Here is a 72,089-nt window from a genome sequence, read left to right as displayed (position 1 = left end):
TACAACCACTCTGGAAAAAAATTTGGAGGCTACTCAAAAAGCTAAACATTGATCTACCATTTGATCCAGCAATACCACTCTTGGGGATATACCCAAAAGACTGTTACTCCAGAGGCACCTGCACATCCATGTTTATTGCGGCACTATTCACAATAGCCAAGTTATGGAAACAGCCAAGATGCCCCAGCACTGACGAATGGATTAAGAAAATGTGGTATCTATACACAATGGAATTTTATGCAGCCATGAAGAAGAACGAAATGTTATCATTCGCTGGTAAATGGATGGAATTGGAGAACATCATTCTGAGTGAGGTTAGCCTGGCTCAAAAGACCAAAAATCGTATGTTCTCCCTCATATGTGGACATTAGATCAAGGGCAAACACAACAAGGGGATTGGACTATGAGCACATGATAAAAGTGAGAGCACACAAGGGAGGGGTGAGGATAGGTAAGACACCTAAAAAACTAGCTAGCATTTGTTGCCCTTAATGCAGAGAAACTAAAGCAGATACCTTAAAGCAACTGAGGCCAATAGGAAAAGGAGACCAGGAACTAGAGAAAAGGTTAGATTAAAAAGAATTAACCTAGAAGGTAACACCCACGCACAGGAAATCAATGTGAGTCAATGCCCTGTATAGCTATCCTTATCTCAACCAGCAAAACCCCTTGTTCCTTCCTATTATTGCTTATACTCTCTCTACAACAAAATTAGAAATAAGGGCAAAATAGTTTCTGCTGGGTATTGAGGGGGGGAGCGGGAGGGGGTGGAGTGGGTGGTAAGGGAGGGGGTGGGGTCAGGGGGGAGAAATAAACCAAGCCTTGTATGCACATATGAATAATAAAAGAAAAATGAAAAAAAAAAAAAAAGAACTAATACCAACCTTCCTTAAACTGTACCACAAAATAAAAAGGGTAGGAACACTGCCTAACTCATTTTATGAAGCTAATATTACTCTTATCTCAAAACCAGACAAACAAACCTCCAAAAAGGAAAACTATAGGCCAATTTCCTTAATGAATATCAATGCAAATATCCTCAATAAAATAATGATAAACTGAATCCAACAATACAACAGAAAGATCATACACCATGACCAAGTCAGATTCATCCCAGGGATGCAGGGGTGTTGCAACATATGTAAATCTATAAATGTAACACAGCACAATAATAGAAGCAAAGACAAAAACCACTTGATCATCTCAATAGAGGAAGAAAAAGACTTTGACAAGATCCAACACCACTTCTAAGAAAACTAGGAATAGAAGGAAAGTACCTCAATATTGTAAAGGCTGTATATGACAAACCTATAGCCAACATCATATTTAATGGTGAAAAACTGAAATCATTTCCCCTAAAATCTGGAAAGAGACAAGGATGCCCACTATTCCCACTCCTATTCAAGATAGTACTGGAACTCCTAGCCAGAGCAATTAGGCAAGAAGAAGGAATAAAAGGAATACAAATAGGTAAGAAGAAACTGTCAAAATATCCCTATTTGCAGACAATGTGATCCAAAAACTCTACCCGAAAATTCCTAGACACCATAAACAGGTATAGCAAGGTGGAAGGATACAAAATCAACTTACAAAAATCATTAGCTTTTCTATACACCAAGAATGAACAAACTGAGAAAGAATATATGGAAACAATTCCATTTAAAATAACCTCAAAAAAAAATCAAATACCTAAAAGTAAACTTAACAAAAGATGTAAATGACATCTACAAGGAGAACTACAAACCCCTGAAGAAACAGATTGAGGAAGAATACAGAAGATGGAGAGATTTCCCTTGCTCATGGATTGGTAGAATCAACATAGTAAAAATGGCTATACTACAAAAGCAATCTACATGTTTAATGCAATTCCCATCAAAATCCCAGTGACATTCATCACAGAGAATGAAAAATCTACCCTAAAATTCATTTGGAAACACCAGAGACCTCAAATAGCCAAGGCAATGCTCAGAAAAAAAGAGCAATGCTGGTGGTATCACGATACCTGACTTCAAACTATATTACAAAGCAATAGCAATAAAAACACATGGTACTGGCACAAAAATAGACATGAAGACCAGTGGAACAGAATAGAGGATCCAGATATGAATCCACAGAACTATACCCATCTTATTTTTGACAAATGTGCCAAAAATATAGGATGGAGAAAGACCGCCTCTTCAACAAATGTTGGGAAAAGTGGTTATCCATGTTCAAGAAACTGAAACTAGATCCATGTTTATCACCCTGTACTAGTATCAACTCAAAATGAATCAAGGACCTTAATATCAGACCCAAAACCTTGCAGTTAGTACATAAAGTAGCATGAAACATTCTGGAAGTAATAGGTATAGGCAAGAACTTCCTCAATAGAACACCAGCAGCCCAGCAAATAAGAGAAAGAATGGACAAATGAGACTTCATAAAATTAAAATGATACTGTACAGCAAAAGATATGGTCTCTAAACTGAAGAGACCACCCATAGAGTGGGAGAAAATGTTTGCCAGCTATACATCAGACAAAGGACTGATAACCAGAATATACAGAGAAATTAAGAAATTAAACTCTACCAAAATCAATGAACCAATAAAGAAATGGGCAACTGAGCTAAACAGAACTTTCTCAAAAGAAGAAATTCAAATGGCCAAAAAACACATAAAAGATGCTCACCATCTCTAGCCATAAAGGAAATGCAAATCAAAACCACACTAAGATTCCTCCTCAACCCTGTTAGAATAGCCATCATCAAAAACACCACCAGCAATAGGTGTTGGTGAGGATGTGGAGAAAAAGGAACACTTGTACACTTCTGGTGGGAATGTGAGCTAGTGCAACCACTCTGGAAAAAATTTTGAGGCTTCTTAAAAATGTAAACTTGGATCTGCCATATGATCCAGCAATCCCACTCCTGGGGATATACCCAAAGGAATTCAACACAGGTTAATCCAGAGGCACCTGCACACCCATGTTTATTGCAGCACTATTCACAATAGCCAAGTTATGGAAACAGCCAAGATGCCCCAGTACTGAGGAATGGATTAAGAAAATGTAGTATTTATACACAGTGGAATTTTACTCAGCCATGAAGAAGAATGAAATCTTATCATTCTTAAGTAAATGGATGGAACTGGAAAACATCATTCTGAGTGAGTTTAGACAGGCTCAGAAGACCAAAAATCATATGTTCTCCCTCATATGTGGACTTTAGATCTAGGGCAAACACAGCAATGTTGTTGGACATGGTTCACATGACAAGGGGAGAACACACACGGGAGGTATGGGGTTAGGTGAGAAACCAGAACATGAAAGCGTTTGATGTCCCCACTCCAGAGGAGCTAATACAGAAACTTTAAAGTGACAGAGGTCAACAGGAGAAGGGGATCAGGAACTAGTGTAGAGATCAGTTAGAGATGAATCAACTTGGGTTGTAACACATTTGTACATGAAAGCAAAGCTAGGAATCTCTCTATATAGCTAGTCCTTAACTCAACTAGTAAAAATGCTTTGTCTTTCTTATTATGCTTATGTCTTCTCTTCAGCAAAATTAGAGATAAGGGCAGAACAGGTTCTGCCTGGAAATGAGGGTGCCCTGGGGTAGAAGGTTGGGGGCAGGGGGCAGAGGGGAGAAATGACACAAACAATGTATGCACATGTGAATAAATAAATAATAATAATAAAACAGATACCCAATATTTTTATAAATATAGTTTATTTTGAAGGTTATTTCAAAATAAGCGCAAGAGAAGGAATGGGGAAAGGAGACAAAAAGATGAAAAAAGGCAAAGAAAGCACCCATTAATTAGGGGTAATCACTCGGGACGCCTATAGCTCAGTCCTTGTGAGATCATGGAGTAACTGAATGAAACATATTTTGGAAGATGGTGAATCAAGCACACTGTCTACTCACTCCCATTTTCAATGATAGAGGTTAATCCCTGGGTATATCAACTCACTGAAACTTACCAGGTTGTACTAGGACATAGGTGATGAACTTCTCTACAGCTAGAGATAAGTCCTTAACTAGACAAGTAGAGAGCAGATGCTGAAGATTGAAAGTTATCAGCATCGTGGAATCTTCCACTGCTCTGGGTGAACTGAAAAGGCTACTAAACAAACCTAAGGTAGAGGACTGATACCATCTGCCACAGACCTCCTCTACAACAATCCAGATTTGTTTGTGCATCATATTGATTCTATCCTGTGTTTATGTTTCCAGATGTTTGTTGGCCACAGACTGTAAGAAAAACTGAGTAACCAAGGTCTAGTGGATGGAGCAACAGTCCCCCAAACTGCAGCTGTTCCTGAGGTCATAACTGATATCCATCATCACCCTCCTTTACCGGTTTCTTCTAGATTCCTTTTTCTCTGAGCCATTCCCCATAATATAGGTTCTGCTCATTGAAATGATCGGCTTTTCACCCTTGAAAATTCTAAGTCCCTGGTTACATTTCACTTACAGAATGTAGTTTTTATAATCGTCCTTTTGTTCTTTTTGTTTCAATAGCTTTGTTGAGGTATAATTCATATGCCCATCCAAAACATATTTAATGTGTGCAATTTGATGAGTTTGTACATATGTATACAACATGAAACCATCAAAGTAATAAGGGCAATAATAATATCCATCATTTCCAAAAGTTTTCCTGTGCTCCAGTTGAGTTTTGATTTATTTTTTTGTTTGTCTTGATTTTAACTTTATGAGATCTCCAATAATAATAAATTCTTTAAGTGTTCAACACAGTATTAGTAAGTATGGGAACTGTGCATAAAACAGATCTCTAGAATTTGTTTTTCTTGAATATCTGAAAACTTATACACACTAAACTCATTTCCCCCAAATTCTCCTTTTATTCACCATTCATTAAACGCTAAATGTTTCCTCAGTGAATCTTCAAAATTCCAGATATAAAACTCTTTTACTATGTAGAAACAACTCTAGTGCTTCATGATAATGAGTAATGAGTCAATTACCACAACAATAGTCCATAGCTGAAGATGTACTCAGTGATAGAGTGCTTGCCTAGCAATTGTAAGGACCTGGGTTCAATGCCCAGCACCAAAAACAAAACAAAACAAAATAAAAAAGGTGTAAGTCCTCAAAAAAGAGGACTTAACAAGTAGTTGTGGGGTTATAGGGATGGTTAGTATAATGTGACATTTCTGGGCAAAATAGACATGCAGCTATTTGTAGGTAAACTTTATTACAAAAAGAAGGCAATGGAGGAGAAGGAGGCTAGGATTGTTGTCAGACTTTGATGCAGGCTTGACTTTGAGTTAAAGCGAAAAGGAAGAAAGTTTGGTGGAAAGACACATCCTTTTTTCTTTTTCTTTCTTCTTCTTCTTTTTTTTTTTTTTTTTTTTTGGTGGAGCTGGTGTTTGAACTTGGATCTTTGCACTTGCAGGCACTCTACCATTTGAGCCACATCTCCAGACATTTTGCTCTGGTTATTTTGGAGATGTGGTCTGGTGAACCATTTACCTGGTCTGCCCTCCAACCATGATCCTCCTGATCTTAGCTGAATGAGCCAGCAGCAAGCAATAGAAAGATGCAACTTATACTGTTTTGCAGTTCTAAACAGTTAATCAAGGTCATTGGATATCCTTAAGTTAAAGTTACCTGTCATTGGAGTCCTGTGCCTTCCAGGAATGGGCTTGCATTAGTTTCCCTACCACAATCAGTCATTGCCTGGTAGAAGCTCATGGGAAATGTAGCCTGTATGGAATCTACTCTGACTATTGAGAACCATAATCAGAGGTGTGAAGGGAATAGTTTAACAACTACCTGGTTAATCAAATTAAGAGGAAAATAAGTAAGACAATACAAGAATGTGCCAAACAATCAAACCTTGAAACAAAGAGAAACCACAACAGCCATGGGCTGCCATTTAATGGTTTGCCACTTTTCAGTGTTCATGTGTCTCCCTTAGTCTCAAATACTCAGGAAAATGGGTATCAGGGCAAAGAATATTTGAAAACATTAGTATCTTTTTATAGCTTGTCTATATCTTAGAAATTATTTTTAAATGGATGAAGACTATCTGATTGATCCTGCTTGGATCAGTGATCTAAGTCTCTTCTGTTTATCAAGAAGATAAACAGCCCAGTTTACTAGGACAGTTATCAGAAAAGGGGAAATATTTTTGCCAAAGAACCACCCAAAACCACTCTTGTGCCTACTTTTTACCCAACAAAATACATTAAGAACATTTGATTAATGACATATGTTTTAAGGCAGTGCTGGTGATCCTGGGTATTAAATTGATTAACCAGAAGAATATTGTCAATTTTTAGTAAAATTGCTTAAGGCAAAGCACCAAGGATTACAAAAAAAAACAATTAAAAAACTAATAGAGCAATTAAATAAAATTAAACAGTAAACACATGTTTTAACCTGTCCTAGCTTTCCTTCAGGCCAGCAGACAGAAGCAGATATTTTAAAGCAAAGATTAAAATGCAATCAAGATTAAAATTTTACTTTGTTATGACTAGAAGTAGTAAGTTGTCCATTATGTATTATTTAGATTCTTCATAAAATTCTCATGGCTGTTATATTAAAGAATTACTCTGACTATTACAGTTGTAGGAGTCTCATTTATTATTAAATACTTAGCTACTAATAACAAATGGTGACATATACTATTAAACTGTAGGAACACTATAATAATTCTCAATCTCCAACAATTTAGGAGAATTAAAATATGCAAAAACAATTACAAAAATTATAGTACTTAAATCAGTTTCTGTACTCATCACCCTATGTTTTGTTATACAGAAAAGAAATAAAAAATAATTTCCAAACTCAAAACTAATTTTCACAAAATCATGCATTTATTTGCTCATTATATATTCATTCAGAGAATATCAGCACCTGCTACATTCTCACGAAACATTTCTAATCATGTCTTCCTATCAAAATAATCCACATGCCCTATCAGTACCTCAAATTCAGCCAGTCCAACACCAAATTGATTTAGTTCCTTTTGCAAATATTCTGCTTCTTCAGTTAATAATGAAAGATGGAAGGCGACTAAAGCAGTTTTTTTCCTTGAAGAAACTTAACCAAACATTCCTCAGACCCACTGTAAGATGTTTTTCTGTACAAATTTCTATTTGATCAGAACCAAACATTTGAATACTCTTTTGTGATGCCACCCCTGTTTGTTTGTTTGCTTTCTATTGCTTGTTTGTTTGCCTGCTTGTTTGTTTTTTAGCCAACCAATCCTAATCTACCATTTTCACCTTTGGCTTTTCTCTCTGTTGTCACCATTGAAAATTATATCATCAAACATAAATGCAGCTTGTTTGATACTTCACTTTATGTACAGTCTCACTTCCTGCTTTAGTGTTCTGAGTCCTCAGAATCTCTTTCACCATAGGCATCTTCAATCAGGTGGCCCCACTTTCAATCACTAATTTATCCTCCTTGCAAATGTCAGGATTATAATGGAATCATACATTGCTTTAAACTCCATTTCACATCTTCTTTGGCTCTCCAAATTACAAACAAACTCCACCATCCCAGAAGACACTGAGTACTAATCCTGTGTACTTTTCTTTAAAATTTTCAGAGATGGTATATATCATCACTCTATTTTGCTGATAAGGAAACAGAACTGCTTATCTTTTCTTTAAAGCAAAGTTTTCTGGTTGTACCACCCAGAGGTCTTAGAACTGTATGAAGCTGCTTCTCTCTACAGGGGCAATATTTGGTCTGGTTGCCTGCCACACTTAGTGAATTTTTGTTTCCATATTTTTTACTTTTCTAAAAGTACATAGAAAAATTATAAGTACAAAGATCTTTGTACAACTTATTCTGAACAAACTTGCTAGATTAGCCTGAAATCTTTTCTGTCTTTAAAATACATGGCCGGATGCCAGCAGCCAGTTGAACGTTCAGTGCACATCATCAGCCACTGATTGTGCACAAGTACATGTCACATAAATAGAAAAGGTTGTCTTAGCTTAAACAACTAAGATTAAGTAGGACAGTGTATCTTAAAATATTTAGAAACATTAATTGTTGCGTAGAAGTTAATAGATACAATTCTTGAATAAAATTCAGGCTTTTCCCCCTAGAAGTTCTTCCACTTGAGTTCCCAAACTGCCTAATCTTCTTCTATTGAAAAAGCAACAGAGTTCCTTGACTTTGTCATTTTACTTCTTTCTTCTGAATTGTAGAAAATCATCCTTCCTGTTAACAGGTATTTAATACATATATACTAGGTAACTGAGACTGTTACCTGGAGATAGTTTTTATAAATTTTATTTTTTAGTCTTTACATTTACTTACATGTGTATACATTTTTGGACCACTTCCCCCTTCCCCTCACTTCCAGACAGAACATGCTCTACCCTCTTGTTCTCCAATTTTGTAGAAAAAAAACCCATAAAAGATAATAAGAAAGACATAGCATTTTTTGCTAGTTTGAGATAAGGATAGCTATACAGAGAGATTCTTAGCATTGTTTCCATGCACATGTGTATTACAACCCAAATTTGTTTGTCTCTAACAGACCTCTTCACTACTTCCTAGTCTGCTTTCCATAGTGGCCTCTGCCAATTTAATATTACTATATTTGCTCCTATACAGTGAGCACATCAACCACATTCAAGTTTTTTAATCCATTTTTCTTAATCCATTCATCAATAGTGGGGCATCTTGGCTATTTCCATAGATTTGCTATTGTGAATAATGCTACAAAACATGGGTATGAGGTGCCTTTGTAATAAGCTGAGTCCTATTACTTCAGGTATATCCCACATGGTATTGCTGGATCATATGGCAAATCTATGTTTAGGGTTTTTTTTTTATTCATTTATTCACATGTGCATACATCGTTTGGAACATATCTACCCCCTACTCCCCAATCCCTCCATCTCGCCACCAAGCCCCCTTGCTTCCAGGCAGAACCTGTTCTGCCCTTTTCTCTAATTTTGTTGAAGAGAAAACATAAGCAATAATAAGAAAGAAAAAGCATTTTCCTAGTTGAGATAAGGATAGCTGTACAGAGAAATTCCTAGCATTGTTTCCATGTATAAATGTGTTACATCCCAAGTTGATTCATCTCTAACTGATCTTTTCATTAGTTCCTGATCCCTTTCTCATATTGATCTCTGTCACTTTAAAGTTTAAGTATTACCTCCTCTGGAGTGGGGACATCAAACACTTTCGTGTTTTGGGTTTTTACCTATCCACATACATCCCATGTGTGTTCTCCCCTTATCATGTGAACCAAGTCCAACAACATTGCTGCATTTGCCCTTGATCTAAAGTCTGCATATGAGGGAGAACATATGATTTTTGATCTTCTGAGCCTGTCTAAACTCACTCAGAATGATGTTCTCCAGTTCCATCCATTTACTTAAGAATGATAAGATTTCATTCTTCTTTATGGCTGAGTAAAATTCCATTGTGTATAAATACCACATTTTCTTAATCCATTCCTCAGTACTGGGGCATCTTGGCTGTGTCCATAATTTGGCTATTGTGAATAGCGCTGCAATAAAAATGGGTGTGCTGGTGCCTCTGGATTAACCTGTGTTGCTTTCCTTTGGGTATATCCCCAGGAGTGGGATTGCTGGATCATATGGCAGATCCAAGTTTACATTTTTAAGAAGCCTCAAAATTTTTTTCCAGAGTGGTTGCACTAGCTCACATTCCCACCAGAAGTGTACAAGTGTTCCTTTTTCTCCACATCCTCACCAACACCTATTGTTGGTGGTGTTTTTGATGATGGCTATTCTAACAGGGTTGAGGAGGAATCTTAGTGTGGTTTTGATTTGCATTTCCTTTATGGCTAGAGATGGTGAGCATCTTTTATGTGTTTTTTGGCCATTTGAATTTCTTCTTTTGAGAAAGTTCTGTTTAGCTCAGTTGCCCATTTCTTTATTGGTTCATTGATTTTGGTAGAGTTTAATTTCTTAATTTCTCTGTATATTCTGGTTATCAGTCCTTTGTCTGATGTATAGCTGGCAAACATTTTCTCCCACTCTATGGGTGGTCTCTTCAGTTTAGAGACCATATCTTTTGCTGTACAGTATCATTTTAATTTTATGAAGTCTCATTTGTCCATTCTTTCTCTTATTTGCTGGGCTGCTGGTGTTCTATTGAGGAAGTTCTTGCCTATACCTATTACTTCCAGAATGTTTCATGCTACTTTATGTACTAACTGCAAGGTTTTGGGTCTGATATTAAGGTCCTTGATTCATTTTGAGCTGATACTAGTACAGGGTGATAAACATGGATCTAGTTTCAGTTTCTTGAAGATGGATAACCACTTTTCCCTACAACATTTGTTGAAGAGGCTGTCTTTCTCCATCCTATATTTTGACACATTTGTCAAAAATAAGGTAGGTATAGTTCTGTGGATTCATATCTGGATCCTCTATTCTGTTCCACTGGTCTTCATGTCTATTTTTGTGCCAGTACCATGTGTTTTTATTGCTATTGCTTTGTAATATAGTTTGAAGTCAGGTATCGTGATACCACCAGCATTGCTCTTTTTTTCTGAGCATTGCCTTGGCTATTTGAGGTCTCTGGTGTTTCCAAATGAATTTTAGGGTAGATTTTTCATTCTCTGTGATGAATGTCACTGGGATTTTGATGGGAATTACATTAAACCTGTAGATTACTTTTGGGAGTATAGCCATTTTTACTATGTTGATTCTACCAATCCATGAGCAAGGGAGATCTCTCCACCTTCTGTATTCTTCCTCAACCTCTTTCTTCAGGGGTTTGTAGTTCTCCTTGTAGAGGTCATTTACATCTTTTGTTAAGTTTACTCCTAGATATTTGATTTTTTTTGAGGCTATTGTAAATGGAATTGTTTCCATATATTCTTTCTCGGTGTGTTCATTCTTGGTGCATAGAAAAGCTAATGATTTTTGTAAGTTGATTTTGTATCCTGCCACCTTGCTATAGCTATTGATGGTGTCTAGGAGCTTTTGAGTAGAGATTTTTGGGTCTTTAAGGTATAGGATCATATTGTCTGTAAATAGGGATATTTTGACAGTTTCTTTACCTATTTGTATTTTTTATTTCTTCTTCTTGCCTAATTGCTCTGGCTAGGAATTCCATTTATGTTGAATAGGAGTGGGAATAGTGGGCACCTTTGCCTCTTTCTAGATTTTAGGGGAAATTGTTTCAGTTTTTCTCCATTAAGTATGATGTTGACTGTAGATTTGTCATAAATAGCCTTTATAGTGTTGAGGTACTTTGCTTCTATTTCTAGTTTTCTTATAGCTTTTATCATGAAGTGGTGTTGGATCTTGTGAACAGTTTTTCCTCCATCTATTGAGATGATCAAGTGGTTTGTGTCTTTGCTTCTATTAATGTGCTGTATTACATTTATAAATTTACATATGTTGATCCACCCCTGCATCCCTGGGATGAAGTTGACTTGGTCATGGTAAATGATCTTTCTGATGTGTTGTTGTATTTGGTTTGTCATTATTTTATTGAGGATTTTTGTATTGATGTTCATTAAGGAGACTGGCCTATAGGTATACTTTTTGTAGGTGTCTTTGTCTGCTTTTGGGATGAGTGTAATACCGGCTTCATAAAATTAGTTAGTAGTGTTTCTTCCCTTTCTATTTCGTGGTACAGTTTAAGAAAGGTTGGTATTAGTTCTTTAAAGGTCTGATAGAATTCAGCAGAGAATCCATCAGGTCCTGGGCTTTTCTTTTTCAGGAGACTCTTTATCGCTGTTTCAATTTCATTTTGTGTTATAGATCTATTCAGGTGATTAATGTCCTCTTGGTTAAATTTTGGATGCTCATAAGTATCTAGAAATCTGTCCATTTCTTCAAGATTTTCAAATTTACTAGAATATAGATTTTTAAAGTAGGCTCTGATGATTTCCTGGATTTCCATGGTGTTTGTTGTTATCTCCCCTTTTGCATTTCTGATTTTACTGATTTGGGTTTTTTCTCTCCTCATTTTAGTCAGGTTTGCCAGGGGTCTGTCAATCTTATTTATTTTTTCAAAGAACAAACTTTTTGTTTCATTGATTCTTTGTATTTTGTTTGTTTGTTTGATTCTGTTTCATTGATTTTGGTCCTTATTTTTCTTATTTGTCTCCTTTTTCTTGCTTTGGAATGCTGGAATGCTTGTTCTTGTTTTTCTAAGAGTTTGAGATTAAGCATTAAGTTTTGATTTGAGGTCTTTCTGACCTTTTAATATATGCACTCATGGCTATAAACTCTCCTCTTAGGACTGCCTTTGCTGTGTCCCATAGGTTCCAATAGGTCATTTTTTCATTTTCATTAACTTCCAGGAACCTTTTAATTTCCTCTTTTATTTCATCAATGACCCATTGATCATTGAGTAATGTGTTGTTCAGCTTCCAATTGTTTGCATGTTTTTTATTGTTGTTTTTGTTGTTGAGTTCTAGTTTTAATACATTTTGGTCAAATAGAATTCTATGTTTAGTTTTTTAAGAACCGTCCATATTGTTTTCCAAAGTGAGAGATGTTGCTCTGATATCTCTACATAACTTCCTTCCTTGGGAATGGTATAATTCTGTTTGTCATTCTCACAAAGTCAATCCTCCATGAACCTATGTACTATTTTCTCTCTATGGTCTCAGCTACTGACCTGGGCTTGTGCATTTCAACACTTGTCACTCTGCTAGGCATATTTTGGTTCAATGCAAGAAAAAACAGTGTCCATGCCTGTGCTGCCCAGACTTTCTTCATGCAACTGTTTACTGTCATGGAGTCCTCAGTACCCCTGGCAATGGCCTTTGATTGTTTCATTGCCCCTTGTAACCCACTGAGATGTGCTACCATCTTCACTGATTCCAGAATCATCAAAATGTGGTTTGCCATCCTCATCAAGGGAATAGCAATCTTAGTGTCTCTGGCCTTGCTTCTTAAACATCTTTCATTATGCCAAAGCTGTGCGCTCCATCATTCCTACTGTATCCACCTCAACATTATCCAGCTCTCATGTGCTGACAACTGGATAAACAGTTTTAGGACTTACTTCCCTGATAATTAGTGCAGGAGTGGATTCCTCTTTCTTCCTCTCTCCTACATCCTGATTATTAAGACTGTCCTAAACATTGCTTCCACAGAAGAATGCATAAGGCCTTTAGCACTTGTATTTCTCACACAGTTGCTGTTGCCATTTTCTATATCCCTCTTATTAGCTTGTGCTCTGTCCATAGGTTTGGGAAAAGAGCACCTCCTTATGTCCATACTCTTATGGCCAATGTATATTTGCTTATTCCACCAGTGATAAATCCCATTATATATAATGTGAAAACCAAGCAGATCTGAAAGCCATTAAAAAATTCCTCTTCCCCAAGTGATCTGAGTTGAGACTAATACCTCTGCAATAAAATCTACTTCTTGATTATCCTTTCTGAGACCTAGTGATATCTTTTATGAGTAACCTGAAATGAAACAAAATAAAGTAGAAGGTTGTGTGTAAAATGAAGTTTGATGGAAATTATTCTTTATTTTCAATGGGAATGATCAATGAAATATTTGAATTTTGTTGAAGTGTTAGTAAAGTTTTGGATGTATAAATGATAATGGTCAAAGTGAATGCTTTGTTCATGAGACCAGGCCCCCTTAAATTATAACTCATATTTTCTTTCTTATATGATTTTTCTAAAAATAAACATAATAAAGATTATTAATGTTCTTTGACTTTATATTAAATTAGACCCTATTATCTATTATTCTTACACATAATTTTATCATCACAGATTAATGTTTTCATTCACTAAATAACTATTATTACCAGGTTATCAGACATTGCACAATATGATAAGGTGGCAAAGAAAAATAAGATAGTGTCACAATTATAGAAATATGTAAATAAAAAATCAATAAAGATCTGATTACCATGTGATATAACATGTACATATAGGCAAAAGTAGTAATAAGAATATTTAAGAAGTATGTTTCATTTTGCCTAGAAAGATCAGGAAATCATCAAAATATGTTATTTGAGTTACTGATCAAGAATTTGAGAGATCTACTTCCAGAATGGTAACATGAGGAGCTCTAAGGACACATTTCACAGGTAGACAACCATTAGCAGTGGCATGCATGTAGATATGAATATACATGTAGATATGTAAACATGTCACTATATATCCGATAGATGTATATCTCAGTACATATTTCTACTGTAACCATAAATACTGATTATTTATCATTATATATGCATGTGCCTGGTAATATAAACATTGAAGTTCTCTAAAAATTTTCCTAAGGCATTCAGAAAATAAAAAAAAAATCAAGAAAATCTATTACATTGCTGTAAAAACAATGATGGTCTAAGGCACTTAAAATACAGCTTGTTTCTGGCCTCCCTACCCCTGTCGCCCAACCAGGCAGGTGTAGTTAAAAACATAGAGCTTTCTTTTCCTCTCAGCCCAACCCCCTCAATTCTCAGTCTAGACCATCAGCATTTATTACTACCATCATAGCTCAATATTGCTGAAGCTAAGTTTTTGGGAAGTGCAGTTAAGAGGACAATGGTTTCGTTTACCAACCCAGTTCCAACTCATAAGGAAGAAGCTCTACTCCAACCAGGGAAGCCAGAAAATACTGGGCTGCATCAAACTTTCCCTAGCACAATCATAAGATAGAGGATCCATGCAAAGACATACAAGCTGAAAAGACTATATACTATCTCCCACTGCCCTGTTTATATAGCAGGAATTTCACTCCAGAGATAGTGGGCCACAATTGAATAAAAATAGGAACCCACAGCAGAAATTTGGAAATTCACAAAAATACAGAAAGTTAAACATTGAATTCCTAAATAATCAATGGATTGATACAGTATTCACAAAGTAAATTAGGTAATGGTTTTATGAGAATGAAAACAAAAGTATCACATACCAAAACTTATAGGATAAAGCTGAAGGTTTCTTAGGAGAAAATTTACAAAATGCCTATTTTGAAAAAATGTCTTAAACCAATAATTTAAACTTTCACTTTAAGACTCTGGAGAAAAAAATGAAAACATAAACTAAACCTAAATCCGGCAGGAGGAAAAAAAATAATGATTAGGTTGGAAATTGATGAAAAAAGTATAGATAATAATCTATAAATAACAGATAATAATCAATAAAATGTTCTTTGATCCAACTGAATAAGTAATGTTAATACTTCTCAAGAAACACCCAGGCTGGCCTGGATGATTTACTGTCAAATTCCACCAAACACTTACGAAAGAAGTAATGTCATTTTTCTTTTCAAAATGAGAATAAGAAAAACACATCCTAAGTCAAGAAGATAATCACAAGCCATTATCTGTTGTGAACATAGATGAAAACAATCAATTCAATAGTATCAAACTAAATCCAGCAACATATTTAAAATATTGTGGTACATGCCTAGAACTTACCCCCAAAGTCAAGATTGACTCAACATTGGGATTAGATCTATAGAATAATCAATAGGATAAAGGACAAAAAATGCATGATCAGCTCAAAGATGCAAAAAAAGCATTTGACAAAATTCATCATTTTTTAATCTTTTATTGTTGTGCTAGGTGGGGGTACATTGTGGTATTTACAAAAGTCCTTATACTATATCAACTATATCATAGTTGAATTCATCTGCTCCATTATTCTTCTTTGTCTCCTCCTTCTCTCCATTCCTGAAACAGTTTCAATAGGTATCATTTTTTCATTTACATACATGTGTACACAGTATTTGTACTATATTCACCCCCCCTACTCCTTATCCCCACATTCTCCCTCCTCCGATTGATACCAATCCCCCAGACAGGACCTGTTCTGCACTCCTATTCTCCAATTTTGTAAAAAAAAAAGTGACATTTCATTTGTTTAAGATATCTATACAGTGAGTTTCATTGTGACATTGCCATGTATATATGTATTACAACCCAAATTGGTTCATCTCCTGTATTTTTCTCCTTTGTACCTTAGTCCCTTTCTTATTTGATAAACACTCAACAAACTACGAAGAGAAAAGAATTCTCCTCAGCTGGGAATGGACACTTAAGAAAAAAACATAGATAATATAATGCATAGTTATGAAGGCACTCCCCTATCATCATGGAAAAGGTATTTTTGGTGCAACAATTTTACTCAACAAATTATTCTAGAGGCTCTAGTCACAATTACACAAGTCAACAAAACAAATTTAGGGAAATAAAGAAGTGTAACTTTCTATTTTCATATATGATTTTTGGTTTAGAAAATCTTAATCTATTAAAAATAATAAATGAGTTCAGTAAAGTTTCAGAATACAAGATCAGTATGAAAAATAAATTGTATGTCTATACATTATCAATGAACAATTTAAAACTGAAATCAAAGAAAAAAACATTAACAAGCATCAAAACAAATAAAATACTGACAAATTTAATCAGGAAGAATGGGTTTTGTGCAATGAAAACATTACACACCAAAACATTGATGAAAAAATAAAGACCTAAATAAATGGAAAAATATGAAATAGTCACATATTGGGAGACCTATGATTGTCAATATAACTATATTCTTCAAATAAATCCACAAATGTAGTGCAATAGCTTTCAAAATTCAAGCTTGTTTCTACTCATAAATTGGCAAGGATAGTAAAATATTTATAGAATTTTAAGGGATCCAGAATAGTAAAAATATCTTGAAAAATAAGTTCAAACTTGCACGATTCACACTTAGCAATTTTAAAATTTACTACTCAGCTACAATGATCTAGACAACATAATTCTGGAATAGGATGCACATAGACATATTGATCACTTAACTAGAATTGAGAGTCTAGACATATACACTCAAATTTCCCATCAATTGATTTTCAACCAGCATTACAAAACAGTTCAATGTAGAAAGAATACAGTGTTTTAAACAAAAGGTGCTGCTATCCAAACTCCTCTAACCCTAGAAAAGGGAGAACATATGTTTGGAAGAAAGTCACACTGTAATACAAATAAAAATATAATCAGTGATCTCTAAAGTTGGAAAATCCATGAATGATACAACAAAAGATTAAACATGCAAAACTACCACCCATAATATGTACAGAAAATATTAAAAGATAAATAGGGGGAAAGATAAATGGGAAGAATTCTAAGGAATGTTACAAGCTCTGAAGAACTTCAGAGTTCTCCACAGGAGAAACTCCATTGAAATGTTCAGTCTTTTTACTACTACCCCATTAACTCTAGCCTGGTCCTATTCATGCCATCTTTTAGGCCACAGGGGCATATTTGCCTGAAATGGGAAGATGAGAGTTAAGTCTGCACTTAACTCTCCAGCAAAATCCAGGAGGTACAGAGAACCCTATGCCTAAATCAGAAGCTGATAGCATAACCTCCCTCCCCATGACAGTATATCCCATCGATTTCACATATTGCAGAAGGCAATAATCTATAATAAGTAGAAAAAAATCCCAAAATATGAACAGGAAATATTAAACATATAGAAGACCACACAGTGAACAACAACCAAGATCATTTCAGGTTCACTAAGAACTGCCAGGAAATAGCCATATATAGGCATGCACACTCACTTTAACATAAATTTTATGTCCTAGAACATTACACCAGAATTTATTATTGGAAGGGTCTCTGCATTAGAGGTATACATGTAGCATATCTTAGAAATACATTCTCTTATTCCCCAGAAACATGAATGTAGGAGGAGGAGATGGAACAGAAAAGGCATTGATAATTGCCTTCATGTGCTATGGTATGGGCAGCTAGAGATGATTTCTGGACCAATCATAGTTCTTAGGCTCATGAATACTTATAATTTTCATCTTCATTCAGAAAAAACTTATGCAAGTAAGCTAAACTTTTAATAGAAAAAGTAGAAATGTCTGAGAGGGCTTTAGGTATTCAAGAAATATCCCATGTCAGCTAGGCCACACCTAACTACATAGGAGTAGTGTACCCCACCAGAACACAAAGCAGCATATTAAGAAGATGCATCATTCTTGTGGTAGAAAATAAAAGACTTGATGCTTTTTCTTATTTGTGGAAGACAATTCCAAACTACCAGACCACTAAAAGTTTCATTGATACAGCAGGCCTTTACATCTTTGCAGAGTTTACTAGCTTCCCTCTGGAGTGTGCATTTTAGCTACTTCTTGTCCTTCCTACATATTGAGCATGGTTTCACCATTTTATCAATATAGGGAGCTAGTATGACTCTCTGAGGAATAGCCACGGCTCCAGGTCTTTTCAGACAATATTATGAAAAAGGTTCATAAAGACAATGTAGTCCTGGGTCAAGGCCAGCTCAATATCCATATCACATGCATTGGAGACCATGTCAAACTGCCTTAACACATCAGCAACAAAAAGGCTACTATTTGGTTGCATTTGAAGTAGTCTCCTTTAATTCTCAAAGGTCTTTGTTTTTTTTTCCAGAAACAAAAGTGGCAAAAACAGGAGAAATGATGAGAAATTCTATCCCACATTCTAGCTTTTTAATGATGCTATTAATTTCTGCCATCTCCTTCCAATATTGATCCTACAAACCAAGGAGAAATCAGAGAGCTGCTACACCATGGGGGTTGTGATACCATATCTGAAACTCAGAGGTTTCACTGGGCCACTGTTACTGTTACATGTCCTATAGTAAAGACAGGTGAAATACTACAGCAGTAAGTACAAGACCAATGAGAACACAGAACTTTAGGAAATAAAAATTTGTCTAAATTACCAACCAAAATGACAAGTAAGTAACAGGCAATATGTAATAGACAGTGAGATAAAAATGACAAATATAAGGTATGGTTTCATGACCAGCTATAAAAATGAAGGTTGCATCATGTATGCATATTTTAAATAAGAAATGAATATAAGCAAATATATTTACTAATGATGTTTTCCCTTTCCTAGCTATTTTGAATGAGGAATGGTTGTACTACTTCAGTTTACAATTTATCACAGAAATCATCAATTCCTAAAGATCATCAATACCTGACCAGACTGGAAAATGTGTTTGGTACTGGTAAATCCTAGACTTGTAATGTACACTCTGTTTAAAGTCTTTCTTATTTACCACTGTTTCCAGAGAAGAAGACAACTGTGTATACATAGATGATTGGATAGATGGATAATTACATAGATGGATAGACATAGGTATAGATCTATGAAAAGAGTTGACATATATTAGGCTATAACATGAAGTCATTAAATGTATTTAACAAAGAGTGTATGGGATGGCCCTGAAGATGTTTGCCCTCCAATTCATTCCTTTCCCTTAGTCTGTTCTGTTCAGTATTGTAGGGAAGCTGACCCTTACAGACTGTATTTCTCAGGAATCTGTGTTAGTTAGATTCCAGCTGGCCCATTAGAGACACTAGTAGCACAATGAGGCAAGTTAACGAGTTAGGAAATTCTCCCTGCCCCTCTCTATTTTGGACAGCTTCTTTGGATGCATTTCATTTGATTCATGCTTCTACCTTCTATCAGGAATTATAGTTCTTCATTTCAGGAACAGCAGAGTCTCCAGCTACAAGATTGTAGTGGCTCCGTGAAGTTGGATTACGGAGCCACTTGTCATCTTTTGCTTGGTTTATATGGTCTCCATCACAAATGACAACATCATTCTTTGAAACTATGATGTGACTTCAACTTTCTTTTTAAACCACAATTTCTACATTGCGGTTTAAAAAAATTTAGCTTACAGAGAACTTAACATGTGATATATATGTTTATATTATATATTTTTATATATCACATATATATGATATATATATTACAAATATATATATCACATATATAGTGAGAGATGATTAGACAGGTAGATAGATAGATAGATATACAGATATAGATATAGATTCCAATTTAAAGCTTCAGATAGTGATATTGTGGTCACAGAAAAAATTGGGGAAAATTTTAAATGTTCATGAACAATTTAAATGTTTTTAAATGTGGTATAGTTCTAATATAAAATATAATGCACACACTTCTAAAACCATATATGTTATAAGTATTATATATCAAATAGTTTTGGTTAATACAACAAATTATACATTGAGAATACATTTATTTGACTTAAAAATCTTTCCACATTCCTACGTGCTCTGTTGTGTGCTTATATATGTACTGAGTAAAAATCTTAAAGTAATGATGCTCATAACTTTTTTTTAATTTTTATTTTATTCATGTCTGCATGCAATGTTTGGGTCATTTCTGCCGCCCTTCCCCTACCCCCTCCCTTCCCCTCCCCCCGCCTCCTCCCTCTCTCCCCCAACCCCTCACTAACTGGCAGAAACTATTTTGCCATTATCTCTAATTTTGTTGAAGAGAGAGTATAAGCAATATAGGAAGGACCAAGGGTTTTTACTAGTTGGAATAAGGATACCTATACAGGGAGTTGATTCCATTGATTTCCTGTGCATGTGTGTTACCTTCTAATTAATTATTCTTGAACTAACCTTTTCTCTAGTTCCTGGTCCCCTTCTCCCATTGGCCTCATTTGCTTTAAAGTATCTGCTTTAGTTTCTCAGCATTGAGGGCAACAAATGCTATCTAGTTTTTTAGGTGTCTTACCTATCCTCATACCTGCCTTGTGTGCTCTCGCTTTATCATGAGATCAAAGTCCAATCCCCTTGTTCTGTTTGCCCTTGATCTAATGTCTGCATATGAGGGAGAACATATGACTTTTGGTCTTTTGGGCCAGGCTAACCTCACTCTGAATGATGTTCTCCAATTCCATCCATTTACCAGCAAATGATAACATTTTGTTCTTCTTAATGGCTGCATAAAATTCCATTGTATATAAACACCACATTTTCTTGATCCATTCATCAGTAGTGGGGCATCCTGGCTGTTTCAATAATTTTGCTATTGTGAATAGTGCTGCAATAAACATGGGTGTGCAGGTGCCTCTGGAGTAACCTGTGTCACAGTCTTTTGGGTGTATCCCCAAGAGTGGTATTGATGGATCATATGGTAGATCAATGTTTAGCTTTTTAAGTAGCCTCCAAATTTTTTTCCAGAGTGCTTGTACTAGTTTACATTCTCACCAGCAGTTTAAGAGGGTTCCTTATTCCCCACATCCTCACCAACACCTGTTGTTAGTGGTGTTGCTAATGATGGCTATTCTAACAGGGGTGAAGTGGAATCTTAGTGTGGTTTTAATTTGCATTTCCTTTATTGCTAAAGATGGTGAGCATTTTTTCATGTGTCTTTTGGCCATTTGAATTTCTTCTTTTCAGAAATTTCTGTTTAGTTCACTTGTCCATTTCTTTATCAGTTCATTAATTTTGGGAGAATTTTGTTTTTTAAGTTCCGTATATATTCTGGTTATCAGTCCTTTGTCTGATATGTAGCTGGCAAATATTTTCTCCCACTCTGTGGGTGGTCTCTTCAGTTTAGAGACCATTTCTTTTGTTGAGCAGAAGATTTTTATCCATGTTATCTCTTAGTTGCTGTGGTGCTGGGGTTCCATTGAGAAAGTTCTTACCTATACCTATTAATTCCAGAGTATTTCCTACTCTTTCCTGTATCAACTTCAGCGTTTGGGATCTGATATTAAGATCCTTGATACATTTTGAGTTAATATTGGTATAGGGTGATATACATGGATCTAGTTTCCTGTTTTTGCAGTCTGCTAACCAGTTTCCCAGCAGTTTTTGTTGAAGAGGCTGTCTTTTCTCCATCATATATTTTTAGTGACTTTGCCAAAGACAAGTTGGTTATAGTTGTCTGGCTTCTTATCCGGGTCCTCTATTCTGTTCCACTGGTCTTCATGTCTGTTTTTGTGCCAGTACCATGCTGTTTTTATTGTTATTGCTTTGTAATATAGTTTGAAGTCGGGTATCGTGATACCTCCAGCATTGTTCTTTTTACTGAATATTGCCTTGGCTATTTGTGGCCTCTTGTGTTTCCATATAAATTTAACAGTAGATTTTTCAATCTCTTTAATGAATGTTATTGGAATTTTGATGGGAATTGCATTAAACATGTAGATTACTTTTGGGAGTATAGACATTTTTACTATGTTGATTCTACCAATCTATGAGCATGGGAGATCTCTCCATTTTCTATAGTCTTCCTCAATCTCTTTCTTCAGAAGTTTATAGTTTTCCTTGTAGAGGTCATTCACATCCTTTGTTAGTTTACACCTAGGTATTTGATTTTTTTTTTTGAGGCTATTATAAATGGAATTGTTTTCATACATTATTTTTCAGTTTGTTCATTGTTAGTGTATAGAAATGCTAATGATTTCTCTTTGTTGATGTTATATCCTGCTACCTTGCTATAGCTATTGACGGTGTTAAGAGTTTTTGAGTAGAGTTTTTTGGGTCTTTAAGGTACAGGATCATATCATCTGCAAATAGGGATATTTTGACAGGTTCTTTCCTATTTGTATTCCTTTTATTCCTTCTTCTTGCCTAATTGCTCTGGCTAGGAATTCCAGTACTATGTTGAATAGGAGTGGAGATAGTGGGCATCCTTGTCTGGTTCCTGATTTTAGAGGTAATGGTTTCAGTTTTTCTCCGTTAAGTATAATGATGGCTGTAGGTTTGTCATATATAGCTTTTATGATGTTGAGGTAGTTTCCTTCTATTCCTAGTTTTCTTAGAGCTTTTATCATGAAATGGTGTTGGATCTTATCAAAGGCTTTTTCTGCATCTATTGAGATGATCAAGTGGTTTTTGTATTTGCTTCTGTTAATGTGGTTTATTACGTTTATTGATTTTCGTATGTTGAACCACCCCTGCATTCTTGGGATGAAGCCTACTTGGTGGTGGTGAATAATCTTTTTGATGTGTTGTTGAATTTGGTTTGCCATTATTTTGTTGAGGATTTTTGCATCAATGTTCATTAAGGAGATAGGCCTGTAGTTCTCTTTTTTGGAGGTGTCTTTGCCTGGTTTTGGGATAAGTGTAATACTGGCTTCATAAAATGTGTTACGCAGTTTTCCTTCCCTTTCTATTTCGTGGAACAGTTTAAGGAGGGTTCTTTAAAGGTCTGATAGAATTCAGCAGAGAATCCATCAGGTCCTGGACTTTTCTTTTTTGGGGAGACTCTTGATTGCTGCTTCAATTTCATTTTGTGTTATAGGTCTATTCAGGTGATTAATTTCCTCTTGGTTCAGTTTTGGATGATCATAGGTATCTAGAAATCTGTCCATTTCTTTTAGATTTTCAAATTTATTTGAATATAGGTTCTCAAAGTAGTCTCTGGTGATTTCCTGGACTTCCATGGTGTTTGTTGTTATCTCCCCTTTTGCATTCCTGATTCTACTAATTTGGGTTTTTTCTCTCCTCATTTTAGTCAGGTTTGCCAGGGGTCTATCGATCTTGTTTATTTTTTCAAAGAACCAAGTTTTTGTTTCATTAATTCTTTGTATGGATTTGTTTGTTTCTATTTCATTGATTTCAGCTCTTATTTTTATTATTTCTCTCCTTCTATTTGTTTTGGGATTTGCTTGCTCTTGTTTTTCTAGGAGTTTGAGATGTATCATTAGGTCATTGATTTGGGATCTTTCAATCTTTATAATATATGCACTCATGGCTATAAACTTTCCTCTCAGGACTGCCTGTGTCCCATAGGTTCCGGTAGGTTGTGTTTTCATTTTCATTGACTTCCAGGAACTTTTTAATTTCCTCTTTTATTTCATCAATGATCCATTGTTCATTAAGTAATGAGTTATTTACTTTCCAGCTGTTTGCATTTTTTTTGTCTTTACTTTTGTTGTTGAGTTCTACTTTTACTGCATTGTGATCAGATAGTATGCACAGTATAATTTCTACTTTCTTATATTTGCTGAGGCTTGCTTTGTGCTCTAGGATATGATCTATTTTGGAGAAGGTTCCATGGGCTGCTGAGAAGAATGTATATTGTGTAGAGGTTGGATGAAATGTTCTGTAGACATCTACTAGGTCCATTTGATCCTTTGTATATTTTTGATCTTGGATTTCTTCAGTGATTTTTTGTTTGGATGACCTATCTGTTGATGATAATGGGATGTTAAAGTCTCCCATGATCATTGTGTTAGAGTTAATATATGCTTTTAAGTCTTTCAGGGTATGTTTGATGAAATTGGGTGCATTGACATTGGGTGTATATAGGTTGATAATTGTTATTTCCTTTGGTCTATTTCCCCTTTTATTAGTATGGAATGTCCTTCTTTATCTCATTTGATCAATGTAGGTTTGAAGTCTACTTTGTCAGAGATAAGTATTGCTATTCCTGCCTGTTTTCAGGGGCCATTGGCATGGTAAATCTTCTTCCAGCCTTTCATCCTAAGCCTATGCTTATTTCTGTCAATGAGATGGGTCTCCTGTAAGCAACAAAATGTTGGATCTTCCTTTTTAATCCATTTCATCAAGCAGTGCCTTTTGATGGGTGAATTAAGTCCATTAACATTAAGTGTTAGTACTGATAGGTATGTGGCGATTCCTGTCATTTAGTTGTCTTAGTTGTTTGAAGGTTTGATTGTGTGTACCTAAAGTTGAGGTTACTCTCTACTTTCTTGCTGTTTCTTTTCCTGTGGTTTGGTACTGTCTGCCCTTTCATGGTTAAGTTGGGTTTCACTTTCTGTGTACAGAATCCCTTGAAGAATCTTTTGTAATGGTGGCTCTGTGGTCACATATTGTTTTAGTTTCTGCTTATCATGGAAGACTTTTATTGCTCCATCTATTTTGAATGATAGTTTTGCTGGGTAGAGTATCCTGGGGTTGAAGTTATTTTCATTCAGTGCCCGGAAGATCTCACCCCACGCTCTTCTTGCTTTTAATGTTTCTGTTGAGAAGTCTGCTGTGATTTTGATGGGTTTACTTTTGTATGTTATTTGTTTTTTCTCTCTTGCAGCCTTCAATATTCTTTCCCTAGTTTCTGAACTTGTTCTTTTAATGATGATATGTCGTGGGGTAGTTCTATTTGATCTGGTCTATTTGGTGTCCTGGAGGCCTCTTGCATCTGTATGGGAATAGCTTTCTCTAGATTTGGGAAATTTTCTGTTATTATTTTGTTGAATAGATTATGCATTCCCTTCGCTTGCACTTCTTGTCCTTCTTCAATGCCCATGATTCTCAAGTTTGGTCTTTTGATGGAATTGGTGAGTTCTTGCATTTTCTTTTCTCAGGTCTTGAGTTGTTTAATTAATAGTTCTTCAGTTTTTCCTTTAATTACCATTTCATCTTCAAGTTCTGAGATTCTGTCTTCTGTTTGTTCTATTCTGCTGGATTGGCCTTCCCTTTTGTTTTGCAGTTCTGTTTCATTCTTTTTTCTGAGGTTTTCCATATCCTGGGTGGTTTCCTCTTTAATGTTGTCTATTTTTGTCCTGAGTTCATTTATCTGTTTATTAATTGTGTTCTCTGTTTCACTTTGGTGTTTATACAGTGCTTCTATGGTTTCCTATATTTCTTCTTTTGCTTTTTCAAATTCTCTATTTTTGTTGTCTGGAATTTCTTGAGTGTCTCCTGTACATTTTGGTTGACCCTATCCAGTATCATCTCTATAAAATTCTCATTGAGTACTTGTAGTATGTCTTCTTTAAAATTATTCTTGTGGGCTTCATTGTGTCCTTTGGCATAGTTTATCTTCATTTTGTTGGAGTCTGGATCTGAGTTTCTCTTCTCTTCATTCCCCTCTGGTTCCTGTACTAATTTTTTGCTGTGGGGAAACTGGTTTCCCTGTTTTTTCTGTCTTCCCGTCATTGTCTTTGGTGTTGTTACTGTTCCTGTGCTATGTGCAATTAAGTATTTTCTAGCTTGTAATAATAACAATGGTAATATTTAGAATGGAAGGGTGAGAGGAGATCGAAAGCAAGAAGTTAAAAAAAAGGGAAAAACAAATAAACAGACCAGTAGGAAAAAACAAAACAAGAAATCCAACAAAGAAGTTTCAAAGATATAAACAGGGAGCGTTAGTGTACTAATCGATAGTAAGCTGAACAGGCATTAGAGAGACAGAGAGAGGATTGAAAATAAAAAATAAAAAGGATAAAGATAAGAATAAAAATATAAAATAAGTAAATGGAAGAAATATATATATATAAAATAAAACAAAATGAAAAATAGAAAATAAAGAAAAAAACCTCCAAGTTCAAATGCAATGAAGTTTCAGTCTTAATAATTTTGCTGGCCTCAGATGTTGTTCTGTAGTTGTCTCATCAAAGGGGATGCATGAAGTAGAACAAAACTTGTCTGCATCTTCCTAAGCCATCTGGGCATGGGTGACTGGTGGCCCCGGGGCCCTCCTGGTTTCACTGTTTAACGTGAAATGGAGATTCTCTGTGCTGGCTAGAGGTGTGGAGGGGTCAAAGTTTTGCCTCTTCTTGGTGGTTTTGCCTGCAAGGTGTGTCTCCAGTGTCTCTCCAAGATTTCACTATAGGAGGCATGCTTTCTGCTTCCTCCCTCTAGCTGCCATCTTGGAATCCTCCACAGAAAAATTCTTTGATTTTTCTCAGTGTTGCAGTAATATTTTCCAATTGTGACTTCACAAAATTTATGCTTTTCTCCTTATTTCAGAGGTACAGAATGCTTCAGGAATAAAGATTAAGCATCATATCTATGAATTATTTGACACATACAAGTGGAATAAATTTCTCCATATGTTGGGACATATGAATGACTTCTTCATTATAACTTTTACTACAATAATCACAAAAAGCAGGTAATCATTCCTTTGCACTGTTTTCTTCCCTATTAGAATGTTGATATCTAGAGTTAGGAATGAGTCCTATTTTTTAATCTATCTTTGGAGTAAAAAAACAATTATCAAATATAAATAACAAACTAATAAATAAAGACATCAGCAGAAGAATGGACAAATGAATATGCAAGAATCAGCACCATTCTACAGTTGAAACAGCCAGTAATTTTCATCATGTCATTGTCAAATAATACCAATTTCCACCCCAGAACCTTTCTTCTCCAGGGCATTCCTGGAATGGAAGCCATTCACACCTGCTTATCAGTGCCCTTCTGCCTTGTTTACATGGGTGCTCTCCTGGGAAATTTCTCTGTTCTCTTAATTATCAGAATGGATCCCAACCTCCATGAACCAATGTACTTGTTTCTCTGTATGCTCTCTGTGGCTGATCTGATCATCTCTAATACTGCCATGCCTAAAATCCTCAGCATTTTTTGGTTCCATGACAGAAAGATCTATTTTGAAGCCTGCCTTTTACAAGTATTTCTTATTCATTCACTGTGTAGCATGGCCTCAGGGTTTATCTTGGCAATGGCCTTTGACCGCTATGTAGCAATCTGCAATCCTCTGAGACATTCTACTGCCCTGACTTACAGAGTCATCTGGAACTTGGGGCTGGCTATTGTTTTTTGTGGGACTTTGCTTTTCAGTCCTCAGCCATTCATGCTGAGGTGGCTTCCCTACTGTAGAACTAATATCATTCCTCATACTTACTGTGAATTCATGGCTCTGATCAAGCTTGCTTGTGCGGAGAACAGGATCTACAGAATATACAGCGTAACTTCTGCCTTCCTAACTGGAGGTTTAGATTTTATAGTAATCATATGTTCTTATGTAGTCATCCTTTACACTGTCTTCCATCTTCCATCAAAGGCTGCTCAGTTCAAGACCTTGGGTACCTGTGGATCCCATGTGTGTGTGATCTTAGTAGCCTATACTCCAGCCTTTTTCTCCTTCCTTACTCACAGGTTTGGGCATAATGCAGCTCCCCATATTCACATCTTTGTGGCTAACATCTACTTCCTTCTTCTACCCATGGTGAACCCAATGATTTATGGCATAAGAACCAAGAGAATCAGAGAACATTTCCTTCAAGTTTTGACATCTCACAAACTCTAAAACAACCAGCTTGTCCTTTAACAAGTTTTCATGACTTATGAAAACAAAACACAAAGTAACAACAACAAAAATGAACTCTTTTGTAGAAGTGTGACTACCTACAACTTCCACTTATAATGTGTAAAATATTAATTTGTAATGATTAGATTTTGTAATCCTAGTAAATTTGCTTAGAAGATATCTGACTTGGGTAATTTATGCCTGATATGTTTGCTTCATAATATTTTCACCATTATAGGATCATGTTTGCTGATATGTTTGCCTCCACAAAACTTTCCTACTATTTAATCATACCAGTTTTATCAGAGATACTATCATTGATTGCTTATCTCTAATATTTATTAAGGTACCTTCCATTTGTATATTTTGATTTATAGAATTGTCTAGATTTTTGATTTTGTAACTTTGGAAACTGATATGTTGTCAGTAAAATAACTATCATATGACTAGGCCAATGAAGAAATCTTCATAATGTGTGTTCCTGATTTTTGCAGCATATCGCTTTATTCTGTCTAGCTAAAATTCTTTTAAAGATTCTGAATAACATCTACTCCCATAAATACTTCCACCCAAAGTCTGAACTGTATTCAAAATTATTCTATCATTTTCCTTATTTCCTCAATATGTCTCAAGTTGATTCTTTTAAAATACCTATAGCCTTCCTCTCCCATTCTTTGATGATCTTTCGTACTCTAATCTTATCTACTCTTAGTCTATTATAAAGTAGATAAATGTTGATTCTAATATGTCTTTGTAAATCATCATTCTAAGAGCTCTTTATTATGACATTGTTCCTTCTGATATTTGTATGGAAAACCTTGTAAGAAAAGGCTTTATGAGTGGGTAATATAACAGTTATATTTTCTTTAGTGACCATGTTACTCCTAATAACAACTAAAATGTTTTTATCACTGGGTCATACTAGCATGTTTTATCAGTCTTTGCTGCAACCAGAATATTTCTCTCAGTGTTTAATTACATGGTATCATGTGACTTTTTCCCTTGAATTTTTATTTTGACTTTCAGAATACACTAAGGGGTTCCAAGTGCCTGGTACCACATGACTCATTTCTACTGATCAACACATCATTTCATACCTTTTTCTTTAAAAGGCAAACATTTACTATGTGCTTGTATTTCTGATTATATAAACTCTTTTGTCATACTCTGTGTTCTGGTTAGGATGGAATATACTTTCATACCTAAAATTCTGAAAGTGTCAATAAAAGTTACTGTTCAAAACTACTTTCTCTCAAATCATGTTACTCAGTTTTGTTTTTTATTTTTTGGGTTGATTTTTTTTTTGTTTATTCATTTTTGCAGTACTAGGCTTTGAACTCAGGGCTTCTCCACACTTGCTAGATATTTAAATTGAGTCAGGCATCTAGCCCTCAGTTTTGAATCAAATAATAAGAACAACAACATAAAACACTTACTAGCTGTGTTGAAATTTATCAGGACACTTCTCTGGAAGTCAGTTTCTTGAACAGTAAATGGAGATATTGATATTTTAGAGTAGCATTTTGACACTTAAAAAATTTCCTCTCTAACTATTGATATTTTCAGAGATAATTATTATAGAATAAAGGCAAAATTACCATATCTCAGAATATTTTCTTAAATATGCCATTTGACATCATTAAAGACACTAGAAAAACATTTAAATCCTACATGTCATTTGGTTCTATTGAAGTTAATTTTTCATGATCTTGGAAAAGTCTGCAAATAAAGAAAATTATCAAATAGATATGCTTAAATTGAAACACACTGGGGTAAAATGGAAGTATTTTAGTCATTTATGGGTTCTATTTACAGTAATTCTGATGACAAATGATGGAGATTTGCCAATGAACATAGAAAAGAGAAAGATTAAAGAAAAAGGAAAATTGCCGGCACATCTTGTACCCACCTGTAATCCTTCCTACTCAGGAGGCAGAAATCAGGAGGATCACAGTTCAAAGCCAGCCCCAGGAAATAGTTTGTGAGACCCTATCTCGAAAATGTCTATCACAAAAAAGGGCTGGCAGAAGTGGCTCAAGGTAAGGACCCTGAGTTCAAACCCCAGTACCACAAAAAAAAAAAAAAAAAAGAGGAAAGTATTCCTGTTAGACAAGCTAGGCAGATAGATTTTCTGAATAGTCTTCAAAGCTGGGTTCACACAGAGTCCACATAGATCTACTTAAGAAGAAAGGGATGCTTTTGCTCATGGTCAAACTGTCATATGCAATTTACCTATGTGGGAATTTTAGTAAATATTGAAGAACTATTTTAATTATTTATAAATCAATAGCAACACATATTCTGAAATAGTGAGGAACCAAGACCACTAATCACATAATAGTTCTGATAGTGTCTTAACCTAAAGAGATTCATTCAATAAATGAATACAGAACTCCTTCTAGAGCCAATCATGTCAAAGGTCATCTGAGAAGTATATTTTCTGGTGGGGGCATCTGGAAATCTGCATAAAGTAAACTGGCATTTGCATTGAGTGAATAATTTCACATTCTGGAAATGAAATCTCTCAGAAGTGAGATTCTGAGAGCACAGGAGATGGGGAGTGCTTTTGATAGAGTTATTCTGTGCTCAGAATGAATTAAAAATTAGGACCAGTTTATTGGTGTAGGAAAAATATTTCACGACATAGCAAGAACCTAGGGAGGTCTTGCTAATATGTTGTTGTTTAGCTCTTCCAAGCTTGGAAAAAAATGATGATCCACAATGCCTGAAATAAAACTGCTAGTGATGCCATGGCACATAGTGCAGAAAGGTATCACAATGTTCAGAGAGCTGGAGATGATAGACATTGTAAAATGATAAGAAACAACCAGCAAATATGGACAGTACTACAGGCCACTTCATTAAGTGAAGGCAGGAGAAATATATTGATGAAATGGTGCTAGATCATTGAGAAGTCCAGTTGTGGCCAGCTGCTGCAGTTTAGGCAAATGAAGAGATGGAGATGGTTAATAAAATGTGTTATTCCTAGGAGCCAGATAAATGTCTGCCAGCTAGGGTGATTCTCATTACCCTTGTGAGAATATATCTTCCAGTTGTTCTGCAATCGAACCATCTTCAGAGACTCTGGAGGGTTATGGTTTAAATGTTCTCTCCATAACTAATGTTGAAATTTATTTTTATTTTATTTTATTTTATTTTCACTTATTCACATGTGCATACATTGCTTGGGTCATTTCTCCACCCTGCCCCCTTCCCCCACCTGCCCCCTTCCCCCCCTCCTTAGTTCCAGGCAGGTCCTGGAATTTAATTTAATTTAATTTTAATTTAATTGCCAATATAAGGATATTAAAAGGTGATTAGGTCATGAGAACCCTAATCTCTTTAGTAGATTAAGGCTATCATTGTGAAAAGTGGTTAGTTCTCATGAGTATATTCTCCTCATGAAAGGATGAATTTGATTTGATATTTTTTTCTCCATTAAGGTTGTATCCTTTCCTGCAGTGTAGTTTTTACTTCTTGCTTTCAAAAAGTAGAGTGATGGAGTATATAGAAATAAATGTATATGGAAGAGACCTGACAAAGACTGCTTTGACCAAATGATCAAAGGGAAAACAGAGTGACAGAAAGTCAACAATATTGAAATGCATTACATCTCTGCAGATAGAGGATGCAATAAGCTGTACTGCAAGATGTTGAATAATGAGGGGTGGGAGGGAAAGAGTAAGGGAGAGTAACAAAGGGGTCTATCTGACCAAAGCTAAGTATATTCACAGCTGGAATACATGGAGAAACCCCTTTGAACATTGACTTTGGATTTAGTAATGAAAGATAAGAATACTAAAATATATATAGGGTGTTGGATGGGATATTTGGAGGAAGGGAGAGTGAATGAAGGAGATGAATATGAGGGAATATGATGGGATTCATATGTATACATGAAATAGAATTATGAACACTCAAAATAAAATATGCATTTAAAATAGTAAAAAAAAAGAAAGAAAAAAGAAAAGTAAACATCATCTGGAATAAGTCATGTGGAAAATATGCCTCTTTTTACCCACATCCTTGCCAACATTTATTGGTGCTATTGTTCTTGATGGTACCTATTCTAACAGGAATAAGGTAGAATCTTTTTTTCTTTCTTTCTTTTATTTTATCATTATCACTTACATGTGTATACATCGTTTGGGCCACCTCCCCACTCCCTGCCCCCCTGCCTGCCTCTGGGCAGAATTTGTTCTGCCCCCTTCTCTGATTTTGTTGAAGAGAAAACAGTGTTTTTGCTAGTTTGAGATAAAGATAGCTATACAGAGAGATTCATAGTGATGTTTCCATGCATTTGTGTATGGAAACCCACATTGGTTCATCTCTGCCAAACCTCCTCACTACTTCCTGGTCCCCTGCCCATAGTGGCCTCTGCCAATTTAAGATTACTTTATTCACTCCTCTACAGTGAGAACATCAACCACATTCAAGTTTTAAGTTTTAAGTTTTCTTCCCTTTCCCTATTCCTCCCATGAATGATCTCCCCTTAGTGTGTGACCCATGTCCAATAATACTACTGTAGGAGACCAGTAACTAGATAGAATGAGAAAGAATTTTGACATGTGCAAGGCCCTGACACAAAGGAGGTAAGCAAGGTTCAGCACAGCTGCCTTGCAAGTAGTGAGGATAGACCTTGGCATGAGCACGGACTCAGTCAAAGGGAGGCAAGGTTCAGCAAGGTTTTTCTATATGTCTGTCTTTGTGTCTTTTTTCTCAATCCCCAGTTGCTCCCAGTCAGGTCCCAGTCAAGGGACCTGCTCATGCTGGCCATGAGATATTACTGAATTTGTTCTAGGTCTATAATCTGCATATGAGGGAGAATATGTGACTTTTTTTTGGCCTTCTGAGCCTGGTTAACTTCACATAAGATTATGTTCTCCAGTTCCATCCATTTACTTGTGAATGACAAAATTTCATTCTTCTTAGTAGCTGAGTAAAATTCCATTGTGTATGAATTCCACATTTTCTTAATCCATTTGTCAGTAATGGGGCATCGTGCCTGTTTCCATAGCTTGGCTATTGTGAATAGTGCTGCAATACACATGGTTGTAGATGCCTTTGTAATAACTTGAGTTGCATTCCTCCGGGTATATTGCTAGGAGTGGTATAGCTGGATCATATGGTAGATCTGTGTTTAGTTTTTTAAGAAGCCTCCATATTGTTTTCTAAAGTGTTTGTACTAGCTTACATTCTCACCAGCAGTGTATAAGGGTTCCTTTTTCCTGCATCCTCACCAACATTTGTTGTTGGTGGTGTTCTTGATACTAGCTATTCTAACAGGAGTGTGGTAGAATCTTAGTGTGGTGTTGATTTGCATTTCCTGTATAGCCAGGGATGATGAGAATTTTTTCATGTGTTATTTTAGCCAGTTAGACTTCTTCCTTTGAAAAAGTTCTGTTCAGTTCAGTTGTCCATTTCTTTATTGGGTCATTGATTTTTTGGGAGTATATTCTGGTTATCAGTCCTTTGATATATAGCTAACAAACACTTTCTCCCATTTGGTGGGTGGCCTCTGCAGTTTAGAGACAATTTTTTTTTTGTTGTGCAGAAGCTTTTTAATTTGATGTAGTCCCATTTATCTATCCTTTCTCTTAGTTGTTGAGCCATTTGAGTTCTACTGAGGAAGTTCTTCCCTATGTGCATTGCTCCTAGTGTATTCCCTGATCTTTCCTGTACTCACTTCAAGGTTTTAAAGTCCTTAATCCACTTTGAGTTGATACTTGTACTGGTGAATACACTGCTGGTGGGAATGTAAGGTAGTACAGCCACTGTAGAAAACAATATGGAGGCTCCTTAAGAAACTAAAAATAGATTGCTATACAATCCAGCAATACCACTCCTAGGGATATACCTGAAGGAATGTGAGTCAGGATACTACAAAGGCACCTGCACATCCATGTTTATTGCAGCACTATTCAAAATAGCTAAGCTATGGAAACAGCCAAGATGCCCCACTACTGATGAATGGGTTAAGAAAATGTGGTATTTATATATAATAGAATTTTACTCAGCCACAAGGAAGAATAAAATTTTGTCATTTGCAGCTAAATGGATGGAACTGGAGAACATCATCTTAAGTGAAGTTAGTCAGACTCAGAAGGGCAAAAGCTGCTAGTTCTCCCTCATATGAGGATTATAGACCTAAAACAAATGCATAATATTATGGGACATGGGTCACAGTAAGGGGAGGCCACACATGGGAAGGGAAGGCCACATGTGGGAAGGAAAGGATAAAGGAAGGAAACCAAAAATTTGAGTGTAGTTAATATGCTCAAGGTACAGACATGAATATAGAAGTCTTAAACTAGCTGAGGATACCATGGGAAGGGGACCAGGGAAGAGTGAAGAGTACTAGAGGAGATGAGCCAATTGGGGTTGTAATGCATATATGCATGGAAACAACACAGGGAAACTCCCTGTGTAGCTATCTTTATCAAAAACTAGCAAAAATGCCATGTTTCTCTTTTTATCTTTTATGTATTTTCTTCTACAAAATCGAAGAAAAGGAGAGCAGAACAGGTTTGCCTGGGGAGGGAGGAAGTGTAGGAGGACGAATATGGTGGAAACAATGTATACACATATGTGTAAATGCAAAAGTGATACCTGCTGAATGGTTCCAGGTATCATGGGAGGGGGAATGAAAGAGAGCAGTGGAGGGACTGAATTTGATACATTGTAAGAATCTTTGTAAATGCTGCAATGTACTCCCACCCAGCACAACATAAATAAACAGATAAGTCAGAAATTATGTTTCTTTAATATAATGTGGTAGGAATGGCAACTTTTCGTGGCCATTGACTCCTTCCTACCACAACCACCACCACCTCCCAAAAAAAATCCATAACCCAATGTTGACCATAATCTATACCTCACACAGACACAAATTGAGGGACATTCTATAATTACCTGACAAATTCTAAAACTCTCAAGTCTTCAAAATAAGAAACTTTTGAGAAACCACTACAGTTCAAAGAAAGTTAATGAGATATGCCAACTTTATAAAATGTGGCCTTTTGGAAGAGATCTTGGAAAAGAAACAAAACATTAAGAAATGAATTACTTAAATTCAAACAAAGTGTGTTGTTTAATTAATGGTAATATGCTGATAACAGATCCTTAGTTGTGACAAACATCTCTAGAAATGTGTAATGTTAACAGGAGAAACTGAGTGCAATGCATTTGTCTAAATTGCTTTAGACATAGCTCAGATAAACAGATTTTGATTCATTGAGAACTTGCCTTCAGTGCATATCCAGCAAAACCATACCCAACATCTGTAGGGTCTTTACAGACTTAAAGCTTCTGTTACAATTCAGAGTTCTCTAAGCAGGAACTCACCCATGTTGCAGTTGAATGACATCACCAATACATGCAAGATTTTCTCCCTTGTAGATGGCAGGCTATTCCTTCTAGCTGGTTTCCTGCTGTAAGGAATTTCTGGTCAGTGCACTACCCAAATAAAGCTTTATTACCCTCACTTCACCTCAAATTCATATATTTTTACATGATCAACCCCGAAATCTTTCAGTCTATAATGCCCATACCATGAGAATTAAATCTGTGGTTTTTTTTTTTTTTCAGTTGTTTTCATATGAAACTTGATCAAATTTATCTATTATCATCACAAATGTCTGGAAGTTATAGCAAAGAGTAGGTCACTAAATTAAGCCCCAAAATTAGCATAATTAATGTTGCATTTGTCTTATATATTTACATTTCAAAGAGGAATAAGTCCTAAGAACTCAGAACCAGGACTAGGTCTTAAAAGTTAACATTTATGGGACTATATGGCTCCTGGAGAGACTGTATTTATGTATCAAAGCACAGGAATAAGGAGCCCCTTTTGGTAAGTTTAGGGGGAGTGGGAAGAGAGAGGAATGCTTCCTTTTCCTTTATTCCCCTTCACATTTTTTTGCCTATGGGCTGTCTAGATGCTTGTGTAGAACAATTGGCCTGACTCCAATATAACATAGAGGGAAGATTAGATTATGGAAGTGATGGACTTATTATCACTGTGAGGTATTTCATACAAAATCCATCACTAATTTGTCTCTGTTCCAGAACACTTGGTATAAATATTCAGAGTAAAGTGAATCACTAAAATTAGTAAAAGTGATCATACTCAAGAAGATAAATTCACATGACAGAGCAAAACACAGTTTAGGTCACAAGTAAAAGCCTGATCTTACATTGTTGACTGGCTAAAGCAAAAAGTGATGGTTTGAAGGAGATAAGAAATAGCAATGGATTGTTGAAGAAAACACTAAAGGGAAGAAGCTGGAAAGCTATGAAACAGTAGATGGAGAATATATGATCTAAAGCTGAGGTTATGGAAGAGTTTAGTTATTATTTTTATTCTCAAAGAGGCACACAAGAGATAGGCGGGAGACAACTCAAATGCCAGCACAGGGATTTTTTAGAAATAAACCCTGTGGAGGGGAGGACCTAGTCAGTACCAGAGCCCCACCACTGCTTACAGACTTGGAGTAGATATAGGAAGTTAGTGGGAGATATCCCAGGAAGGTCCCTGGTCAGGAAAAGCCTCAATGGGCTCCTTGACCCTCCTGAGATAATGACTTAAGGGAGGATCATTCTTCCTGTGGGTGGGGAGTTTCTAGTAAATGGCTAAAGGTAGATGTTTGTTATTCTAAAAGACAGGGTGGAGAGTTTCCAATAAGTCTCCCACCACTTCCAGGGTGGAGAGTTTCTGTGAGGGAGATGGGATCTTGTCCTAAGATGGCTGCGTATGTTCACCCTAATAATTATTAGAATTAATACCTAGTGTACAGTATGGGAGATACAACCAACAGTGGGATATGAGCAAGAACTTCAGAGGATAGGTAAAAACATTTAAAATAAGCCAGATTAGTTACATCAAAAAGAAATGAGATAACAACAGCCTCACAAATTTGGAGAAGGGTAAAATTAGCCAGCAACTAAGGTACGATGAATAATCACTTAGTTTTGGGAAGCAGATCTTCAGGTAAAATAATGCCACTTTCTTCATGATTCTTTCTTGAATAGTTGCTTTCCATTTATAACCTTAAAATGAATGTGAGACTGAAAAGACATAGTGTAGGGTGATAGGAAGAGCATCAGAGGCAGAAGGAAAAAGATGAAATAATCTTAAATAAGCATGCAGTACAAAAAAGTACAAAATGGCAGAAACTCAAGGTTGAGCTATGCACCAAAAAAATTACATCAGAGGGTAGTAGGTACTAGACTATAAAGGCACTTGCTGATCATTTTGAACATTGTCTTGCACAAAAATGAGGGCATACTTCATTTTTTGAATCTTAATTAGGTAGTGCTTAAACAAATAAAATTTCAGATATATAGATTTAAGCACTGTTGTTACTCTTTACTAGCTATGAAATTTTGGACAATTTTTAAGTCTATTGGTCTTTTTGTTTTCTCATCTGTTACATTGCAATTTTCTGTTTCCAAGGACTAATTTAAAGATCAAGGTAAAGAAGTAATTTTAAGCATTAATACTAGGGCCTAGCAAATGATGGTCTCTCAGTACATAAATAAAGCCATTTTCTTTTGTCCTAAGGTTTTATTTTTTACTGATATATTCACCAAAATGATCAAATATTGTGATACCCACTAATCTTTGTGAAACAATATCTTTAATATTCCTCTTAAGAGATAGTTTATGATATTTATTCTGCCAAAAAGTGATTCAGGTCTTGAATTTGGGGAAAAGGGTCCTTACCCCAGTGGGAAACTGATTCCCCCACCAACTACAACTCTAATCAAGTGGAATCTTGGTCAGCTGTAATGCCAGATCCTGTGAGCTAAGCACACATTGCATCTCTTCCTTATAGAGGCTCTCTGGAGTACTGGCAGCATTTAATTTGGGTGAGTAAAGGCAAAAGGGACAGTATCAACCTAATTGGAATTGTCACTATGAATATCCCCTGTATAACAACAAATATATCCTAATAACAATTTATTTTAAAAAAAGAAAGAAAGAAAACTAACTATTTCCCACAAATTTTGGAAAGACTGCCATGCAAAATTTCCATTAAGTCTATAGGGCTATAGAGAAAATGCCAGTCCTGTCTCATGGATCCTGGAGATAAAGTTTGTACCATGACTAGGAAAACAAAGATGCAACGGACTACCTACAAAATAAGTAACTTCAACTGACAGCACTCAGATATTAGCTAGAAAATTATCTTTCAGGAAAAAATTAAGAAGGAAATTGGATAGATGAATTCTAAGCACTTTTCCATTTATAAGACTGGTATTTTTTATCAAAATAATTTATTTTGTGATGAAAACAAGTTGAAGACTGTAGAAAGAAGTATTGAATTTTTATTTGATTGTGAACAAATGTTAATAAACTTCATTTTTTGAGCAAATACATGCGATTCATGACTTGATTTACAATTGGTATTTTGTCTGGGTGCATACTTTTTGTCTATGTCCTAAATTTTCCTTTTTTTTTTTTCTAAATTAGGAATTATAATCTTGAAGGTTTTCTAACTGAAGTTTTGGGAGATTCCAGATTCATTGTTCACTTATTTTCAAATTGGATTGTAATGACCTGACAGATAATTTTTGTCCAAATAGGAGAACTCCTTCCATAAAGACAGCAGGCACCAAGCATGGGACCAGCCAATGAATCTCTAGTGTCTCTGAACGCCTTCTGGCTGATGGGCATCCCAGGACTAGAGCACCTGCACGTCTGGATTGGGATTCCTTTCTGCTCCATGTACGCAGTGGCTGTGGTGGGGAATGTGACCATCCTGGCAGTGGTGAGAGCAGAGCGAAGCCTCCACGAGCCCATGTTCCTCTTTCTGTGCATGCTCTCAGTCACAGACCTGGTCCTCTCCTCATCTACACTGCCACGCATGCTCTGTCTCTTCTGGCTTGGAGCCCATGACATTGCCTTTGATGCTTGCCTGGCTCAAATGTTCTTCATTCACAGCTTTACTGCCATGGAATCGGGTTTCTTCTTGGCCATGGCTATTGACCGTTATGTGGCCATCTGTGACCCACTGCGCCATGCCACGATACTCACCCACGGTCATATTGCCAAAATGGGTGCTGCAGTGGTACTCCGAGGTGTAGCCTTCTTTTCCCCACACCCCATCCTGCTCAAGCAGCTGCCCTACTGCAGGACTCCAGTCATTGCTCACACCTACTGTGAGTTCATGGCTGTGGTGAAGCTACTAAGCGTTACAGCCTCGGTGTAGCCTCTATCATTGGTTCCTGTGATGGCTTTTTCATTGCCCTTTCTTATGTTCTGATCCTCCGTGCAGTCTTCCATCTTCCATCAAGAGAAGCAAGTCTTAAAGCTCTTGGCACATGTGGTTCCCATGTCTGTGTCATCCTTGTTTTCTATTCCACAGCCTTCTTTACCTTCCTGACCCACCGCTTTGGGCACAGTGTGGCTCCCCACATCCATATCTTCATCGCCAATGTGTATCTTCTAGTTCCACCGTTTCTTAACCCCATCGTCTATGGTGTTAGGACCAAGAAAATTCGAGACCATGCTCTTAGTTTTCTGTGGGTAAAAGTTACTTGATTATGGTAAACTTTATTGAGAAATAATGTACTTTTGTGAAAATACACGATTTAGTATATATGAGAAAAATATAGTAATATAAATTGTATAATTGTCTCAGTAATCATCAGGGTAGGGATTAGACTGATTTTACAGATGAGGAAACAGGACTCTTAGAGTTGACATACTAAGCCCAAAGTCACATATTACTTAAGTGGTGCAGAATATATTTGAATCAACAGAAAAATACTTCATTCCACATTTACTGACTATTTTTATTTGCATTTTATTTTTAATACCTGTCAGTATTCCATGCACTTATGTGTTCAACAAATAGTGTCTGAAGATATGAATAAATAAGATGTTAAGGTTCGTTTTTAAATAATTTAGAACTATTATTGTGGTGACAACTATAAGTTATCTGAGTTAAAAACATAAGGATATCTTTTAATGGTATTTGGTAAGATAGTGGAGAAAAATGACATGCAGTGGGATACATTTCTCTCAGGCTAAAAACAAGAGAATCTCCTAGGGAGAATTGTCATCATGTTGACTGTCTTCTGGTGATAATTTACTCACTCTGGGACCTCATGTTTTTGGTTTTTATGTTTGCTTTGAACATTAATCATGAAGTTTAATTTTATTTCATGAAAAACATCAAGGGTTTTTCATGCATTTTGCTTACAAATGTAAGCTACAGAGTTTGCGCTTTTGTTATCTACCAATGACTATCAAACTGGAAATATTCAACAAAAATGACAACAAAACCCTACATTAAATTCTAGCTGAGAGAGATTTTTATGTATCCATACAACAGATATTTATGTGCCAGGTCCTGTTAGTTTCTGATGAAAAGTAAACAGAAGAGACATTCATGCTTCTGGAGCTTACATTCTTATGGATGTGACCAAGTAACATGCATAATTATGCTAGATATTTAGTGCCATTAAAGAGAAACTAATTAGAAATTTCTATAATATCACACAATATGAGAGTTTGATCTTGTTTGGGGATTCAAGGAGATTCCTTAGAAATGATGTTTAGTTGAATAGTAAATGGGAGTTAACTAGGTGAGGAAAGAAAGAGGTCATGGAAATGAGGCCAGTGATGTTACAGGGAGAGAGAATAGGGTGTATGAACAAGTGCTGATGTGGGCTATTGACATTGAAGCAAGCTAAAGCAATTTGCATAAAATTATAGCTTTAAGTAGCACTGTCTTTTTCTTTTTGAAATTTTCATTAGTGTATATTAATTGTACCAATTGGTCTCATTACCATACATGGATATCATGTAATTTGATCACATTGACTCCCTCTATTCATTTCTTATGTCCACTTTTTTTCAAGTTTAATGGGTTTCATTATTGTGTCTTCATACATGCAAATAATGTACAGCCATCATCTGTACCCTTGCATTACCATCTCCTTTCACCCTACACCTACCCTATTAACTACAATGCCCTTACTGCTCCAGCTTTCTTTGACTTACATTCTCAATGATTCCCTTGTCCCTAATTCTTTGTCTAGAACTCCATAGTCATGCAATTCTCCTCCCACAGCATGACAATAGTGAATTCTGCTGTGCTCTCTCATCACTGTGCTGCCACAGGGATAAACTCTAGGATTTGTTCTCCAGAATATCCAAGTTAAGAAAAACACATTGGCTAATGAAGAGACCAGAATAAATATCAAAGACTGAAGAATAGAGTTATAAGTTGACATCTCTATCCTGAGCTACTCCAGGTCTGATTCCTAACCAGAAATAAAAAGGAACATTTTAAAATCACTGCATCCTTCACACCTACAAATAGGTAATAAGTACAGTAGTTTATGGACATAATTGTGATTATATTATGTAAATTTATTATAAAATGAATACTTCAGCTACTTGGTCTGGGAGTGGGGATAATTCTGGGCAATTTCCTCTGCAACAAGGAGAAACATTCTCAATGATACATTCTTAATAAAGTCATGTCAAGTCCATATTACATTTTCCTGGGTCTCCAATTCCACTTAATATTAAATATTTGCAATCTTCTAGGATTATTTCCTAAATGGCAGGAGATGAGAGGACAATGTTTCCTCATTGCAGGCAGGTGTGCTTATATGAACAAGCAAAAAAGCAGAGTTTTTGCACAAGTAATCCAAATTTAATTTAATGATAAATGGGTTCTCAATTTCTGGGATTGGACTTGGTACCTTGGGATTCTTACTTAGAATATTTAGATACAAATTATTGATTCATAAAAACAGCCTAGGAGATCCATAGTTATTTTATATACAAAGTACAAAGCTGGAATTCTTTCCCCATAAACACGGTGTCATTTTTCTAGAGGAAAGACAGATGTATTTGATGACAAGAGTGGTCTAAAACACCTTAGTAAATAACAAATGAGTAATAATCTTGAAGATTATTAAAGCCTGTATGGGGAGTAGGTAAAGGAAATAAGGAATTTGGGCATGATGTTTGTATGTTTATTTGTGATTTTATGGGGAACTTAGTTTAGTATCTTTTTTCTTCATATTTGTCACTATAGTCATGGGCAATGTCACCATTTTAAGTATCATTCAGTTGGAAAAGTGTCTTCATGAGCCCATGTTTTTCCTCCTGGCCATGCTGTCAGTTGTTGACCTGTGCCTGGTCAGTGTCACTGTGCCCCACATGCTGAGTATCTTCTGGATGAATTCCAAGGAAATCAGTTTTGATGCCTGCATCACAAAAATGTTTTCCACCCCTTCCTTTTATGTCATGGAATCTGAAATCATCCTGGCCATGTCTTTTGACAGATTTGTAGCTATCTGGTTACCTTCTCAGGTACACAACCATCCTTGATAACAACATGCTTGTGAAGATGGCACTAGCTATCCTGACAAGGGCAGTGGCAATGCTGACACTAGCACCTATCCTGGCTTCCAAACCCATATCATTTCTTATTTCTATTGTGCTTACATGGCTGTGGTGATGACAGCCTGTGGAGACATCTCTGGCCACATTGTCTGTAGGCTCATAGTGATTGTGGCATCTGTGGGATTTGATTTGTTTTTTATCAGTCTGCCATATGGACTTATCCTTCAAGCTGTCTTTTACATACCACCTTCAGAGGCTCAGGGAAAAGTTTTCAGCACATGTGGCTCTCATCTTTGTGTCATTTGTCTTATTCTCCTATTATCTTCTCTGTTCTGGCCCAGATTTTAGGCTACCAAATTGCTCCCCATCTATAGTTCCTCATTGATAATCTGTACTTTCTACTATCTCCCATTGACAATCCTTTGATTTATGGGGCATGGACTAAACAAATACATGAGTAAATTTTGTGGTTTCCTCACTGTCATTCTCATTTCAAGTTGTAATTATTCACTGGGTGTGGTGGCAAATACCTATAATTTTGTCCACTACTACAGGCATTCTCTCTTTTGCTTCCTGATTACCATGATGTGATTTAATCTGCCCAACATGCCCTCTCCATCAAAGTGGTGAAACCTCAGAAAGCATAAGCCTAGTTTTTATTTTAAGTTATTTTCTCAGGTACTTTGTCATAGCAAAGAACACTCTGAATAGCACAGAAAATTGGTTCTGAAAAGTGGTGTCCTGGCAATGAATACCTGATAATGTGGTTCAGAAGCCTTTTGAACTGGTTTGTGGAAGGAATTTGGAAAAGTTTATGAATACAGACTAGAGAAGCACTAGAATGGCTAACTCAAACTTAATAAGTAATTCTGGTGGGAGCTCAGAAGACCAGAATGCTAATAAGAATGTCTATGCTCATGAGGTTTCAGATGACAAGGATTATCTTTAGAATTGTATTAGAGGCCATTCATGTTACATTGTGGTAAAGATTGTGTACATTTTGTCATTTTCCAGAGACTTTGTGGGAGGCTTACCTTAAAGGTGAATGACTAATTTGGCAGAGGATTTTCAAGGCAGCCAAACTTTCAACTATGCCATGCATGTTCTTGTCTGCTTTAATCCAGGTTTACGGTGAGAGTTTGAACTAAAACACAGAACAGAAAGACTAGAAAAACTTGAAATTTGATCAGAAAAGCACATGAATGTTGGAAGGCATGGTTTCTATGGAGACTACCCCCAATTAAAAAGAAGCCAAGAACTTTCTATCAGTACAGTAGGAAAAATGCTTGGAGGGCATCTCAAGAATTGGCCAGATTCTATCCATTATATACTCAAGGGTTTTAAAGAATAAAGTTATTTGAAGACTTTTCCTTGAGCAGAGAGCACCACTGAGGTATCCTGCTCAAGTAAGGTAGCTTATGAAAGTATTTCCCTAGGTTTAGCCACCTTAGTATTTACAGGTCACCATAGCTGTGACCTGTAAACAACAGATCTTGGCACCATCTATGTGATTCTTGTTTTACAGGTTTGCAGAATGCAAGAATTACTGGCTCATAGAAGTTTATGCTCACATTTCAAAGGAAAGCCTATAGGCTAGTCAATTCTGATTCTGTGGTAGAATCAGAATACCTGTAGGCAACCCCTAAAAGGTTAGTTAATACATGAAGCTGTTAGAGTGCAGGTGAAGATGCAGTGGATACTCCAGACAATTAGTAATGCCAGGAATGTGGAATGTTGAATTTGTAAAGCAGCAGGCTATAAACAGAACCAGACTGAAACAAAGGCCACAAAGATATAGGAATCAGTGCTTGCCCTAAGGGTTTTGGTCTTACTTTGACCCAATCCCTCCTTTCTATGCTACCATTCCTCCCTTTTGAAATGGGAATGTTCATTTTGTGCCATTGTGTTTTGGGAGTGTATGAACTTATTTTCTGATTTTATAGAAACTCATAGTTAAGAGCTTATAGTAAATCTGAGAGGAGACTTTGAAGTTGGACTTTTGATCAGTGCTAGAACTATTAAGACAGTGGGAACTCTTGGAGATGAACTTAATGAATTTTGAAATTTATGACGTGGACATGAGCCTTTTGAGGGTCAGGAGCAGAATGTTATATAATGAGGTGTCTGGGTTATCAAGTTGACAGTGGATGAGACTTGTGATGGTTAGTCTTCATTGTCAACTTAATAGGATAGAGATTGGAAGATTAGTGGAGTACACACACATAGTACATTAGTCAAACCTTTTGTTGCTGTGACAGATATAAGACAAGCAACTTAAAGGGACGAAATATTTATTTTTACTGATGTTTTCAAAGATTTCAGTAAATTACCAACTGATTCTGTTGGTTCTGAGATGTCATAAAGCAGAATATCATGGCAAAAGTTCCTGGCAACACTAAAAGCTCACTCACCTTTTGTCAGCCATGAAGCAAACAGAGACAGAAAGGTGCCAAGGCAGGATAAACCCTTCAAAGACATACCCTCAGGGACCGACCTCTTCCAGCCAGGCCCTATGTTCTAAGTTCACATCAACTCCCAATAATACTATCAAATTTTGAATTCATGAATGGATTAAACCATTGATAAACTTAAAGCACTTATGATCCAATTACCTCTTAATGATATCCATCAGCTCAGGACAAAGTCTTCAACACATGAGTCTTTCAGAGTATACTTCACATTCAAACCATGACAGTCTGCCACTAGCCTCCAAAGATTAATGACCATCTCATAATGGAAAAATACATTTACTCCATCTCCATGAGTATCAAATTTTTAACATTGTTCGTAAGTTAGAGTACAAAGTCTCCTCTGAGACTCATGGCAAACTCTTAGTTGTGAGTCCCTGTATCACTCAAAAAGTCAAGTTACATATTTTACAATGGGATAGAAAAAATATTTCCATTTCAAACAGGAAGAATGGTCTCATATAATGGAAGGATGGGACCAAAACAAGACTGAAAGCCAGAAGGACAAACATTAAATCCTGTAGCTCCTTGTCTAATATCTGGACCACATGGTGGAAGAATGTGAGTTCTAAAGGGCTAGAGAAGCCCTGTCCATACAGCCTTGTCAGTAACAGCCCACATGGCTTATTTCTTGGACTGGCTCTGCTTGCTCCTACAGTTTTCCTTGGCACATGGCATAACACTCCTGGAATTTCCAACTTCCTGGGTTATCCATTGCATCTTCAGCTTTACTCTTACAACTTCATACCTCACCCTCTCAAAGGACAGCCACAGGGATCCTGACCCTGTCTTACATTGCCTGCCCTCCAAGCTTTTGTTTGAAATCTGGGAGGAAACCACCATGACTCTATAACCCTTTCATTTTGCATGTTTGCAAAACCAGTACCATGTGAATTATTCCAAGATCTGCTGCAAGTGGGCCCCCTTAGACCAAAGCTGCAATGGCCTCTGAGCCCCCTTAGACCAAAGTTGCAATGGCCTCTGAGTGCTTGTGAGGCTGAAATAGTGAAATTAATCCAGGTAAACACCTTCCTAGGTAGCCCTATTAAAATAGTGTGCCCTGGTAGTGCTCTTTTTTCAAGGAAATCCCTTGAAATGAGTACACGTGTTATATCTTGGAACCTGTAATGGGTGGGGTCTGGCCAACTGCTGAGATGCCCTCTAGAAATCTTTCCCAATGTCCCAGTGCAAATAAACTCACTTCCTTTTTGTTTCACTTTACAAAACAATGTATTTCATTACTCTATTTTGTACATACATATAGACATACAAAATGTACTTTGATCATATTTACCCCCCACCCTCTCTTGTCCCCCTCCACATTCCCACTGGTTACCCCCCACCAAATACACATTCAGACATATACTTAACACAGAATGTATGCTATATTACATCAATAAGTATGCAACACCACTATTAAACTCAGTTTTCATCAACAGTTTTTAGAGACACAAATTTGTTCAAATAAACTGACAACTCATCTCAGATTGTAAATACCACATGCTCTTATTCAGTTTTTAGGACTTGTCTTATACAGACTTCCTTCTTCCATGTTTTCTTGTACTAATCTTATTTTTTCTTTGAGTTGAAACTGTTCTCCTTTTCAATGAAATCCAATGGCATCCATTCCTTCCTCAATCATGACCCATAACACACAATATAAAATTGTTTCTTTGCATGATCATCTTTTACACTAAAATGAGAGGGTTTTTTTATTCTTGTTCACATAAAATCTAGAATTTCCGTGGTATATGAGTTCAATAAATATTGTTGAATAGTTAAGTCTCATTTTAAATAGCTTCTTTCATAAATTGAGATCATGTTGTAAGGAATAGATTTGCACAGTCATCTCATCCTAAAATAAAAAATTGAAGAATGAAAATGGAGCAGATAAGAGGGGAAGTAAGAAAGAAAAGAGGGGGGAGTAGAGGGCAGAGAAGGAAGAAAAAGCATTTTCCAAATGACTTTTCACTCTACTTCTTAAGAAGTTAAAACCTAAATAGTATTCTAAGCATCAAGTACTACATTACTCCTTTCTATGGCCTGCCAAAGGCGCAGCCTTTTCCTTGAAAGGCAAATCTTTATTATATACTCATATTTCTAGTGTACAATTTTATTTTATCATACCTGATTTGACATATGTCTTTGTTAGGATGGAATATACTTGCATATTTAAAATTTTAACAAAGACAATAAAATGTAATGTTTAAGACCACTGCCTTTCAATCCATACTGTTTAATCCCCTAAACTATCACTTACCAACTTTCTTGATCTTTATCAAGACATCTTTCTGTGACTCAATTTCTGGAATGGTAAATAGAGATAGTGATAGGAAATAATTTTGACACTTTAAAATTTACTCTCTAATTTTTCATAATAAAAGCAAAGAATACTGTAATGTCAGAATAATATTGCCTATCAAATGCCACTCAACAACTTAAAGATGATAGAAAAATATTAAAAGTCCTACATGTGGTTTGGTTCAATTGGTTAATTTACCATGATCTTAGCAAGGTCTAAAATTAGAAAACAATTATCAGTATCAGTATTAAACTTAGAATCCATAAGGGAAATGGGAAAGAACTTGATCAATTTGCATTAATTCTGATGATAAAGGATATGGTTTGCCATTGAATATTGAATATAGAAAGAAAAAGACTCAACAAAGAGGTGAATATGCCAGTTAGAAAAGCTGGACTGATGAGATCTCAGAATCATTTTCATAACTGTTTATACAGAGTCCACACAGGTCTAAGTGGAAAGTGATGCCTCTGGCTCATGATCCAACTCTCATCTGCCATTATCCTGAGTATAAATTTTAGTTAATATTGAAGAATTTTCTTAAATTATTTTTAAATCAATGAAACATATTCTAGAATAGGAAGGAACTATCAATCACGTAATAGTTGAGAGAACTTCTAAACCGAAAAAGATTCATTCAGTGAAGGTCAACTGAACTACTATGCTACAGTATGACAAGGCTTATATGAAGTATGTGGAAAATGTGATTTATATATGTTGGAAAGTGGACATTTGAAAATGGACACAAAATGAATTAACATATGCATTTGGCAAATAATAATTTCACATCTGAGAATGTAGTAAAATCTGTCATAGGTGAGGTGTACTCAAAGAGAACACAAATGTTTAAGGACAAATAGTAAAGCAATATTTGGAACAAAATGAATAATTGAAAGAGTGGCACATTTGGAGAATGCTGCACAAATCAAAATATACATCAGAATCATTAGGACCATGAGATGGTATGAATGTTCTTAGGCTCATTGATAGTTGGGGTTTATTAAAGGATGATTTCTCAATAAAAAAATGTGAAACTTTTATTTGAGTCTGATTTTTTATATTTTTCTGATACCTTCAACAAATATGTTCTATATCAAATGAGCCAGCAGTCCTTGGGGATACAAGGTCTTTGTGAATTAACTTGAAAGTTAGTGTGTATAATTATTCTGACCAAAAGTAACTTAAGTATTATACTTTAAGAAAAGGACCCTTATCCCAGAGGACTGATGATTGCCCCACTACATAAAACCCTTAATCAGGTGGAATATGGAGTCAGCTATAACCCAGGCTCATGTTAGCTGAGCTTGTTTTGCATCTGCTCCTTATAGAAGGTGGCTTTCTGAAGAACTGTGGACTTTGAAACTGGACAAGTGAAGGCAGAGATACTGGATAGGAAAAAAAAGAGAAAAAGTGTACATTCAAGTATCTCTGCATTTATAAAATTATGAGATCTTCTAAAAGGTAATACCCACTCTATGAACATGAGTAGTAAAGTCAAGGATAAAGATCATAGACATATACTAAATGTGCTTCCTCCCTTAGTTGATATAACTATACTTGCCTATAGATTAGCAAAGTATAGTGTCATAAAATTTCAAATAGAATTACAACAGCATTAAAGCTTTTTGACCAGGACAGGCCATGGGATCAGAAAGACCTGTGAACAGAGAACATAAAATATTGGCCTATTCAGCATTACAGTTTAGTCAACCATGCTAACTCTCTTAGTAGGAAAAATATTTAAGAATAAGGTAGAAAATTCTCTAATTGATTGAGGTAGTCAGTTGGGCAGGACCAGCCTATAACCAACATTTTCTCTCTACTTCCTTTCTTTCAAAACAACCAAGATCACTACATTTTTTTCAGTTACATTAACTACTATTTTTAAAACAAGAAGAAAGGATTTTGAATGTTTTCACCATAAATAATTCAGAATATTTGAGAAGATAAATATATTTACCCTGATTTAAACATTATGCATTTTACATATGTATCAAAACATCATATAGTCGTCCCACTTATATATACAAGCTTTATATGTGTCAGTTTAAAAAATCAATCTAAAAATTTCAGAAACATTATTATTGCTATAGTTAATTTTCAAACTAGTAAATCTGAAAGATATAAGAAAGAATAAAAAATATGGAAAGAATTCTATGTTGACACTTTTCATGACATAAAGATTCTTCCTGAGTGGATATTCAAAAAGAAAATGTTGCTATTTCCCTCTTAATCAATTCCCCACCCCTACGTTGATTTCTGCTCTAAAATCTAGAGAGGTTAAGGGTACCGAGGAAAAGAGAGCTATATAGGTCCTCTCTGAAGTCGTAAGTTAGCTTTAAAAAATTCATGAAGGCAAAAAAGAATTGTGAATAGCTTTTGGTTGGTGTAATAAATGTTGACATGTTTTGATTTATTCAGTTTTCCCATTAACCTTTCATTTTGCCCACGGTACAGTTTAGAAAATTGAAGAATGAGACAAAGTTTGCAAATATAGGGAAAGTTAAACTTTATTGTGGAGATAAATACACTTAATAAATGAGGATAGAGAGAATCAATGTTATGAAGAAAAAGGAAAAGTAAGATCAGAACTGATAGCATTAGCGGTAAAATCCAATGAATATTAAGGTTTATTGAACTTTGTATCTTCTAGGCAAAATATCGTAATAATTGAAATAAATTATGTGAACAGTCATTTTACAAAGCCCTTGTCTGACAGAGAATACTTCCACATGAACCTGAGAATATATTAAATCAGACACCTAAGCTGTTTATGTTGCCTACATGTGCCACCTAATACTTCAATACATATACATTCTCCATCTTATGAGAAACTTGGCCAGACTTTATAAGTTATGATAGGATACATGAGACTCATTACTTGAAATTTCATTATCATTGAATTAAACCTATGCTATTAATTAATCAATACTAAGCATGTTGTTACAGGAATATAAAGAATCCTGTATTGCCTTATTTCAAAATAGGAATTCAATTGCTTTAATATACATGTAGAATACCTACTACAAAACCAGAAAGCAATACTGATTAAATTCAAGGTGTGAAAAGTAATCAAGGCTTAAAAATAAAAGCCTAAGAAGAAATGAAAAATCAGTGTCACATATAGTAATACAAGCACATTTATCTGATTGAAGCATAAAATCTAAGTCTCAAGCAATTGCTTAAAATCATCTTGAGAAATCCGAACTTATGTAGAAAGGTAGAGCTATATATAATATATATCATATATATAACATATATCTGTGGCAGGAAATACTTTATTTGTCATAGTGAAACAACATGTTCTGTTCAGACATAAAGAGTCATGTTAGAATTCTTGTGTCTCAGCCACTCTTTCTGTGACTCGTTTACGTGACCTACATGCTGGGATTCTATTTTCTAGATTGGAAAAAACAATATTAGCTTGCATAGCCTTTCCAACTAAAAATTAATATATAAAGTGATTCTACACAATAGCTTTTTTCATTTTGGGATTTAATAAGTATTACTTTCCTTCTTTACTACATATAGAAATGATGTTACCTGAGATCATATTAATAGTACAAATACCAAAAATTGTTCCCAGGACATTGATCTCTGTTTTGACTAATATGTTCATATACAGATATTAAAGTTAGGAGGCACAGGGAATGTTGAGCAATATACAAAAGAATCAACATAGAAAATTAGAATATCTGAAAATTGTGCTTAAAATAAGTAGGAATATGAATTGAGATTGTTTCATTTACAAAAAGAGGAGTTGTGATAGAAAAGTATCTGTTATCCTTTAGTTTTGGAGAGACTGCCATGCAGAAAACATATTAAATCTTAGAATTCCAGGTCAAATGACAAATATGGCTTCAAGATTTCTAAGGACATAATTGTGAAGATGTTAGGAAAAACAAAGATGCAATTGACTGTCTGTAAAATGAAAAACCTGACCTGTGGGTATTCAGATAAAACAATGACTCAAAGATGACTTTACAAAGGAAATTGAAATAGATGGAATCTAATCTTTTTCTTTTAATAAAATTTGATGTTTCTGAATAAGACAATTATCTTATGATTCAAATAAATTGTGAATTGAGAAACCACAATTACATTTGTTTTATTTTAGATGGTGATTAACAAAACTTATGTTTTAAACAAATGTATGAGATTCATAAATTGATTTGAAGTTGGTACTTTAAGTATGGGTGCATAGATTTGCCTAGTGATATGAAGTTTTAGTTGTTGTCTACTTTAAATTATAAACTTGAAAGCTTTCTAATGTGATATTTTCTTTTTGTTTTTTTTCTAAATTAGGAATTATAATCTTGAAGGTTTTCTAACTGAAGTTTTGGGAGATTCCAGATTCATTGTTCACTTATTTTCAAATTGGATTGTAATGACCTAACAGATAATTTTTGTCCAAATAGGAGAACTCCTTCCATAAAGACAGCAGGCACCAAGCATGGGACCAGCCAATGAATCTCGAGTGTCTCCGAACGCCTTCTGGCTGATGGGCATCCCAGGACTAGAGCACCTGCACGTCTGGATTGGGATTCCTTTCTGCTCCATGTACGCAGTGGCTGTGGTGGGGAATGTGACCATCCTGGCAGTGGTGAGAGCAGAGCGAAGCCTCCACGAGCCCATGTTCCTCTTTCTGTGCATGCTCTCAGTCACAGACCTGGTCCTCTCCTCATCTACACTGCCACGCATGCTCTGTCTCTTCTGGCTTGGAGCCCATGACATTGCCTTTGATGCTTGCCTGGCTCAAATGTTCTTCATCCACAGCTTTACTGCCATGGAATCGGGTTTCTTCTTGGCCATGGCTATTGACCGTTATGTGGCCATCTGTGACCCACTGCGCCATGCCACGATACTCACCCACAGTCGCGTTGTCGAAATGGGTGCTGCAGTGGTACTCCGAGGTGTAGCCTTCTTTTCCCCACATCCCATCCTGCTCAAGCAGCTGCCCTACTGCAGGACTCCAGTCATTGCTCACACCTACTGTGAGTTCATGGCCGTGGTGAAGCTGGCGTGTACAGACACAGGAGCTACTAAGCGTTATAGCCTTGTTGCAGCCTTTGGCATGGGTTCCTGTGATTGCTTTTTCATTGCATTCTCCTATATTCTGATCCTCCGTGCAGTCTTCCATCTTCCTTCACAAGAAGCTAGTCTTAAGGCTCTAGGAACCTGCGGTTCCCATGTCTGTGTCATTTTTGTGTTCTATTCTACTGCTGGTTTTACCTTCCTGACCCACCGCTTTGGGCACAGTGTGGCTCCTCACATTCATATCTTCATTGCCAATGTGTACCTTCTAGTTCCACCCTTTCTTAACCCCATCGTTTATGGCGTTAGGACCAAGAAAATTCGAGACCATGCACTTAGTATTCTACAAGTAAAGTTGTCCTGATAGTTCTGAAATTGTTTGGAGAAATAGTAAAAGAATAGAAAGAGTAAAAGGCAAGTAATTAGACCATTTTTCATAACTGAAATTAATATTTCCCAATGAAGTCAAAAATTCGATTTCTATTCGGAAAAATGATTATATATAATACATAACATCTAATTACAATGAAATTAGTCAGTGTAACATATTTTTTGTGTGCACCTGAATTTTATTGAGCTTACTTGGAAATTGATGAAAAACAAATGAATCTCTTCTGTTCCTTACTGCTCCCAACCTATGCTGTAACTGGGGATAATAGCTTACTTTTAAATAATAAGTGATTCCAAAATGAAAGAAACTCATGAATTTTTAAAAATTACCCATGAGGAATGTGTAATTGGAAAATTAAGAATCATAGTCAACACAAGAGGCAATGTATCTTATTTATTAGTTTTGAATACATCAAAAATTTGCATGTACTTGTAAGAATTGGCAGACATATTCTCAAACAGTAATATTGCTTATAGAATATTTTCTCTCCACCAAGAATAACTTGTACCTGCTGTTAGTTTTTACCTGAGCTATTATATAGACCTTTGTTTTGAGAGTGTCCAAAAGCAAAGCAATTTATGTCTAGCAATACATTATCTTCAACATAACTTTATTAGTATATAGTAATATACTAATATACAGGAGTTTTGTTATGATATACACATATATGCACATAAATGTGTTTTAATCAAATTCATCTGTCTACATTACTGTTTTTTAAGTTTTCAGTGAGCTTCATTATGCTATCTTCATAGCATACATATATCTGTATATGTATATATATATATATATATATATATATATATAATATACTTCTGTCATATTCAGTTCCCTTCACCCTTTCCTTTCCCCCTTCATCTGCTCTCTGGTTCATGTTCACCCCAAACAGTACAGTCTTGTGAGGATTGCCTGAACTCATTGAGGTGTGCTAAACTTGATTCAGATATCTTGGTCTTCAGTTATTACAAGTAATAGTCTTTTAAAAGGAGGCATTCTATCACTATAAATAAGTAGTTTTTACATGTTTGTATGATTGTGATATATAGGAAATACTGAAAACAAAATTACTAAAAATAATTTTATGGAAAAACTCCTAAAAATTATAACTCTTTCCTTTGGTACTTGGCTCATACAAGATGCAAATTACTCCAGAGACAATAAATTCACACTGAATTTTGCATTATACTAATTTACAATTTGTTAAGTATTCATTGCACATTCTTTCTTCTTTGGTTTCTATTAAGTGGGGCAGTTCTTATAACTAGATATCTGGGCTTTCTTTCTATATTTTTCTTCATTAAACTCTATTAAATACCATTGTTCAGGCTTTTATCTTCCACTAGGATGACTTTAACTGTTTCCATTTGCTTTTCAAGATATTAGATTTTTTTCCCTTGGTGATATTGTGTATTAACTTCAGGGACTCATTTTGCTAGGCAAGCACTATATAAGCTATTACACTTTAATTACTATGTATGGTACAATCTAAGCATTGTGATCATTGTTCACTTTCTAAAAATGACATACACTGATGCTATATCTACACAAGCACACACATGTATACTTTCATATATATTAAAACAGAAGACTTGATCATGTTAGATTCATGGAAGATTCAGATAGCAATGCAAAGCATTATGAATGAATTCGTCATTTCTGTTATTTTTCCTCTGTATTCTTTGCAATAATTTTCCTAATCATGAACACTCACAACTGCATTCAAGCCATAATACTCTTTATATCTTCCTTCACTTGTTAAGAATACTCCTATCTTCTCCATTCTTTCTTATATGAGAAGAACTAATAGTTCTTCAAGATCCAAGCCCTCATTAAAGTTCTCCACATTATTGATAGATTACATTACCTCTTTACGTTATACTGATGAAATAACTATTGCTATTGCAAAAATAGTCTTGATACATTATAGTTAATTCTTAATGTGCCTTCTTAACAAAGTAAACACTTTGCAAAGCTAGAGATTAGATGAACAGTCTGTGTTCCTTATTCATTTCTCATTACCTGTGCGTGCTCAGGCAAGTTGCAGAAAGGAATTAGGGATTGTGTTGCAATCAATAAAATTTGAAGTATATAATTTCCTCCATGTGAATGCTTTCTAAAGGAATGAATAAACTCAGATGTTTCAATTCATTTGTATGTTTTTTAGAACTCCTACTTGGGTGGTGATTGCATAAAGCATATGAATTAAAAAACAGATGGATATCTTTTAACTACATTTGGAGAGTAGAGAAGAATGACCTGACATTAGAGATAGACCTCTTGCAAGCTAAAGGCAAAAGAATCCCATGGGAAATGTAGACCATTGGAAATTTGTCATTATGTTGGAAGATTCCTGAAAATGATTTTCCACTTCTGGATCCTCAAGATGTATTTTCTTTTCTTAACTTCTGCCATTATTAATTATAAAGTCTAATTCTATATCCCAACACATATAAAGACTGTTTATATATTGGGTTTGGAAATATAAGCTATGGAGTTAACACAGGTTAAGTACCAATGGCGATCAAAATGAAAATATGCAACATCAAAAGCAACAAATCTAAGACATGAAAACCCTTCCATTATATTCTAGCTAAGAAAGATTATATAAAGTTTTATATATATATATATATATATATATATATATATTCATATAACAAATATTTACTTGCTATGCTTTGTTAGATTCTAATAAAAAAGTGAGTAGAGAGACATCTGTCTTTCAGGGGGCTTACTTTGTGGGGGGGTGGCAGATTATAATCCAGGGATCCCTGGATGCATTACTCTATTAGATATTAAGTGGTACTAAGAAAACTTAGATGGGTGACTCAAGCCTATAATTCTAGCTGGTTGAGAGATGGAGATCTGGAGGATGGCAGTTTGAGGCCGACCTGAGCAAAAAGTTTTCACGACCCCATCGCAACTAATGGCTAGATGTTATGGCACATCTGTCATCCTAGCTATGCAAGGAGGAACAAATAAGAAGATCATGATTCAGGGTTAACTAGACATAAAAAGTGAGACCCTATCTCTTAAATGATCAATGAAAAACAAGTTGGCTCAGTGGCTGAAGTGATAGAGTACCTGCCTATCAAGTATAAGGCCTTGAGTTCAACCCCTAGTACCAAAAAAAAATATTTCTGCATTTATGTTCATCAACAAAATTAGTCTATAGCTTCCTTCTTACTTGTGTCCTTATCCAGTTCTTTTCTTTCTTTCTTTCTTTATTTTGTGGTACTGGGGCTTGAACTCAGGGCCTTCACCTTGAGCCACTCCACCAGCCCTACTTTTGCATAGGGTTTTTCTAGATAGGGTCTCATAGAACTGTTTGCCTGGGCTGTCTTCAAACAGATCCTGCTGAATTCTGCCTCCTGAGAGCTAGGATTGCAGTGCCCAGCCCTTTTCCAGTTCAATACTGGCATCACAGAATTAATGTGGAAGTATTCCATTCCTTTCTATTACATGGAAAAGTTTGAGGCACATTGGTGTAATTTCCTCTGTAAATTTTTGGTAGAATTTGGCCATGAGTCTGCCTTGAGTTTTCTTTGTTGAAAGACTATTACTACTTCAATCTCATTCTCATTGTAGGTTGATTCAATTGATCATAGACTCTACGTTCAATTCTGTTAGCTTTAGGAACCTATTCATTTATTCATTTCTTTTAGATTTTCTAGACTATTGAAATATATGTCCTCAAAATATTTCCTAGGAATCCTCTGAGTTTCATGTGTAATTGTGCTATCACCTTTCTCATCTCTAATTTTATTGATTTGATCTTCTCTGTTTTTCTTTTGGATAGTTTTGGTAAAGACTTCCCAATCATTTTTATTTTTGCAAATAATCCATTCTTTGTTTCATTGATAATTTTATTCTTTTAGAATCAGTTTTGTTCATTTCTGCCCCAATTTTTATTATTTCTTTTCATCTCTTACTTTGTGTTTGGCTTGCTCATGTTTTTGGAAACTTTGAGGGTTGTGATTAGATGTTGATTTGAGTTTTGTCTTAACATTTAATGAAGATACACACATCTGTAAACGTTCCTCTTAACACTGCCTTTGCTGTTTTCCAAAAGTTTTATTTGGCAAGTTTTGTTTTCAGGTTCATTTCATTCTAGGAATTTTGTTATTTACCTTATTTCTTCAGTGAGATACTGATCATTCAAAAGTTAATTATTCTCAAAAGACCAAAAATCATATGTTCTCCCTCATATGTGGACATTAGATCAAGGGCAAACACAACAAGGGGATTGGACTATGAGCACATGATAAAAGCGAGAGCACACAAGGGAGGGGTGAGGATAGGTAAGACACCTAAAAAACTAGCTAGCATTTGTTGCCCTTAATGCAGAGAAACTAAAGCAGATACCTTAAAGCAACTGAGGCCAATAGGAAAAGGGGACCAGGAACTAGAGAAAAGGTTAGATCAAAAAGAATTAACCTAGAAGGTAACACCCACGCACAGGAAATCAATGTGAGTCAATGCCCTGTATAGCTATCCTTATCTCAACCAGCAAAACCCCTTGTTCCCTCCTATTATTGCTTATACTCTCTCTACAACAAAATTAGAGATAAGGGCAAAATAGTTTCTGCTGGGTATTGAGGGGGGGGAGCGGGAGGGGGTGGAGTGGGTGGTAAGGGAGGGGGTGGGGGCAGGGGGGAGAAATGAACCAAGCCTTGTATGCACATATGAATAATAAAAGAAAAATGAAAAAAAAAAGTTAATTATTTAGTCTCCATATGTTTTAATTTTTTTATAGTTTCACTTTTTATTGTTTTTGTTTTTACTCCATTGTGGTCTGATAAAATACAGGTTATTTCAATTTTCCTGTATTTGTTGATATTTGCTTTATGTCCTAAAATATGATCTATTCCTGAAAAAATTCCATGAGCTGCTAAAGAGAATGTTTGTTCTGTGTAAGTTGGGTAGAATATTTTATAGATGCTTGTGTAGTCCATTTCACCTATAATGTCATTTCATTGTGAAGTTTCTTTGTTGGAAACTTCAACAAAGATTTTGGCCTGGATAACATCTATTGGTGAGTGTGGAATACTGAAGCAAATCACTATTATTATTCTGGGGGGTATATGTGTCTTTTTTTGATCCAGTTTTGTGAAATTGTGTGTGCCAATGTTCTCTGTGTGTTTGCTTACAACTTTTTATCATCATGATATATTGTGCTTTTTAACATGAAGTGACTTTCTATCTCTTCTGATTAATTTTATCTTGAAGTCTGTTTTGTTAGATATAAGGATAAACTGTCCTGCTTGCTTTCAGGTCCCATTTGCTCAAAACATCTTTTTTCTTTTCTTCTTCTTTAGGCCTATTTTTTTCTTCACCAGTGAAATGTGTTTCTTGTACGCAACAAATGATCAGCTCCTGTTTTATAATTCAGTCCACCAATCTATGTCTGATGATATTACTGAAATGTATGTAATAATTCCTGTCATTTTGTTGTATAATTTTTATGCTTTCCCTATCCTAATGTTACTGCCACATGGAGAATTTTCAACTACAGTGTTCCTGATGTGTGATTATTCAGTTTCTGCCTGAAAACTCCAACAGATACTCAGCTTCTGGTTTCACAGAGCTATTTTGGGTTTTTGTGGGGGGGGGTTGTTTTTTTTTTGTTTTTGTTTTTTTTTTCCTATAGAAGGATCTCTTTGTGATCAGGACCTTCTTCCTATGTACCAAAAGGTACATTTTTAACTTTTAGACCCTTTCTTTGCCCAGATATCTAGATACAGCAATACTAAATATTTTCCTTAAATTGCACAATGTATAAGAAAATATTGGAGGTCACAATTAATAAGATCATGAAATATTTCTGCTTGTAGTATCAAGACTTTTATTAACCTTATTGAATTATTTCAAATAGCCAGTAAACAAATCACAGTTAATATTACTTTATTTATGTCTCACTTAAACTTTGCATTTCAGAGAAAAGCAATAAAATTTGCCTGTCTAGAACACCAAATCCTTTAAGAAATTATGCTAGGAAAATGCATGTAGTATCTGCTATTGTGATTCAGTGGTAGAGTTGACGCTTAGTACAAGTTTTGCCTTATGTGTCTCTTGTAATTTTTGACAGGAGAAAATGAATCTGAAAATGAAAATGAATTCTATGGTCAAGTCACATAGAATGAGTGCAGGGCTGTGATTATACTCTAGATGAGGGTGATTCTAAAGAATTTCCTATTTTCATTATACTAATTTCCCTTCAAGGAGAAATACCTATCATTAAGCTATGATTTGCCTTTTACCAAATGCAGTTGAAATATGAAATGTTCATATGTGTAAATAATACAGTAGCATTTACTATGCAAAACTACTTTGTACTCTCACATATTTAGACTGGATTGCTTAGCAAAACTCCATTTATACTTTGTGTATTCTAAGTCTAATGTTACTTTTTAAATTTTTGTCTTAGAGTTGTAGTTTATAGCTAAAATAAAAATATAAGTATTTACAGAAACTTAAAAACAACTTATTAACATTAAAAATAATTAGAGGGCATACTAAATTAGGGCACAAGAATAAACTGATACAGATAAGTAAAAAGACTAATCATCAATTAATTTATCAATTAAAGGAAGATAATAAGACACAATGTTAGTAGTAAAGTTGTGTTATGAGCCAAATTTAACACTTTATTTTAAGCTTTAATAGTTCTTTTTTGCATTTTCTATGATATTTAAAAATATCTTACAGTTGCAATGTTTTTAACAAAATCTAATGTCCAAATACTGTTAATGTTGTGAAATTTAATTACACTATATTATTTTTAAAAGTGTAATTTCTGTATTCTTGTTCTTGTCTTATTCTTGTTAAGTAAGCACTATACCTCTTGATCCATACATTCCTTGTTTTTATTTTTATTTTTAAATGGGATCTCCCTAACTTTGCCACTGACCTCAAATTCATGATCCTCCAGCATCTGTCTCCCAAACACCTAGGACTGCAAGCTGTTTATATTCTTATTTTTGTATTTATTATTTTTTCTGTGACTTCCATTTTTAATATATTATACTCTTTAAGGATTTCATGAAATGACTTGTAAATTTGTAAATATCTTTATTGAAGAAGCTATAGAGTTTGAAATGTTTAACAAATACAATAAAGCCACATATCTATAGAAATATTTGTGACCATTAACACAGAAGCTATGCTCCCTATTCTATAGACAACAACCGAACATTTATACAGAAAATCATTAGTTTTCTTTGTCAATTATCTTCTGCCAAACCTTTTTTAATGAATAATGAAACTAAATGAAAATTATTAACTTTTGAGACATTTTTACATTTCACATTTGTCATCCAAAACTTCTGTTATTCCAACCAGAGTAACCACAATATTTTCCATAGAAAATATCAAGAGATTTGCAAGAACACTGTCTAAATCAACAATTTGTAGCTAAATGATCCAAGGAAGAATCAAAAGCACCAATCTCCATCCCAGAATACAATAACCAAGATCTGAGTAAAATCATCATCCATGTCTTGAATGAATGCTCTACTTTCTGAGCTTTATGTATTCATACACAGTGCCTGAAACATTAAAAATATTGTCCTGTTAAAAATATTTTCCTAATATCTAAGAAATAATCATAGAGATTTGCAAATACTAAATACTAAAAGCAATTAGAGCATTAGGATAATTTTTTTAAAACTTGGTATGTCTTTACTGAGAATTTATCACTGAGAATGCTGTTTCATGTTGCAGAAGAAATTGCCCTGACCCCCACCCCAAACTGAAGTATTCATGTGAACATTAATTTATACAATTACTATTATTACTAATTGCTGAATTTAACAGCTTTCGGAAGGTTGAACAATGCAGTGACTTTAAAATGTCCTTTTTTTCTGTCAAGGAATCAGACCTTGAGGATTTCAGGTTAAGGACGTCCTCTTTCAACAACTCCATTCCTTTTCACTTGACATTTGTCACTGTAGTCATGGAAAATGTCACCAACTTAAGTATCATTTGGATGGAGAAGTGTCTTCATGAGTCCATGTTTCTCCTCCTGGCCAAGCTGTCAGTTGTTGACCCATACCTGAGTGTCACTGTGCCCCACATGCTGGGAATCTTCTGGATGAATGCCGAGGAAATCAGTTTCAATGCCTGCCTCACACAGATGTTTTTTATCTCTTCCTTTTATGTCATGGTGTCTGGGATCATCTTGACCATGGCTTTTGACAGATTTGTGGCTATCTGGTACTCTCTGAGGTACACAACCATCCTTAATAACAGCAAGCTTGTAGGGGTGGCACTAGCTATCCTGGCAAGGGCAGTGGCAGTGCTGACTCCAGCATCCATCCTAGTTAAAAGAATGGAAAGCTTCCAAACTCACACTATTTCTTTTTCCTAAATGTATGTACGTGACTCTGGTGATGATAGCCTGTGGGACATCTCTGGCCACATTGTCTATGGGCTCATGGTCATTGTGGCATCTGTGGGATTCAACTTGTTTTTCATTACTGTCATATGGATTTATCCTTCAAGCTGTCTTTCACATACCATCTTGGGAAGCTCGGGGCAAGGCTCTCAGTACATGTGATTCTCATCTTTGTGTCATTTGTCTGTTTTATTCTCCTGTTGTCTTTTCTGTCCTGGCCCAGGTTTTAGGCTACCATATAGCTCCCCATCTACAGATCATCACTGACAGTCTGTACTTTCTGGTACCTCCCATGGCCAATCCCTGATTTATAAAGTATGGATCAAACATATGCAGGAGTGAATGCTGGGGATCGTTCAGTGTCAGAGACAGATGACAATTTTGGTGGAAGAAGACCTGGAGATGTGGGATTGGAAGTCATGTTAGCCTGGTGGTAGAATTCTTTCCATGTCTGAGGCTTCCTGGTGAAAGGATTAACCTGTACAAGAGAGGGACTTGGTACCAGAGCATGTTCTTCCCATTGTTATGTAGCTGTAAGATTATTAGAAAAAGAATCCTCCCCATTTGCTTATGTATGTAATAATGGGAATATTTTATTATTCATCTAATGACCCTGTTTCACATATATTTAAGATAAAATATTCAAAAGAGGCACAATTATAATTTATCTGTCTAGTGTCAAGATACGGGCAAAAATAATTATCGCATTCTTAGGGGATTTAAATTTTCTCTCTCATATTTACTTTTAGCTATGTAAACCAACCCAGAATAACATATCACAGAAAATAGTCTTAATTGAATAGTTATGAAATTATATAAATGAGCACAGTAAGAATTAATGAACTCCCTTTCTCTGTATAATGGGCTGTAAAAGGGAAACAAAGTCATCTTCAGTAATATATAGTACATTGGACCTGAGAAGTAGGAATATTACAAATAGAAAAAAAAGCACTTTTCCTCTGGACTCTTTTTCCTCTCATCTTTCTGATTTCATATATTTTTGTACCTTTAAGATAAATAAATCCAGCTCCTGAAGTATGAAATATGTATGTACTCCAAAAAGCAAATTGATAACATCCTTTGTGCCACTTCTCATATGCACAGTAAATTGTGCTTTAAAACTTGTTTTATTCTGCTAAAAATATTAACATGAGATCTACCCTCTTCACAGGTAGATGTGTCTGCAGATAAAAATACTGTATTTTACACAAACTAAATTCTGAATATTCTTATGAACTATAATGGCTCTTTTTCCACAAGTTTTGATATTTGACTTGAGTTGAATTCCGTTTGCAGCCTTGGCATTACTTATTTGTATTCTCATCAATTCACTCAATTTATCAAGATTTCTCTGCACATTTCCAACACTTCTTCACTTCACACTTTTATCACTTGTACACATCATTAGAAGGAAAAATCTGACTAACATTTCTACCTGTAATCTCTCCCATTCAAAGTTATTAAGCTTGCAAGTGGAGTTTTCTTTCTTAAACAAATATTCCATGAAGGAAAAATCTTCAACAACATGTTTCTCCGAGGTAAAGGCTGAAGTCTATATCATAACATTCAAGTTATTACATGAGTATATGCTATCATGCCTTGCCAGATGTTTCATTCTCAAAAAATCACAGAATAGGCATCAGCACAGCCAAACCCAAATGCTTTATCTGTGAAGAACAATGCTGTGATAGTTAATCCTGTTTGTAAAGATTAGACTAGAATTGTACTAGAGGCCATTCATGCTACATTGTGGCAAAGGTAGTCTACATTTCAGAGTGTCCTGATACTTTGTAGGAAGCTGTTTAAAGATGACTGACTAATTTGGCAGGGGAAATTTCAAGGCAATGTCCCATTCTATTGTGGCATGGGTGTTCCTGGATGCTTTTTTCTTAGCATAAATTTATTGTGCAAGGAGATTTTGTTGTGATATTTCCATAAATGTGTATATTGTATATTGATTGTATTCACCCTCTATTGTGCTTTTATCATTTTCCTTTCTTCCTCCCCTTTTTATTATTTTAGTAGGCTTAATTATGCTATTTCATTTATTCATGTAATATATATTGACCACTTTTACACCCCCTCACTCCCTGCTCCCCCCACTGGGCCCTTGCCCTAAGCAGTACTCCTTTTACTTTCACTTATTGTGTGTCTCTGTTGTGTGTGTTTCTGCTTTGGAATTTGTTCATCTGAAAGTCATCAGTTGCAGGTTTTAATGGCCTACAGACTTTCTTTTGATGTATTCTCAATGATCATGCAGGGGCAAAGTTGATGCTCAGTTTGTCACCATGGATATGTCTCGGTAGCTAGACATTTAGTAGCTAAACATGTTAAGGTATTAGGCCCAACCTCTGTACCATTCAGGGAGAAGAAATCTAGCTGCAGCAGCAACCACAATTGATAGACATCACTATGAACATACAGTAATAACTAATTAAGAAAAATCATCACCTCAACTCCAATATCTTTAGAGAACTAAAGCAACAAAGATAATGCTATGTTAACCAAGAAGACACTAGTATAAGGTAGGAGAATAAGAGAGCTTGATGGGGGGATGAATATGTTCAAAGCAGATACTACTGCAAGTATAAGAGTGTCATATGGAAACCTACTATTTTATACAATTTATAAAAAGTAAAATAAAACCATATCAGAAGGGTGTGTGTGTGTGTGAATAAGAAAGAAAGAGGACATTGTCCATTTTCAGGGGAGGAAAACATGGTCTGGTAGCTAACATATTAAGGAAGATACATCGCTTAATCATTTGGAGACAAATATTTGGGTGTGAAATAATGGCCCCTTCATAATTCTTCCTTGAGGCACCAGCATTCCATCTGTAATTACTGTTTTTTTTTGTAGGACTGGGGTTTGAACTCAGGGCCCAGGTTTGTTAGGCAGGCACTCTACCATTTGAGCCACTCCATAAGCCCCCATCTGTAAGTTTTAAGTAAATCAGAAACTGAAAAGGCATAGATAAGGAAAATGTGAAGAGGATTAGAGACTGAAACAAAATAATGAAGTAATCTTAAACAGGGAAAAAGTACAAAATGCCAGATTAACTGGGATTCAAAGAAATACAAGATGAACTGGGAGGCAAAAAGTAATGTCACAGGGTGGAAGGAACAGACTGTAAAGGCACTTACTGGTCATTTTGGACTTTGTTTGTTATAATGCATATAGTTAAGTCCTTGCACAAGAAAGAATGTAGACTTTAATTCAGATATATACCATCATTTTGAATTTTAGTGATGCAGTGATTAAGTATATGAAATTTGGAATCCCCAACACACATTGTTAACTTTTATGAACTATAAATTTTGGAAATAATTTTATGTCTATTAGACTATTTATATTCTCATCTGTTCAGTATTACTTTCTATTTCCAAAAACTGCTTGGAAAATTAGGAGAGCAGAAGGATTTTTAACACTAATCCTAAAGTCTAGAAAAGGATCATCTCTCAATAAATAAATGTAACTCTTTCTTTTGGGTTTAAGAGTTTATGATTTTTGGAAATATTCATTTTTATATGGAATATTATTCAGCAAAAATATTCCATATTTAAGCACCCAGCAGACCTTGAGGAAATAATGTCTTTGTTAAATTTCTTAAAGGATTTAAGAAATTCATCACAGTTGCTCTACCTAAATGTAATTGAGTTCTTGTTCTTTGGGAAAAGAACCCTTATCCCAGAGGGCCCCTGATTACCCCACCACCTATAACCTTAATCAGTTGGAATCCAGAGTCAGTCATAACCTCAGCTCATGCTAGCTGAGCCAGCATTGCATTTGCTCCTTATAGAAGGTGGCTCTATGTAGACCTGTCAGTTTTTAAACTGGATGAGTGAAAGTAGAGATACAGGACAGGAAAGAGAGATGAGGACTATAGTTAAACATCTGCATTTAGACATATGAGATCTTCAAAAAGGTAATATCCCACTCTAGTAAAGCAAAGGATAAAGATCATAAATACATATGGGGAAGTACTTCCTCCTTTAACAGATATAAATACCCTTACCTATAGATTAAGAAAACATAAAGTCACATATGCTCTAATGTTGAATTATAATATTATTAGAGATGTTTGACCAGGACAGGTCATGGAGTCAAAACTAGCCATGTGTAGACAATACCTAGTTTCTACATGCTCAGGATTAAAAGTTGGTCAGTCATGGTAACTTCTGTAAGAGAAAATTATTTAGGAGGGAGGCAGAAAATTATCTAAATTATTGAGGTGATCAGTTGGACACCAACTGCTTTCTTTTCAAAACAACCCAGGCCACTACATTGTTTGACTTGCATTAACTACTATTTTTAATAGTTAAAGGAAAGGATTTTAAAGGATTTTACTTAAGTAACTGACAAATACTTGAGGAGACAGATCTGCTTACACTGATTTAAACATTATACTGCGTACCCATGTATCTAAGCCTCAGATAGATGCATCATTCATATGTATAACAATTGCATGTGCTATTATAAAAAGTAAATTAAAAATTTCAAAAGCATTGTTATTATTGATGTATTAAATTTTCAACTTATAAAACCATAAAGATAAGTGAGAATGAAATATTTCCAGACTGAAACTTTCAGGATATAAATATTTCTTCTGAAAAGAATAGCATTTATATCTTCCTATAAATCACCTTCGCTTCTGGTATGAAGTCTGATAATTTTAATGATACCAAGAGAAACTTAAACCTTATTATGGAGATAAACGTGTTTAATAGAAGGAGTAGGAAGAATGTATGTTGAGAATGAAAACAATTAAAAGCAAGAAAACAATGATCAGGCATGAAAACATTATTATTTAAATTTGATGAATTTTAAGATTGATTTAACTTAGTTTGTTATGGGAAAAATATAATCATTAAATGAAATTGTGTCATTTGATAAAGCATATGCCAGACAGAGACCATTTACATATAAAACTGAGTGTATATCTAAGCAGTGTAATGTTCTCCACATTTACTCCCAAATACTTGATAACATATGCATATTCTACTTTATGAGATACTTGGACAGATTCAGAAATTATAATGGGATAAAAGGTTCATTATTTATAATTTCATTGTTATTAAGTTCAACATGCTATTAATCAATCATATGCAAAGCATGTTCCTAAAGGGATACACATAATATTTTAAGAGGAAATAAAGACTCCAATTTTTATAATAAAATCTTATCTCAAAATAAAACATTTCAATTATATTTATGTAGACCTACAATACACATCTACAAAATCAGCAGACATACTGATCAAATTCCAGATGGGAAAAGTGATCAGTGACTAAGAGTAAATGCTTAAAAATGAGTGTTATATAAAGCAATACATCACATTTATCAATGTTAGGTACAAAGCTTAAGTTTTAATAATTTACTTAAAATAATCTCTAGAAATCTGACTTTTAAAGACTTGCAAAACATCAGTAAGTTATATTTGACTACATACTGAATATCTGTGACCTGCCATACTTTAAGTGATTTTATTGCATTTACAGGAACATTCTGGGCTTCTATTTTTCAACTGGTAAAATTTGAAAAACAGTATTTAGCTTACATAGCTTTGTCAGGTAAGAATTTAAATATGCGAAGATTCTAGCACAATTTTCTCTTCATTTTAGGAGCAATAAGGTATTGTTTTCATTACTTCATGCAAAAATGATATAGACAGAGAGAACAATAATAGTTCAAATATCAAAAGGAATACCCAGTCATTGATTTGTGTTTTGACTAATATGTTCTGGATCATAAATTAAAGTTAGCAGAAAGAACACTGAGGAAGGTGTAGAGAGTTAACTAGAAAATTAGTACTTGTGAAAAATAATTTTAAAATAAGTGGGTATATAAATTAGATAATTTTTACTTGAGAAAAGAGAGTACTTGATAGAAAAATATAGGTTACCCTCAAGTTTTGGAAAAACTGCTATGTAAAAGGCTCAGTAAGTCTTTGGAGCTATAGAAAAAAGGACCAATATGGTCTCCAGGCTCCGAAGGACAGGTTCTGTGAAGTAATAGGAAAAACATCAAATGCACTATCTCTGGAATGGAAAACTTTACTGAAAGTACTGAGATAGAAGCTGGAAATTTATCATTCAGGATGAGATTTAGAAGAAAATTGTGATAGATGAAATCTAAGTCCTTTTCCTTTAATAAAACCATTGTTTACATAAAGCTTATTTGTCTGATGGTTAACAAAGTTCATATTTTTAAACAAATAGATAAGACCCATGATTTGATTTACAATTGGTATCTTTTCTGGGTGCATAGTGTTTGTCTATGTCACTGGTTTTTTTTAAACTTGGAATTATAACTTTGAAAGTTTTCTAATTAAAGTCTTGGGATCTTCCAAATTCTTTGTTCATTTGTTTTCAAATTGGGTTGTAATGACCTGGCAGAAAACTTCTGCCCAAAGAAGAGGACTCCATCTATAGAAGATAGCAGACATCAACACCATGGGACCAGCCAATGAATCTCAAGTGTCTCCAAACACCTTCTTGCTGATGGGCATCCCAGGACTAGAGCACCTGCACGTCTGGATTGGGATTCCTTTCTGCTCCATGTACGCAGTGGCTGTGGTGGGGAATGTGACCATCCTGGCAGTGGTGAGAGCAGAGCGAAGCCTCCACGAGCCCATGTTCCTCTTTCTGTGCATGCTCTCAGTCACAGACCTGGTCCTCTCCTCATCTACACTGCCACGCATGCTCTGTCTCTTCTGGCTTGGCGCCCATGACATTGCCTTTGATGCTTGCCTGGCTCAAATGTTCTTCATCCACAGCTTTAGTGCCTTAGAATCAGGCTTCTTCTTGGCCATGGCCATCGACAGGTTTGTGGCCATTTGTGCCCCACTGCGCCATGCCACGATACTCACCCACAGTCGCGTTGCTAAAATGGGTGCAGTTGTGGTACTCCGAGGTGTAGTATTGTTTTCCCCACATCCCATCCTGCTCAAGCAGCTGCCCTACTGCAGGACTCGAGTCATTGCTCACACCTACTGTGAGTTCATGGCCGTGGTGAAGCTGGCATGTGTGGACGCAGGAGTCACCAAGCGATACAGCCTCGGTGCAGCCCTTGGTATTGGTTTCTGTGATTGCGTTTTAACTGCCTTCTCTTATGTCCTGATCCTCCGTGCTGTCTTCCGTCTTCCATCCAAAGAAGCAAGTTTTAAAGCTCTAGGAACTTGTGGTTCTCATGTCTGTGTCATCTTTGTTTTCTATTCAACATCTGGTTTCACCTTCCTGACCCACCGCTTTGGGCACAGTGTGGCTCCCCACATTCATATCTTCATCGCCAATATGTACCTTCTAGTTCCACCCTTTCTTAACCCCATTGTTTATGGTATAAGGACAAAGAAAATTAGAGACCATGTTCTTAGTTCTCTAAGGATAAAAGTTTCTTGATTACGCTGTTGTTTAGAGCCATAGTAACAGAATATGGAGGGAGAAGACAAATAGTTCCCTTTCTCATAACCGACATTTTTTCCAATGGAATTCAGACATGGCATATTTCTGTATTTTTCTGTTTTTTGTTAGCGTATGACCACATTCATTGGTGGTAGAAATTTCCCAATTCTAATGAAACCTGTAGGTGTAATACTTAGGGAGCTCACTTACAATTTGATGAGTAGCAAATGCATCGCTTCTCTCTTGTTGCTACCGATCCATGGTATAGCAGGGTTTAATAGTTTAACTTCAAAGGAGTGGTTCAGAAGGAAAGAAACCCAGGAAAATGTCAAAAAGAAATTTCCATAAGTAATGTGCATAGCCTCTTTTGAACTCTTTATTTTAGAATGTACACCTGCCACTACATTCTTGTGATTATGGCCAGAGCTCATTCAGATACACTAAGCTTGCTCAAGCAATAGCCTTCTTTAAAGGAGGAAGCCTTATTATAAATAACATATTTATATTTTTGCATTATTATAGTATAAGAAATATTGAAAATGAAAAAAATAAAAGAATATAACTATATTTATTTTTAAAAATCTGAGTTTTTATTTTAAAAATGTAACTCCTTTTAGTACTTGCCTCACACAAGATGGAAATTAAAGACAATAAACATATGATGAATTTTGCTGAATTCATGTCATCTTTATAGTAATTTTCAATTTGTTAAGTATTAATTGTATATTCTTTCTTTGCTCATTCATTCTTTTCTATTCCCTGTAAGAGCTTCTTTAATGCAGATTTCTGGGAGTCCTTTCTGTATTCTTCTTCCTGAGACTCTATTAAATAACGTTGTTCAAGATTTCCCACTAAGATTACCTCAACAGTTGGCACTAAATAGGATTTAATTAATTTGTCTAGTGCATTCTCTAAATCAATTATAAGTAAATATATATATATATATATATAATCTGTGGGTGTGTGTGTGTGTGTGTAAAACAGAAATTATAATTGTTTAAAAAACATGAAGATGCAGAATGGAAAAGCGAAAGTTTGTGTATTCCATTTCTCCTGTTTCTCTTACCATATCCTTAACACTATTTAGAAAAAAAATTCATAGAGACTCACATCTACATTCAAGTCGTAGTACTCTCTACATCTTCATGTCTCTGGTTAGCTTTCTCCTTTTTCCCTTAGAAAAAAATAAGTATTCTTCAAGATTCAATTCCTCCTGAAACTCTTCCACTTTGTCAAAACATTACATTATTTCTTTAAGTCAAACTGACAAAAACTCTCCCTGCCACAATTATAAAATATAGTCATAATATATTGTAGTTAACCCTTTTTTCATTTATTTATTAACGTATGCTTGCTATTCCTGGGGTATATTGTGACATTTACTAAAGTGGTTACAATATATCTTATAATATGCCCATCTTTTTCCTGTATTCCCTCTCCCCTTCCCTTCTCAGAATAGTTTGAACAGGTTTCATTGTTCCATGAATACATAGTGCTTCCACCATATTTGTCCTCCTTTACTCCTATGTGTTCTCCCTCTCATTGGTACCAATCCCCAGACAGGACTTGCTTTACATTCCTGTCCTTCATTTTTTAAAGACATTTTTGTTTGTTTATGATGTTTATACAAGGAGTTTCATTGTGACATTTCCATGTATCTATTGTACCCTTAGATGGTTCATCCCCTCCGTGAGTAGTTATAAGTTAAATAACCTGAATTGGCTCTAAAGACAGAGTTTCTGAGTCCTTTATTCATCTCTCACTATCTGTGTATGCTCAGGCAATTTGCTGAAATATTCTAAGATATCTTGTTACAGCTAATAAAACAGGAATTATAAATTTTCCTGTACTTGAACTTTTATGAATTAAATGAATCAAAACACATAGACATAAATCATAATGCCACACCATGAGCGCCTAATACATAAGCATTATGCATACGTACTATATATAGCTTTTATATAACATATGTGTGCATACATGCGATAGTACATGGCTTAGCACTTATATAATATCAATATTTAGTCATTTAAATTATGTAATTAGCTCAGTACTCATCACAGTAGGAATTAATCTGACTTTATAGATGAGGAATTAGGACTCCCATAAATTAAATAATTTGTCCAAATAACACATTAATTAAGTAGTGCAGCCTGGATTTGACTTTTTATTTCTAATACCTCTCAGTATATGATGCACTTTTATGTTTAATGAGTGCTTTCTAAAGTGATGAAAAAACCAGAATATGTTTGGTGTCATTTATTTATATTTTAGAACTCCAGTTGAGGTTTTGGCTATATAAAACAGCTGAATTAAAAATACAGGATATGTTAAAATCATGTTTAGAAACACAGTGGAGAAAAGTGACATAAAGTTAGAGATAGATCTTCTCTGGCTAAGGCAAGAAAATCCCTGTGGGAAATCTAGCCTTTGAGACATTTCCCCCGTGTTGTCAGAAGATGATTTGACAACTCTCTACCCTTAAACTGTATGTTCTTTTCTTATTTTGAGCTACCACGAATTATACAATTTAATCATGCTTCCCCAAAACACTAAGATTGTTTATGTATCGGGTTTGAAAATATAAGCTAAAGAGTTAGCACTTACAGGCAATCTATCAAAGACTATCAAATTGGAAATGTTGAAGAACAAAACCAACAAAATAAATCATCACAATGCTTCCATTAAGTTCTAGTTGAGATGGAACAGATGAAGATTTTTATATACTCATATAACTAATATTTATTTACATGCCATGTTGTGCTAGATTTTCATGAAAAGTGAGCAGAAAAGACATCTACATTACAGGGGACTTACATTCTGGTAAAGACAACATAACTTAATATAGTGATCCTCAAATCCATGATTATACTGGATGTTAAGTATTATTAAGATGAAATATTAAGTTTATGTAAGTGCATGTAAGATGGGATTTGGTCTAGTTCAAGGATTCAAGGATAATGATATTTAATTAGTAAACTGAATTAACAAACTGATGAAAGACAGACAGGTCATGGAAACGAGGGTGGTAGTGATACAGGGAAAAGAGAGGATGTGTTAACAAGTATGGATCTTAAGATCAGATAGGGTGTCACAGTTTCAAGGAACTGAAGGGATTCACTTTGTGGGGTAGTGTTCACAGTGAAAACAGAAGAACAGCTTGAGTAAGATTGGGATAGTAGCATGCGGGGGTGGCAAGGGCATGCTAACTGTGCCCAATCACATAATAGACTAAGAGGAGGACTACGGAAATGCTTAGCATAATTGAAACATGATCAGGTTTGTGTCTTGAAATATATTATTCAGTCTTAAAACGAAAAGACCTTTCCTTTGCCATGATATGGATGAACATGGAGGACATTACGCTAAGTGAAATATGCCCACTGGAGAATGATAAATACTTTCATGGCATTATACATAAAATCTAAAAATAAAATCAAACACATAAAACCAAGAGTATGAATGTAGTCACCAGAGGGTTGGAGAGAGGGCAGAGGAGATATTATAGGTCAAAGGTACAAAGTTACAGATAATAAACCTCGAGATCTAATGTACAGAATGAGGACTATAATTAGTAAAATGGCATTTTAGACTGAAAATTTGCTAATTTAGTATATTTTAGGTACAGCTATCACAAAAAAGGGTAACTGTGAGAAGATAGATATGTTAATTTGCTTGAATACAGTAAACATTCACTATGTGTATCAAAACATTACATTGTATACATTACTTTTATAAAATAAAAATGTGTAATGTATCCATAAAATAAAGATCATGTGGCAGCACTGAGGTAAATGTTGCTAAGACAAAGAATGGAAAGTGTAAATTCAGGAGAACTTTTAGGAGTACTTTTACTACACCAATAAGATAATAACTTAGATAGTAACTTGACACTTGACCCAGGTTATCACAAACCACAGCAGAAAGAGTTAGATGGATTTGATTATCTTGAAGGATAATTAGGCTATGGAAGTTGTCTTGATGAAGACACTGATAA

The 72,089-nt window shown here is 35.3% G+C and overlaps 3 protein-coding genes and 4 pseudogenes across 3 annotated transcripts; all 7 read left to right on the top strand.

The window, feature by feature from the left end:
• The first annotated feature begins 12,575 nt into the window (after positions 1-12,575).
• Positions 12,576-13,279, top strand: LOC141424769 (olfactory receptor OR51C1-like; annotated as a pseudogene).
• A 13,510-nt stretch (positions 13,280-26,789) lies between these two features.
• LOC109674909 (olfactory receptor 52D1-like) lies at positions 26,790-27,734 on the top strand. The gene has a single exon (XM_020151770.1). The coding sequence runs from the start codon at positions 26,790-26,792 to the stop codon at positions 27,732-27,734; it is 945 nt and encodes a 314-aa protein (XP_020007359.1).
• Positions 27,735-38,356: 10,622 nt separating this feature from the next.
• LOC109674910 (olfactory receptor 52M1-like) lies at positions 38,357-39,279 on the top strand (annotated as a pseudogene).
• A 1,258-nt stretch (positions 39,280-40,537) lies between these two features.
• On the top strand, positions 40,538-42,608 carry LOC109674916 (olfactory receptor 52K1-like; annotated as a pseudogene).
• An 8,720-nt stretch (positions 42,609-51,328) lies between these two features.
• On the top strand, positions 51,329-52,273 carry LOC109674911 (olfactory receptor 52M1-like). Its single transcript, XM_020151773.2, has one exon. It carries the CDS (start codon positions 51,329-51,331, stop codon positions 52,271-52,273), a length of 945 nt encoding a protein of 314 aa, XP_020007362.2.
• Positions 52,274-60,251: 7,978 nt separating this feature from the next.
• Positions 60,252-61,118, top strand: LOC109674915 (olfactory receptor 52D1-like; annotated as a pseudogene).
• A 6,026-nt stretch (positions 61,119-67,144) lies between these two features.
• On the top strand, positions 67,145-68,089 carry LOC109674912 (olfactory receptor 52M1-like). Its single transcript, XM_020151774.2, has one exon. It carries the CDS (start codon positions 67,145-67,147, stop codon positions 68,087-68,089), a length of 945 nt encoding a protein of 314 aa, XP_020007363.2.
• Positions 68,090-72,089: the final 4,000 nt, after the last annotated feature.

This window comes from Castor canadensis, chromosome 1 (genome assembly GCF_047511655.1).
Source record: "Castor canadensis chromosome 1, mCasCan1.hap1v2, whole genome shotgun sequence".
In the NCBI taxonomy this organism is placed as follows: domain Eukaryota; kingdom Metazoa; phylum Chordata; class Mammalia; order Rodentia; family Castoridae; genus Castor; species Castor canadensis.
Note: the sequence above shows the minus strand (reverse complement) of the source record. Positions and strands in the feature narration are given on the sequence as shown.

Excerpts from the sequence above, each read along its gene's own strand:
- LOC109674909 (XM_020151770.1), top strand. The coding sequence starts at position 26,790 with ATGTCATTGTCAAATAATACCAATTTCCACCCCAGAACCTTTCTTCTC.
- LOC109674911 (XM_020151773.2), top strand. The coding sequence starts at position 51,329 with ATGGGACCAGCCAATGAATCTCGAGTGTCTCCGAACGCCTTCTGGCTG.
- LOC109674912 (XM_020151774.2), top strand. The coding sequence starts at position 67,145 with ATGGGACCAGCCAATGAATCTCAAGTGTCTCCAAACACCTTCTTGCTG.